Below are 72,089 nucleotides of genomic sequence, written 5' to 3' on the forward strand. Positions count from 1 at the left end.
CTCCGGTCTCCATACTCTCTGCCTATACCCATCTATTTAGAGGGAATTGCCTTGCCCCTGGCAATATTATATAATAGGTAATAGTATTACCATTATTACACAATTAGCCACTATAGGGGAATGAGTATAGTATCCCTTTGTTATTTATAAATGATACAATAAAGACTTTTGTCCATTACTCAATTTACTTTAACAAAGGGTACTAACCACGGTATTAGGAAGCATTACTCTGCTTTCCCTTTCTCCCTCTATTACACACCTATGCTCACTAGGATTTGTAGGTATCACTTTATTATAGTTGTCTAACCTTTTCCTATGCCAGTTTTAGATCTCCTTCTTGGGAGATTTTTCTTTTTTCAGTTTATTAGCATACCTGGGTACAAGCCCTCGGTGGGGCTGGCACCACCACCTGACCACATTTCCTCGTTTCTTCCACTCATACCGCTTTTTCCATCTTTGAAGGAGTTTGGCGAAACAAGGAAAGAGTCCTCTACTCGTAACAGGGATTACACTGATAAGAATAGTACTACTTAACACACCTTATAATAACGCAGAGAGAGGCAACGCAGAGAGAGGAGTCTGAAGAAGAGGAGTCAGAGGAGGAAGGTGGCTTTGAGGAGGTGGAAGACCAAACACAGCAGGCGTCCCAGGGGGCTTGTTGTCACCCTTCGGGGACCCTTGGTGTTGTACGTGGCTGGGTGGAGGAAGAGACCTTCAATGACATCAGTGAGGACAAGGAACGGGACATGGCTAGCTTGGTATCCAACCTTGTGCAAATGGGGAGTTTGCGGTTGCGCAAATGGACTGTTTGCGGTGCGTTTAACGGGGAGTTTGGTCTGTCACTGGGAAGCGGGCGTAAACCTTACACTACCTGACGATACAACATCATACAGTAGGTCCCCCCCCTCATTATTTTTATGGCCCCCACCCACTCACGGGTGGGGGCGGGCGGGAGGACAGTAGGTCCCCCCCATTGTGATTTATGGCCCCCACCCACCGTGCAGGGGTGGGGGCCGGGGGGAGGAGAGTAGGTACCCCCCCCCCTTATCCTTATTTACTGAATATTCCCCTGTATAACAATGTTTGGCATTTAGTGAATATTCCCTATTCTGCTCTGTGTCAGTGTGTATCAGGGATCATTAGGATAGGTGTAAATCCATATCTGCCAAGTGACCCTATGTAGGGGGAACAGTCCCTATTCTGCTCTGTGTCAGTGTGTATCATGGTCTCTGAGGACAGGTGTCAATCCTTACCTGCCAAGTGACCCTATGTAGGGGGAACAGTCTCTATTCTGCTCTGTGTCAGTGTGTATCAGGGGCTTTGAGGACAGGTGTCAATCCATATCTGCCAAGTGACCCTATGTAGGAGGAACAGTCTCTATTCTGCTCTGTGTGAGGAGGAGGAACGGGAAATGAGTAGCTCGGCATCCAACCTTGTGCAAATGGGGTCTTTCATGCTGTCGTGCCTGTTGAGGGACCCTCGTATAAAAAGGCTGAAGGAGAACGACCTGTACTGGGTGTCCACGCTACTAGACCCCCGGTATAAGCAGACAGTGGCGGAAATGTTACCGAATTACAACAAGTCGTAAAGGATGCAGCATTTGCAAAATAAATTAAAAAGTATGCTTTACACAGCGTATAAGGGTGATGTCACAGCACAACGGGAATCTAACAGGGGAAGAGTTGAAAGTCATCCTCCTCCTCCCACGACCACGCCATATCTGCCAAGTGACCCTATGTAGGGGGAACAGTCTCTATTCTGCTCTGTGTCAGTGTGTATCAGGGATTATTAGGATAGGTGTAAATCCATATCTGCCAAGTGACCCTATGTAGGGGGAACAGTCCCTATTCTGCTCTGTGTCCGTGTGTATCAGGGGCTCTGAGGACAGGTGTCAATCCATATGTCAAGGTGTCAATATGTCATATGTCAGGTGTCAATCCATATTCATTGTGATTTAGGAATGTTAGGTGATTAGTGCCCTTTATGGATTAAAACCAGACTCTGCATCAACTGTGTAATTTTCCATGGGAGTTTTGCCATGGATCCCCCTCCGGCATGCCACAGTCCAGGTGTTAGTCCCCTTGAGACAACTTTTCCATCACTTTTGTGGCCAGAAAATTTCATGTTCGCGACATCACTACTCACAGGCTTACAACACCACTTGTTAACTTTATTTCCAAACAGAATGGTGTCCCGTAAAGACTTTCGATACCTATATGAATAATTTACAAGCACCTACAAATCACCCATTTCTCACCTTACAAGGCACCATCCTCACGACAAGCAAATTCATGCTTTATATTAGAATCTTGTTGACGAGGTTAGGCCTTAACCCTTACGTTACTTGGGGCATTCGTTCCGTTTTGGAGCAGCTTCAGCAGCCTTACATAGGAACATACCTACTCATATTATCAAGTCACTGGGGCACTGGAAATCTACAGCGTAATGGAAGGTACATACCACAACCTGAGAGAGAAATCAGACAAGCTTTCCTACATTTGGCATTATGATGTTATGTTGTACTGAGTTATTGTTGATTAAATAAACTTTTTTGGCATACATCTTTTTGCCCACTTTATTTACAGGTCTACCAATACGTCGGTTTCGGCACACCTCAACCGATTTAGTCATACTCCTACTGGAGTACATCCTACTAGAAGGTATCAATATACTTACGCCTTTTTATTGTCCTGACCACAAATCTATACATATAGAATCTTTTACTCTACTCCCTTTTTCCCCTCTGTTGTCTGTTTCCCATTGATCTGGGAACCAAATGTTTTGTAGATGCTGCTATCAGTGTACTGCCAAACATATGATATATATATATCTTTTTTTATTATTATTTATATATTTGCAGTACACTATTTTGGCCTATTTTCAGACCATTTTAGTTTGTCTGAATGGTCTTTCCCAAGACGGTTGTATGAACAAGATTTTTCTGAACCAAAATTCAACATGATCAAAGGCCAAAAAGAATGAAACAACATTTTTTTTCTAAATAATCGACTTGGACCAATCACATTTGTTTGTAATGGACATTCTCAAATGATTTTCATTTTGCACGTGCTAATCCAGAGTATCCGCTGCCTTAATAATTCCAAGTCTACCAAAACTACTGAACTTACACCTTTTCAATAACCCGGCCAAAATCCAAGGAAGGAAACGCCTGTCATTTAATATCAGATAAGTAATCATTTCCTAGCTATCCATTTTTTATATATATAAAAAATACACAAGTAGTGTAGTAGATGGCACCCATTTTGGTGCATTTATTTCTTGCTGTTTGTCTTTTATTCATAAGACTCTGGCTTTATTTCTTCTTCTTCGAGTTGGAGGGATTCTTGCTCTATATTGCGAAATACTTCAACTTCACAAAGTGTCATGTAATCCGGACGGGGATTAATAATTGTGACGAACCGACCTGGCATCCCGTTACAGCACACTGTGATCTTGTTTGGAGTGACATCAGTGATCTCTGCACAACTGAGGACAAAAGGAAAGATAAGAACATATTACAAGGAGATCCCAGAGAAAACAGAAATTAAGCATTTAAGTAGCAGAATCCTGCTTTATGGAAGGGAAACAGTTACCAAATTCAACTTCTCTATAGTAAAACAGAAATCACCGGCTCCCGGTAATTTATAACAATGAACACAACATAAACGAGCAAAAATATTAACCAGGAGGAGGCTAATAACAGCCTTCTACTATCAATTAATTCCATCAGCCAATGCAAAGGTAATACAATTTTATTATAGAGACACTCAGGGCACAATAACAACCTCATCAAAATGACGTTATTTTTCAAGGAGGTCCCAGGCACTGGCTTACTGAACGTTGCCGGAGCCAGTAACCTCTGCTACCTTCACTGTACCTTTCTAACTCTGTTTTGTGAATGGTGAGTTACTGATTGGCAGACAGTGTTATATGACCCTCTCAGCTTATCGGTGGTGCGAGGTCTAAGGTTTCTTCTTTCAAGACTCTGCCTGCAACAACAGTAAAGGGGCAGCCTTGATGAGTGCGAAACTGAAGACCTTGGGGTTAGACCCTTGGTTAACCATTGAGGTAGGCCTGTGTCTGGCGCCTCCTTGCACCATAACAACTTTATTTAAATGACGTTTTTATGGTGCTCAGTGTGTTCCTATAAAATTCCCCAACTATCCACACCAAGATTTGTCCAATTCCCCCAGTATTACCTATCCTATAGAGGGGGTGACGGGGGGTGACTGACTTAACAGACCGTATTACAACTCTTGAAGGCAGCAACCAACATCTGAACCCACAAATAATCCATGTATCTGCTCTAACAACTGGAACTGTATTCTCGGATAGAATAACCAGGCAAATTTAAGGATTTGATTATTTTAGAAAAGTGCAGAGGATGAGGATAGGAGGGCTGTAGTAAGTAAAACTTTATTTTAAAGTTTCAAGTAAAGGCTCAGCCAGACACCCCCTCTTCCAACAGCATTGAGTGGTGGTGACACTGGCACATTTTATTTAGTATTGCTCCATACAGAGACAGAGCAAAGGTTTGGCATTTTGAGCAGAACCGGACTCCGGATACGAAGCAGCCCTGGAAAAAAAAAATCTATACCAGCCCCATAAGTCATTGTGCCATATATTGTCGCATGTAATATGTAAGGCTGTGTTGTCTTGCCACCCCAGATGATATATATATATATATATATATATATCAAATATATATTGCTTTTTCTAATATAAAATATTGGTCCTTTCAGAGTAAAACGTTTAATTATACAGTAAGCATACTCACATGCAGACACAGACAATCTCACTGACACACACAAGCTCATTGATACACAGCCTCATAGACAAACAGTCTCACTGATATATATAAGCTCATTGACATAAAAATACAAGCTCACTCACTAGCAGGCACACACACACACACACACACACACAAGCAAGCGCACTCACTAGCAGACGCACACACACATTGTAATGGTTCTGGTGTCTATAGCCTATCCCTGCAGGCTTTTCAATGTAAACACTGACTTTTCAGAGAAAAGGCAGTGTTTACATTGCTTCCTAGTGACAGTCACTCAGACGGTCACTAGAGGTGCTTCCTGTGTCAGTGCTGCACAGTGTGCAGCACCTACATTCAGGGCCTCCACGCTTTGGAGGTGCTGAACGTTCCCAATAGAGATACATTGATTCAATGCATCTCTATGAGGAGATGCTGATTGGTGTAGCTTTTTGCAGCCAATTCTATGGCAAAGCATTAGATGCTCTCAGCCATAGAGGCAGGGCCAGTCGAGGGGAGACCAGCATGCCGTGGGGAAAAAAAAGTGAGTAAAACACTATTTTTAAACACACACAGACACACACATACACCATGACAGACACAGAAACACACACACACCATGACACGCACAACATGACACAGACACACACACCATGACAGACAGACACACACCATGACAGACAGACACACAACATGACACAAATAGACACACCATGATAGACAGACACACGATGACAGACACACACACAAACACTCACAGACTGACACACATTATTGCTACCTGTGGAAGACTGGCCCGGGGGGTCATGCAGGGCAGACAGCTGGGTGTGCTGGCTGCCGCAGGGGGAGCTGTGCTGGCGGCTGCAGGGGGAGCTGTCTCTCCTGGTGGCCGCAGGGGGAGCTGTGCTGTCTCTGCTCCCCAGCGCGCAGCTTAAAGAGACTGGGACCGGAATATGACAATTATATTCCGGCCCCGGTCTCAATAAGTAGCGCTCGAGGACGGGAGAGCAGAGACATCACAGCTCCCCCTGCGGCCGCCAGCACAGACAGCTCCCCCTGCGGCCGCCAGCACAGACAGCTCCCCCCGAGGCCTTCAGCACAGCTCCCCCTGCGGCCGCCCTAGTGTGTCTGTGTTAGAGCCTTTCAAAGAGGACAGGATTCATTTCTAATGTGCCTGTAAGAGCAAAATATCTGAAGCACCCCCAACCCTTTAAGAAAATGTATATACAAATGTATATAAAATACACACACAATCACAATTTTCATTTTATGCTTTTCTTATGACATCTAACCAGCCCCTCTTGCTTATCCTGGGAAAGCTGGAGCAGATCCTCACCCAGGTGGCCAGTGGGAGTTTTTTTGATCACTGCTCAGGTCAGTCCAGCACTGATTTCCAGGCCAGAGTGATGTTACATCCCGGCATCACAACAGGAGACACACATGAGAGCCATGTAGGCAAGACCAGTGCGATCACAGCTCCCTTGCAACGTTTAGCACAGTAGACACTTATCGCACCATGCCTACTCTGCCTTATTGAAAGTCTGAAAATAATAGCAGGTTTTTGTGCCACACCCATGGTGACCTACTGTGGCTACCTTGCCTGGCTTACACTTGCACTAGCCCTGGATTCACACTGCTGAGGACTTGACATCCCTAGAAACCTAACGCTCTTTAATGCAGAAATAATATCTGTAAGGTCTCTTTAAATGCAATGCAGTTCCAAGAGAGGATCACAAAAGACAGAAAGTGAGTAACATACACTGGATTATTATGATCTGGTGAGTCACCGACTGTAACGAGGACCCCCTTTAGTCGTTCTTGACAGCAGTCCTTTCGATTTGTAATGGCAATAACTCCTATGCGCTCGCTTCTGTCCATCTCCAGCCTCCACCAGGGCTTATCATCCTTCTTTGTGTGTGTGCAGGAGCCTTGGCTGTATATGCTATCGTTATTCCCATCAATGGCGAGCTGAGGATGGGAATTAGCACTGTATGATGAACTCTGGCTAACTTTGCCATACTTGGCCAGATTCCGAACTGGAAATATAGAGATTACAGTTTACCGATTGTGTCAATTTTATTAACCTACAAAAAAAGTAATAACTTAATAGAATAAAGGTAATGCCACAGAAAGTTCATTTTAATGACTTAGTATGATGTAGTAGTTTTGGTGTCTGCGTGGCCATGGTGGGACATCCTGGACCAAGCATGTCAAACTCACGGGTCGCATGCGGCCCACAAGGACCATCTTTGCGATCTGCGAGTACATGCTCGGTGTTATAGCAGAGTAGGCACCTGCTTTCCCCACATTGCAAGTGCCTATTCTGCTAACACTTTCCCCGGCCGGGGAGGAGGGCCAGCGAGGGAGCTCCGTATTCCTGCCCCTCACTGCTCCCTTGTACGCGCCGTCTGTAGTGAAGCCGGGTGCCGGAAAATGACATCATATTCCGGCACCCGGCATCACCAAACCGTGCGAGGGAGCAGTGAGGAGCAGGAATTAGATCTCCAGACAGAAGATCCCCACACCAACTCCCAAAGGTAGGGAACAATAAATTAAATGATGTGAGTGCAAGAATGTTTAAATGTGTGTGTGTCTGTCTGTGAGTGAGTGTGTCCGTGAGTGTGTGTGTGTGTGTGTCTGTCAGTGTGTGTCTGTCAGCGTGTGTCTGTCAGTGTGTATCAGTGAGTCTGTGTGTGTGTGTGTGTGTGTGAGTGTGAGTGTGTGTGTGTGTGTCTGTCTGTCAGTGAGTGTGTGTGTGTTGGTCAGTGTTGCATTGGCTGCGACTGGACAGTGGAGTACCTGGTGGTGCATGGAGGCACGCCATGTGACGTTGACATGCTCCACCTTCACAAGGTTTCAAGAAGTAGCGGGAGGATCAGATTTGGCACAGGGTGGTAGAGGGGGTTAATGTGGTTTAGTAGAGGGGGGGGACTAGGATTTAGTAGTGTTTTTTCTTTTTATACTGTACTCTCTAAAATGAACGTGTTTCTATGAAAATGTAAGGAATTTTTTTTGCGGCCCACATAGACTTAAACCTTGTTTTTGTGGCCCGTGCCAGACTTTCCGTTTGTCATGCTTGTCCTGGACCTTGGTTGAACTGTTTCAGTTGTTGATCACAACCTGAGGGTTCTCTGTGTATAGTGTTATTCAACAAGTTCAACTAAACCAGTAATAACCGTTAATGGTCATCTGTCCAATCAAACCAAAACTGTAACAACTGCTAATGATTATCATCCAATCAAACCAAGCCTGTAACAACCGCTAATGGTTATCATCCAATCAAACCAAACCTGTAACAACAGCTAATGGTTATCATCCAATCAAACCAAACCTGTAACAACTGCTAATGGTTATCATCCAATCAAACCAAAGCTGAAACAACCGCTAATGGTTATCATCCAATCAAACCAAACCTGTAACAACCGCTAATGGATTTCATCCAATCAAACCAAACCTGTACCAACCACTAATGGTTTTCATCCTATCAAACCAAACCTGTAACAAATGCTAATGGTCATCAGCCAATCAAACCAAACCTGTAACAACCGCTAATGATTATAATCCAATCAAACCAAACCTGTAACAACTGCTAATGGTTATCATCCAATCAAACCAAACCTGTAACAACTGCTAATGGTCATCAGCCAATCAAACCAAACCTGTAACAACCACTAATGATCAAATCACATCCAATCAAACCAAACCTTTAACAACAGCTAATGGTTATCATCCAATCAAACCAAACCTGTAACAATCACTCATGGTTTTCATCCAATCAAACCTAACCTGTAACAACCACTAATGATTACCATCCAATCAAACCAAATGTGTAACAACTGCTAATGACTATCATTCAATCAAACCAAACCTGTAACAACTGCTAATGGTTATCATCCAATCAAACCAAATCTGTAACAACTGCTAATAGTTATCATCCAATTAAACCAAACCTGAAACAACCGCTAATGGTTATCATCCAATCAAACCAAACCTGTACCAACCACTAATGGTTATCATCCAATCAAACCAAACCTGTACCAACCACTAATGGTTTTCATCCAATCAAACCTAACCTGTAACAACCACTAATGATTATCATCCAATCAAACCAAATGTGTAACAACTGCTAATGACTATCATTCAAGCAAACCAAACCTGTAACAATCACTAACAGGTTAGGTTTGATTGGATGATAACCATAACAACTGCTAATGGTTATCATCAATCAAACCAAAGCTGAAACAACCGCTAATGGTTATCATCCAATCAAACCAAACCTGTACCAACCACTAACGGTTATCATCCAATCAAACCAAACCTGTAACAACTGCTAATAGTTATCATCCAATCAAACCAAACCTGAAACAACCGCTAATGGTTATCATCCAATCAAACCAAACCTGTACCAACCACTAATGGTTATCATCCAATCAAACCAAATGTGTAACAACTGCTAATGACTATCATTCAATCAAACCAAACCTGTAACAATCACTAACAGGTTAGGTTTGATTGGATGATAACCATAACAACTGCTAATGGTTATCATCAATCAAACCAAAGCTGAAACAACCGCTAATGGTTATCATCCAATCAAACCAAACCTGTACCAACCACTAACGGTTATCATCCAATCAAACCAAACCTGTAACAACTGCTAATAGTTATCATCCAATCAAACCAAACCTGAAACAACCGCTAATGGTTATCATCCAATCAAACCAAACCTGTACCAACCACTAATGGTTATCATCCAATCAAACCAAACCTGTGCCAACTGCTAATGGTTATCATCCAATCAAACCAAACCTGTAACAACCGCTAATGGATTTCATCCAATCAAACCAAACCTGTACCAACCACTAATGGTTTTCATCCTATCAAACCAAACCTGTAACAAATGCTAATGGTCATCAGCCAATCAAACCAAACCTGTAACAACCGCTAATGATTATAATCCAATCAAACTAAACCTGTAACAACTGCTAATGGTTATCATCTAATCAAACCAAACCTGTAACAACCGCTAATGGTTATCATCCAATCAAACCAAACCTGTAACAACTGCTAATGGTTATCATCCAATCAAACCAAACCTGTAACAACTGCTAATGGTCATCAGCCAATCAAACCAAACCTGTACCAGCCACTAATGGTTATCATCCGATCAAACCAAGCCTGTAACAATCACTAATGGTTATCATCCAATCAAACCTAACCTGTAACAACCACTAATGATCAAATCCACATCCAATCAAACCAAACCTTTAACAACAGCTAATGGTTTTCATCCAATCAAACCTAACCTGTAACAACCACTAATGATTATCATCCAATCAAACCAAATGTGTAACAACTGCTAATGACTATCATTCAATCAAACCAAACCTGTAACAACTGCTAATGGTTATCATCCAATCAAACCAAATCTGTACCAACTGCTAATGGTTATCATCCAATCAAACCAAACCTGTAACAACTGCTAATAGTTATCATCCAATCAAACCAAACCTGAAACAACCGCTAATGTTTATCATCCAATCAAACCAAACCTGTAACAACCACTAATGATTATCATTCAATCAAACCAAATGTGTAACAACTGCTAATGACTATCATCCAATCAAACCAAACATGTAACAATCACTCATGGTTTTCATCCAATCAAACCTAACCTGTAACAACCACTAATGATTATCATTCAATCAAACCAAATGTGTAACAACTGCTAATGACTATCATTCAATCAAACCAAACCTGTAACAATCACTAACAGGTTAGGTTTGATTGGATGATAACCATAACAACTGCTAATGGTTATCATCCAATCAAACCAAAGCTGAAACAACCGCTAATGGTTATCATCCAATCAAACCAAACCTGTACCAACCACTAACGGTTATCATCCAATCAAACCAAACCTTTACCAACTGCTAATGGTTATCATCCAATCAAACCAAACCTGTAACAACTGCTAATGGTTATCATCCAATCAAACCAAACCTGTACCAACCACTAACGGTTATCATCCAATCAAACCAAACCTTTACCAACTGCTAATGGTTATCATCCAATCAAACCAAACCTGAAACAACCGCTAATGGTTATCATCCAATCAAACCAAACCTGTACCAACTGCTAATGGTTATCATCCAATCAAACCAAACCTGTAACAACCGCTAATGGATTTCATCCAATCAAACCAAACCTGTACCAACCACTAATGGTTTTCATCCTATCAAACCAAACCTGTAACAAATGCTAATGGTCATCAGCCAATCAAAACAAACCTGTAACAACCGCTAATGGTTATCATCCCATCAAACCAAACCTGTAACAACTGCTAATGGTTATCATCCGATCAAACCAAGCCTGTAACAATCACTAATGGTTATCATCCAATCAAACCAAACCTGTAACAACTGCTAATGGTTATCATCCGATCAAACCAAGCCTGTAACAATCACTAATGGTTATCATCCAATCAAACATAACCTGTAACAACCACTAATGATCAAATCCACATCCAATCAAACCAAACCTTTAACAACAGCTAATGGTTATCATCCAATCAAACCAAACCTGTAACAATCACTCATGGTTTTCATCCAATCAAACCAAACCTTTAACAACAGCTAATGGTTATCATCCAATCAAACCAAACCTGTAACAATCACTCATGGTTTTCATCCAATCAAACCAAACCTTTAACAACAGCTAATGGTTATCATCCAATCAAACCAAACCTGTAACAACTGCTAATGGTTATCATCCGATCAAACCAAGCCTGTAACAATCACTAATGGTTATCATCCAATCAAACATAACCTGTAACAACCACTAATGATCAAATCCTGTCAGGGTACCTGAAGCCTCTACCTCTAAGAGAGGTAGAGACTTAGAAGTTTATCCGTCCGGACGGCATGTCTCCTCGGTTCCTCGCGGTTCACCCGGTCTTCCAAACGCCGGCCGCGAGGGAGCCACTTCCTTTTATACCAGGAGGCTCAGAGGCCGACGTCATGACGCCAACCCGGAACACCCTGTCACTCAAATCAGTGGAGACGAATCAGGACTCGCCGGAGGCGTGTCTTCTCTCCCTAACCAGCATACTTAACAGTGGCTATCTCATTCACTCATTGCCCTGTCGTGGTTCTAGTCCGCCTAGTCACACAGTGCTTTGTTATTCTCTTGTCTTTTGGTTCCGACCCGGCTTTGTTATTTACTCTCCTGTCTTTCTGTTATCCTTGACCCGGCTTGTCTCTCGCTTACCTGTCTTCTCGTTCCCTCGACCTCAGCTTGTCTCTGACCATTCTATCGTAGTTATACGTTAAGTCCGGCCATTCTAAGGACCGGTATACGTATCTGCTACTCTTTGTACTCTGCGTGTTGGATCCCTGACCCGATCCTGACATTACGACAGGGCCATGGATCCTGCAGGTACAAATTGTCAGCTTGGTTCTCCTGATCCTAGGTTTGACGCCATGGATCATAGGATGGATCAGATGGCTCTAGCACTACAGGCGCTGCTGTCTCGTCCTATTAATCCACCTGAAGAGATGCGTAATATGTCTGCTTCTTCTGTGGGTTCAGGGCTAGAGGTAGCTACTGTAGGTGCTTCTTCCCGAGTTACCCCACCTGTACGTTATGCTGGTTCTCCTGAAAGGTGTCGTGGCTTTTTGAACCAGATTAGTATTCATTTCGAACTACAGCCTCGTTCATACCCTACTGATAGGGCAAAAGTGGGATTTATTATTACCTTACTCATTGAGAAAGCTCTGAGATGGGCTAATCCGTTGTGGGAGAATGATAATCCATTAGTCTATAACTATAATGCCTTTGTAGCTGCTTTTAAAAGAACTTTTGATCCCCCTGGCAGGAGGGTCAATGCAGCCAGATTACTGTTGCGCCTTAGACAAGACAACCAAACACTTGTGGATTACGCACTAGAGTTCAGGTCTTTGGCGGCAGAGGTAAAATGGAATGAACAGGCCTATATAGACGTATTCTTAAATGGATTATCTGATGTAATACTTGATGAGGTAGCGACAAGAGAGCTTCCCGAGAATCTGGAGGACTTAATTTCCTTTATCTCTCGTATTGACGAACGTCTAAGGGAGAGACAAAATACTCGAGATAGAACCGGTAAATCTCCCTTTACACTAGCACCATCATTTCAAATTTCTGAAACCAAAAATCCACAGGTTTCAGAACCTATGCAGTTAGGCCTTACTCGTCTATCAGAGGAGGAGAGACAGTACAGGAGAAGGGAGGGACTGTGTATGTATTGTGGGGCCAGAGGTCATGTACGTTTGAGCTGTCCCAGTCGTCCGGGAAACGCTCGCACCTAAGTTTCTCTAGAGGACAGACCTTGGGTGTTTCGATTTTGTCCTCTACTCATAATTACAAAGAACATAGACTCCTATTACCGGTCTCTTTAACTTGGGAGAAGGGAACTTTAGAGACTTTGGCATTGATAGACTCCGGCGCTGCTGAGAGTTTTATCGACCAAGAGTTTCTCACCAAACACACTATCCCATCCCAGTTAAGGAAGACACCCTTGGCTGTTGAAGCCATTGATGGTAGACCTTTAGTTGAGCCTGTGATTTTCCGGGAGACCATACCTCTTTACTTAACTACTGGTATTCTACACAAGGAGGAAATATCCCTACTACTCATTTCATCTCCTTCTGTTCCCATAGTCCTGGGATACTCCTGGCTTAAGAGACATAACCCCGTTATAGATTGGAGATCAGGGGAAATAGTTTCGTGGGGTCAGGATTGTCAAGAGAATTGTTTAAAGAAAGTGTCACCTCTTTGTAGTGTCAACCCACTTAATAACACTACCGACTCTACCAAAGTACAGATACCGTCCCTGTATCAAGATTTAAAGGCAGTATTTGACAAAGGAAAGGCTGATACCTTACCACCACATAGGCCTTTTGATTGCAAAATTAATTTACTTTCTGGTACCATGCCCCCCAGGGGTCATGTATACCCTTTGTCTACGAATGAAAACTTAGTTCTAGAGGAGTATATTCGTGAGAACCTAGACAAGGGGTTCATTAGAAGATCCTCCTCTCCTGCTGGGGCTGGATTTTTTTTTGTTAAAAAGAAGGATGGTTCTTTAAGACCCTGCATTGACTACCGAGGTCTTAACAAGATAACCATCAGAAATGTATATCCGATTCCCTTGATCACCGAGCTTTTTGATCGATTAAAAAGTTCTAAAATTTTCACTAAGTTAGACCTTAGAGGTGCTTATAATTTGGTGAGAATCCACGACGGTGACGAGTGGAAAACTGCATTCAATACTCGATATGGTCACTATGAGTATACTGTAATGCCTTTTGGCCTCTGCAATGCCCCGGCGGTATTTCAGGACCTTATTAATGAGGTTCTTAGGGAGTTTCAAGATGACTGTGTGATTGTATACCTTGATGATATACTTATACATTCCAGGGATATTGAGACTCACCACGGACAAGTCAGAAGGGTTTTACACAAACTCCTTCAGCATGGCTTATACTGCAAACTAGAGAAATGCAGCTTTGACCAATCCCAAACTACCTTTCTTGGTTATGTGATTTCTGGGGAGGGGTTTGAAATGGACCCGGAGAAGCTCCAATCCATATTAGATTGGCCTTTACCTAAGGGTCTCAAGGCTATCCAGAGATTTATTGGTTTCTCTAATTACTACAGACGTTTCATTAAGGGATACTCCTCTATCATTGCTCCCATCACCAATATGACCAAACAAGGGGCCGACACTAAGAATTGGTCTACTGAAGCACTTCTGGCTTTTAAGACACTCAAGGAGCTGTTTGCTTCCGCACCAATTTTAGTTCACCCTGATACTACACTACCTTTCCTACTCGAAGTTGACGCTTCTGAGACAGGTATAGGTGCTGTTCTGTCCCAAAGGTTGGGTGTAGATAAACCATTACATCCTTGTGGATACTTTTCCAAAAAGTTGTCAGGTACTGAAAGCAGATATGACATTGGTGACAGGGAACTACTAGCGGTTATAATGGCCTTGAAGGAGTGGAGACATTTATTGGAGGGTACTTTGCATCCTGTTACTATTTTGACAGATCATAAAAACTTATCCAATATTGGAGAGGCTAAACGACTATCATCTAGACAGGCTCGTTGGTCCATATTTCTCACTCACTTCAACTACGTACTCACATATAGGCCAGGTTCTAAGAATTCTAAAGCCGACGCCTTATCTCGCCAGTATGAACCTGCTGCCGTATCTGAGCCGGTTTTGTCCTCTATAGTACCCAAGTGTAACATTATTGCTAACACTACTCTCAAAGTCCATTCTCCGCTACTTGATCAGATAAGGAGCTTGCAGCATCTGGCACCTAGACTGACTCCGGCTTCCAGACTTTTCGTTCCTCCTGAACTCCAATTGGAGCTCTTACAGTGTCTTCACGAGAGTAAGGTGGCCGGTCATCCGGGTGTTCGCAAGACGTATTCTTTGATCTCCAAGGATTTCTGGTGGCCTTCGCTACGGAAGGATATTAAGGATTTTATCGGAGTTTGTGTGGTCTGCACTAAAACTAAACTACCGCATTCCCTTCCTTGTGGTCTTCTGCAGCCTCTGGAAATTCCTGGCAAACCTTGGTCCTGTGTGGCAATGGACTTTATTGTGGATTTGCCTGTTTCTAAAAAGCACACTGTTATCCTCACCGTAGTCGATAGGTTTACCAAGATGGCACATTTCGTACCGTTGCCTAAACTCCCGACTTCTCCTGAATTGGCGGAGATCTTTGCTAAAGAAATTTTTCGCTTGCATGGGATTCCCTCGGAGATCACTTCTGATAGAGGCTCCCAATTTGTTTCACGCTTTTGGAGATCATTCTGTTCTCAATTAGGCATCAAATTGAATTTTTCGTCCGCCTATCATCCTCAGTCTAACGGAGCTGCCGAGCGTACCAACCAGAAGATTGAGCAATACCTACGTTGTTTTGTTTCCGAACACCAGGACGATTGGGTCGGTTTGATTCCTTGGGCGGAGTTTGCGCACAACAATCTCGTTTGTGACTCTACGCATTCAAGCCCCTTCTTCATGAACTATGGCTTTCATCCATCTATTCTTCCCTCGGTTTCTCCTTCCCAAGGAGTGCCGTCGGTTGATGTCCATGTGGCCAATTTGAGGAAGTTGTGGGATCAGACTCGACAGATTCTTCTACACAATTCTATGCTGGTTAAGAAACATGCTGACAAACGTAGAAGGGCGGCTCCGAATTTTGTTCCAGGCGATAGAGTTTGGTTGAGTACTAGGAATATTCGCCTTAAAGTTCCTTCCATGAAATTCGCTCCTCGTTATATTGGTCCCTACAGGATCTTGACTCGAATTAATCCAGTGGCGTATCGTCTAGCTCTCCCAGCCGCTTTACGCATCCCAAACTCCTTTCACGTGTCATTGCTGAAACCTCTAATCTGTAACAGATTCTCCTCCACAATCGCCCCTCCGCGCCCTGTTCAGGTGGAGGGTCAGGAGGAGTATGAGGTTAACTCCATTATTGATTCTCGTGTCTCCCGGGGGAGAGTACAATATTTGGTTAACTGGAAGGGTTATGGTCCGGAGGAGAGGAGTTGGGTACCACAAGAGGATGTTCATGCTCCTCACCTTCGCAGGGCATTTCACTCCCGCTTTCCATCTCGCCCCGGCTCCTTCCGCCCGGTGGGCGTATCTGAGAGGGGGGGTACTGTCAGGGTACCTGAAGCCTCTACCTCTAAGAGAGGTAGAGACTTAGAAGTTTATCCGTCCGGACGGCATGTCTCCTCGGTTCCTCGCGGTTCACCCGGTCTTCCAAACGCCGGCCGCGAGGGAGCCACTTCCTTTTATACCAGGAGGCTCAGAGGCCGACGTCATGACGCCAACCCGGAACACCCTGTCACTCAAATCAGTGGAGACGAATCAGGACTCGCCGGAGGCGTGTCTTCTCTCCCTAACCAGCATACTTAACAGTGGCTATCTCATTCACTCATTGCCCTGTCGTGGTTCTAGTCCGCCTAGTCACACAGTGCTTTGTTATTCTCTTGTCTTTTGGTTCCGACCCGGCTTTGTTATTTACTCTCCTGTCTTTCTGTTATCCTTGACCCGGCTTGTCTCTCGCTTACCTGTCTTCTCGTTCCCTCGACCTCGGCTTGTCTCTGACCATTCTATCGTAGTTATACGTTAAGTCCGGCCATTCTAAGGACCGGTATACGTATCTGCTACTCTTTGTACTCTGCGTGTTGGATCCCTGACCCGATCCTGACAAATCCACATCCAATCAAACCAAACCTTTAACAACAGCTAATGGTTATCATCCAATCAAACCAAACCTGTAACAATCACTCATGGTTTTCATCCAATCAAACCAAACCTTTAACAACAGCTAATGGTTATCATCCAATCAAACCAAACCTGTAACAATCACTCATGGTTTTCATCCAATCAAACCAAACCTTTAACAACAGCTAATGGTTATCATCCCATCAAACCAAACCTGTAACAACTGCTAATGGTTATCATCCGATCAAACCAAGCCTGTAACAATCACTAATGGTTATCATCCAATCAAACATAACCTGTACCAACTGCTAATGGTTATCATCCAATCAAACCAAACCTGTACCAACTGCTAATGGTTATCATCCAATCAAACCAAACCTGTACCAACTGCTAATGGTTATCATCCAATCAAACCAAACCTGAAACAACCGCTAATGGTTATCATCCAATCAAACAAAACCTGTAACAATCACTCATGGTTTTCATCCAATCAAACCTAACCTTTACCAACTGCTAATGGTTATCATCCAATCAAACCAAACCTGAAACAACCGCTAATGGTTATCATCCAATCAAACCAAACCTGTACCAACTGCTAATGGTTATCATCCAATCAAACCAAACCTGTAACAACCGCTAATGGATTTCATCCAATCAAACCAAACCTGTACCAACCACTAATGGTTTTCATCCTATCAAACCAAACCTGTAACAAATGCTAATGGTCATCAGCCAATCAAAACAAACCTGTAACAACCGCTAATGGTTATCATCCCATCAAACCAAACCTGTAACAACTGCTAATGGTTATCATCCGATCAAACCAAGCCTGTAACAATCACTAATGGTTATCATCCAATCAAACCAAACCTGTAACAACTGCTAATGGTTATCATCCGATCAAACCAAGCCTGTAACAATCACTAATGGTTATCATCCAATCAAACATAACCTGTAACAACCACTAATGATCAAATCCACATCCAATCAAACCAAACCTTTAACAACAGCTAATGGTTATCATCCAATCAAACCAAACCTGTAACAATCACTCATGGTTTTCATCCAATCAAACCAAACCTTTAACAACAGCTAATGGTTATCATCCAATCAAACCAAACCTGTAACAATCACTCATGGTTTTCATCCAATCAAACCAAACCTTTAACAACAGCTAATGGTTATCATCCAATCAAACCAAACCTGTAACAATCACTCATGGTTTTCATCCAATCAAACCAAACCTGTAACAACTGCTAATGGTTATCATCCAATCAAACCAAACCTGTACCAACTGCTAATGGTTATCATCCAATCAAACCAAACCTGTAACAATCACTCATGGTTTTCATCCAATCAAACCAAACCTTTAACAACAGCTAATGGTTATCATCCAATCAAACCAAACCTGTAACAATCACTCATGGTTTTCATCCAATCAAACCAAACCTGTAACAACTGCTAATGGTTATCATCCAATCAAACCAAACCTGTACCAACTGCTAATGGTTATCATCCAATCAAACCAAACCTGTACCAACTGCTAATGGTTATCATCCAATCAAACCAAACCTGTACCAACTGCTAATGGTTATCATCCAATCAAACCAAACCTGAAACAACCGCTAATGGTTATCATCCAATCAAACAAAACCTGTAACAATCACTCATGGTTTTCATCCAATCAAACCTAACCTGTAACAACCACTAATGATTATCATCCAATCAAACCTAACCTGTAACAACCACTAATGATTATCATCCAATCAAACCAAACCTGTACCAGCCACTAATGGTTATCATCCAATCAAACCAAACCTGTAACAACAGCTAATGGTTATCATCCAATCAAACCAAACCTGTAACAATCACTCATGGTTTTCATCCAATCAAACCAAACCTTTAACAACAGCTAATGGTTATCATCCAATCAAACCAAACCTGTAACAATCACTCATGGTTTTCATCCAATCAAACCAAACCTTTAACAACAGCTAATGGTTATCATCCAATCAAACCAAACCTGTAACAATCACTCATGGTTTTCATCCAATCAAACCAAACCTGTAACAACTGCTAATGGTTATCATCCAATCAAACCAAACCTGTACCAACTGCTAATGGTTATCATCCAATCAAACCAAACCTGTACCAACTGCTAATGGTTATCATCCAATCAAACCAAACCTGTACCAACTGCTAATGGTTATCATCCAATCAAACCAAACCTGAAACAACCGCTAATGGTTATCATCCAATCAAACAAAACCTGTAACAATCACTCATGGTTTTCATCCAATCAAACCTAACCTGTAACAACCACTAATGATTATCATCCAATCAAACCTAACCTGTAACAACCACTAATGATTATCATCCAATCAAACCAAACCTGTACCAGCCACTAATGGTTATCATCCAATCAAACCAAACCTGTAACAACCGCTAATGGTTATCATCCAATCAAACCAAACCTGTAACAACCGCTAATGGTTATCATCCAATCAAACCAAACCTGTAACAACAAAGGTTTAAAAATAATATCAGGAAGTCTTACTTTACTGAGAGGGTAGTGGATTCATGGAATAGCCTTCCAACTGAAGTGGTAGAGGTTAACACAGTAAAGGAGTTTAAGCATGCGTGGGATAGGCATAAGGCTATCCTAACTATAAGGTAAGGCCAGGGACTAATGAAAGTATTTAGAAAATTGGGCACACTAGATGGACCGAATGGTTCTTATCTGCCGTCACATTCTATGTTTCTATGTAACTGCTAATGGTTATCATCCAATCAAACCAAGCCTGTAACAATCACTAATGGTTATCATGCAATCAAACCAAACCTGTACCAACTGCTAATGGTTATCATCCAATCAAACCAAACCTGTAACAACTGCTAATAGTTATCATCCAATCAAACCAAACCTGTAACAACTGCTAATGGTTATCATCCAATCAAACCAAACCTGTACCAACCACTAATGGTTATCATCTAATCAAACCAAACCTGTACCAACTGCTAATGGTTATCATCCAATCAAACCAAACCTGTAACAACCGCTAATGGTTTTCATCCAATGAAACCAAACCTGTACCAACCACTAATGGTTTTCATCCTATCAAACCAAACCTGTAACAAATGCTAATGGTCATCATCCAATCAAACCTAACCTGTAACAACCACTAATGATTATCATCTAATCAAACCAAACCTGTAACAACAGCTAATGGTTATCATCCAATCAAACCAAACCTGAAACAACCACTAATGGTTATCATCCAATCAAACCAAACCTGTACCAACCACTAATGGTTATCATCCAATCAAACCAAACCTGTACCAACTGCTAATGGTTATCATCCAATCAAACCAAACCTGTAACAACTGCTAATGGTTATCATCCAATCAAGCCAAACCTGTAACAACTGCTAATGGTTATCATCCAATCAAACCAAACCTGTAACAACCGCTAATGGTTATCATCCAATCAAACCAAACCTGTAACAACTGCTAATGGTTATCATCCAATCAAACCAAACCTGTAACAAGCGCTAATGGTCATCAGCCTATCAAACTAAACCTGTACCAACCACTAATGGTTTTCATCTAATCAAATCAAACCTGTAACAACCGCTAATGGTTATCATACAATCAAGCCAAACCTGTAACAAGCGCTAATGTTTATCATCCAATCAAACCAAACCTGTAACAAATGTTAATGGTTATCATCCAATCAAACCAAACCTGTAACAACTGCTAATGGTTTTCATCCAATCAAACCAAACCTTTAACAACCGCTAATGGTTATCATCCAATCAAACCAAACCAGTAACAACCGCTAATGGTTATCATCCAATCAAACCAAACCTGTAACAACTGCTAATGGTTATCATCCAATCAAACCAAACCTGTAACAACCGCTAATGGTTATCATCCAATCAAACCAATCCTGTAACAACCGCTAATAGTTATCATCCAATCAAACCAAACCTGTAACAACTGCTAATAATTATCATCCAATCAAACCAAACTTGTAACAACCGCTAATGGTCATCAGCCAATCAAACCAAACCTGTAACAACCGCTAATGGTTATCATCCAATCAATCCAAACCTGTAACAACCACTAATGGTTATGATCCAATCAAACCTAACCTGTAACAACCGCTAATGGTAATCATCCAATCAAACCAAACCTGCAACAAATGCTAATGGTTATCATCCAATCAAACCAAACCTGTAACAACCACTAACGGTTATCATCCAATCAAACCTAACCTGTAACAACCACTAATGGTTATCATCCAATCAAACCAAACCTGTAACAACTGCTAATGGTTATCATCCATTCAAAACTAACCTGTAACAACTGCTAATGGTTTTCATCCAATCAAACCAAACCTGTAACAACCGCTAATGGTTATCATCCAATCAAACCTAACCTGTGACAACCGCTAATGGTTATCATCCAATCAAACCAAACCTGTAACAACTGCTAATGGTTATCATCCAATCAAACCAAACCTCTAACAACCACTAATGGTTATCATCCAATCAAACCTAACCTGTAACAACCACTAATGGTTATCATCCAATCAAACCAAACCTGTAACAACTGCTAATGGTTATCATCCAATCAAGCCAAACTTGTAACAACCGCTAATGGTCATCAGCCAATCAAACCAAACCTGTAACAACTGCTAATGGTTATCATCCAATCAAACCAAACCTGTAACAACCGCTAATGGTTATCATCCAATCAAACCAAACCTGTACCAACTGCTAATGGTCATCATTAAATTAAACTAAATCTGTAACAACAGCTAATGGTCATAAGTCCAATCAAAACAAACCTATAACAAAGACCTTTATGTTAACATATGTCATTAGTATGGTGTATTAAATTAAATGAAGTTTTAATGAAAACAGGAAAGTTTTAATGAAAACGAAAAGAAGAATTTCAACATTTCAGGTTCACAGTATGGAAATCAAACTTGCTTTGCATATTGACAACTCTGTTTATAGTTTTCAAGTGCTCGGTGTGACATGTTCTGCTATATATATATGTTATATATTTGTATCATTTTTAATTACCGGTAATCAAGAAGTATTGAATTTTGATGGACTTTGGTCTATTTAAACATTCATTAATGAGCTCCCTGAAACAAAGTTAACTTACCACCTATCGGGGCAACGCAAGGTTGAGCCACCACAGTAGAAACAGCAACAGCAACGAGGAGAAACAGAAGCGACATCATCCTAATAAGATGGAGAAAGAGAGAGCAAGAAATAAATCTTACCATTATATATATTGTAAACTATTCAATATGATGGACTTCTATATCAATTCAAATTCAAATACTTTATCATCAGTACAGGTAAAGGCAAACAGTGGGGTTCCCTGTTCTCAGTTTTTTGAGGCAGGGCTTCACAGTTTGCACAAGCATTGAAGTGGAAGGCACCTCCAGACTCAATTTACAGAGTGGATATTGAAAACACTATTTGTTCACCAAAAAATGTATCTACTTTGCTCTTGTGCAACTTGTAGAGCCTCCTTACAAATATAGAAAAGAGATGACCTCCAAGACAGCAATTCTCGGATTAATCCTATTGTTGGCAACCCTACTTTTCATTGTCCGGGTGGAAAAAGGCTAGCGGTGGACTGCTCATTCTCTTACTACAGTGTCTGACTTTGAATGGGCATGTCGGCCTATCAGAGCAGAGTTGTTTAGTAAGATGGAGAAGTCGGCCTCTCAAAGCAGAGTTGTTTAGTAAAACATGTGGTATGTCTGTTGCGGAAATGGGCAACTTTGAGAAATTGGGGATTTCTTGGAGACAAGGATTTTAACCGGTCCCTTGCCTCCACTCACTCCTTTCGAGTGATTATACAAATATCAAACTCATGCAAGGTGCATTTTCTAATATCTATTTGTTGCTTCAAAACACAGGTACAGTAAGAAAAACTAATCTCCAAAGCCTCTGGGAAAGAGATTATGACTAGGATAATTGAAGATGAGGACTGAAAGAGAATTTTCAAGAATTGTTACAGGGTGTCTATTTAAACAAACATATAGGAAAATGGATACAAATGTGTGGTGTGATGGTTTTGGGGATTACACCATATTTTTCCTGACTGATTACCATTGTGATATAGTGGGCTATGCCTCGAGAGGTACTACCTCATGTGGTGACAATGTAAAAAATTGTACCATTTTGGAAACATATTTTTGGGCTCATTAACCACCTCCTGGAGTAATCTTAAACCAGTCTCTTTTTGCCCAACTTAACGGTGTCCCTTCGTCTCCCTGATTAACTAATTCAGCCCAGGAGGATACTACATGTGGCCGTCTGCCACCGCCTCGGATGCCCTTTTTCCCAATAGTATAACGCCAATAAACCAAGAATAGTAATATCGCCGGTGTAGAATAACCCCCCACACATGAGCCAAGGCTGGGAGAAGAGTGTTTTATCCAGGGCCACACACGGCCTTTTATGCAAAAGCACCAACATGTGGTTTCTTACACATAAATGCAGGGAAATCCCTCCCAAGATCCTCTGTGCCTGGGAGATAATTATCAGAATGCACATTGATAATTACATTATCTCTCAGGCACAGAAAAATCTAACAATTCTTAGCCACCCCAAAAGTTCTCCAAAATACATGGAAACCCCACAAGTCATATCCCGAGATAACTTGGATCTGGGCGTACAACATACCCAAAAATCACCCAGATCCGTTTGGTAGTTTTAGACCGCCATCACGGGGAAGTTTTGACCGGTCTGCCATGAGGTCGAAGCCCAAAATAGTTCCAGGGAAGTAGTGGCAAGAGCCAGTCTTGGTTCGTGGGGTTTTGTACGAAAACCACATAAGTTAGTGTAGAATGCTCCCTTTGTTTGGTAGTATGTATCTCTTGAATGCCGTTCGTGTAGATGTAGAGGAACTTGAATGGGCAGTAGGTCCATGGTGAACGGTGTTCGCAGGAGTTCCTGGCCGAAATTAGTTCCAGGCACGCAACAACCAAGTCCCACTGCCTGCGTTCGGGAGACAAGATGGCTTCCATCCATTGTCCCGACTATGTGTGCTCGCTTACACAAAATGGCGGCCACCCAGTGGAGCATTCTATTAATTAGTTCCGTTGCTGTTCAATGTTTCACGTTCTAATGGGTTTCTGTAGTGGTCCTTGTTTGGGGACCGAACCAAATAAATGAAAGAAAACAAACATGAATTCATTTCTGCGAAAGGAGCCGAAAGTGATGGGGCTATTCCTTAACATTGCACCCCCCTTGTATGGTTAGGGGTAGGGTTAGGGAATTGGCGAATTCCCAAAGTGCTGAATTGGCGAATTGCCTAAGTCCCGAATTTTTTGCCCATGCACATCCCTAAGAAAGCCATGACTTGTGTCTTGGTACGGGGAGTGGGCAAGTTAGCAACAGCCTCAATCTTAGCGGGCTCGAGCCGTTGCTTACCACATCCTACACGGTGGCCCAAATACTTCACCTCCGCCATACCAATGTAACACTTGTCGGGCTTCAAAGTTAAGCCGGCTCCCCTAATCCTATCCAGGACGGTCCCTATATGTTCTAAGTGAGCCTCCCAGGAGTCCCTGTAGATCGCAATGTCATCCAAGTACGCACATGCGTAATCCTGGAGACCATCTAGGGGGTGATCCACCATCCATTGGAAGGTGGCGGGGGCGTTCTTCATCCCGAATGGCATAATTATGCCAATTTGGGTATGCCAATTTGGGTATGGTCTCCTCGGCTAAGGGAATCTGCCAATAGCCTTTGCAATGGTCTAATGTGGTCAGATAGCGTCCCCTAGCTATACAATTCAACAATTCGTCCACCCGGGGCATCGGTTAGGCGTCAGTGACTGTTATGTCGTTGAGTCGCCTGTAATCCACACATAAACGGGTTTTGCCGTCCCATTTTGGCACCAGGACTACAGGTGAAGCCCAAGGACTCTCGGAGTGCTCAATGACCCCTAGACGGAGCATCTCGGCCATCTCCACATTCCTTTCCAGACTGCCTCGGGAATGCGGTATGAGGGCTGTCTCAAGGTGGCCTGTCCCGGGGTGTCTACCTTCTGGGTCGCTAAAGGCGTACTTCCTCTCTACCTTTGTACTCTTTGAGCGTCCATTTCACATCCTCATTTCTGCAGCTAGCTATAGTGTAGGTGGTATCACACTCTTGCCCAATGACTTCATATGGCCCCTGCCAGACTGCCTGTAGTTTATACTGTCGGACTGGTTTGAACACCAGAACTTTTTGTCTGACCTGAAAACTACAGTGCCTGGCCTTCCGGTCGTACCATACCCGCTGGCACTGCTGGGCCGCCTGGAGGTGACCGCGCACCACCTAAGCAAATGCCTCCATGCGTTCCATCAGCTCCAACACATATGGTACAATCTGGGTCCCTGCAGTCTCTATCTCTCCCTCCCAGTGTTTCACGAAAAAGATCTAGGGGTCCGCTCACTCGCCTCCCGTATAACAGCTCAAAAGGCGAGTAACCGATAGATTCCTGCGGCACTTCCCTATAAGCAAGGAGAAGGTGATGCAGGAATCGCTCCAAGTCTCTGCAAGCGGCTGTGAACATCTTCAGCATTTGCTTAAGGGTTCCGTTAAACCACACACAAAGACTGTTAGTCTGGGGGTGATACGGGGAGCTCATTAGGGGCTTTATCCCGCAGACCTTTCATAACTGGTGGGTCAAGTCAGCAGTGAACTGGGTACCCTGGTCAGAAAGAATCTCCCTGGGCAATCCGACTCGGGAGAATATTTTGACCAGGGCATCAGCCACTGTCTCGGATCGAATGTTGGGTACAGCCACGGCCTCTGGATAGCAGGTGGCATAGTCTACTACGGTAAGGATATAACTAGGCTAAAGGTCCTATCAGGTTCACTGCCACCCAACTGAAAGGTTCCTGAATGATAGGCAAAGGGACCATTTTAGCCTTCAGGTGGTCCCTACTTTTGCCTACTTGTTACTGCCTCGCAAGTTTGGCAGTACCGCCGGCCATCATTGGATACCCCAGGCCAAAAAAGTTCTGGGTTACCTGGTATGATGTCCGTTGGATTCCCAAATGCCCCGCTAAGGGCACGTCATGCCCTATCTTCAACTACTCCAGACGGTATTTCTTGGGAACTACCAGCTTATGTTTTTTAATCGGCCCTGGAGTGTTAACTCTGGAGTCAGTAACCAGATACAACCGGCTACCCTTCCATACAAACTGTTCCCCTCCTAACCCCCCTGATCTGTCATAGCTTTCTCCCTATACTTCTGTATATACCTTCCACCCAAAGTCTTCTGTTCTACAGTCACAGTCGGGGTAGGGGTGCTTACCTGGGTCTCCGCAGAATGTGGGTGGCTCTCCATAGCACAGCTTTGGGCTCAGGTGGTCACAGCTTGTACTTCCTTGTTGGGAGCAGATGCAAAGGCTGAAGTCAAGGGCCACAAGTCGTTTCCCAACAAGACTTCAGCGGGCAAGTCTTTCATGACACCAACATTCACAGTGTCTGCTCCGGCGCCCCAATCCATGTGTACCTGGGCAGTAGGGAGCCTATAAATTGCTCCTCCGGCCACTCTTACTGCCACCGATTTCCCTGGACATTCGTGGTTGTTGATAAGGTGATGTTATACCAGGGTGATGGTAGCCCTGGTGTCTCTGAGGCCCCTGGTGGTCTTCCCATTAACCAAGACCAGCTGGCGATGATGCTGCCTGTTGTCTATGTTGGCCGCCTGTATTGGGTCGGCCTCGTTTAATACCCCCAGCGGTTCTTCTCAGCTCAGCTCTCTAGCTTCCCAGGGCTGAGCAACGGGATAGTCAATACAGTGGGCAGCCGCCTGGGGTGTGGGGATCCCTGGCTGGGTCCAGTTGGGTCTGGGGGGTGCAGGGGACAATCATTCTGGAGGTGTCCCACTTGTTTGCACATGTAGCAGCGGGGTATGGTTGTCTGTGGATGTCTATACCCTCCTGGAGTGGGTTGTGGAGGGGGACGATAACTCTCACTGTTGTCGGTACTGGGTTGTCGATTCAGAGAGGGTGAACCCTGTGGTAAGATCTCTCCAGCTTGCGAGCATCTGTATACTCGTTGGCTAGCTTGGCTGTTTCTGAGAGAGTAAGGGGTCTATGGTCTCTCACCCAGAACTTAATGTCAAGCTGTAGTAAATTGAAAAACTGCTCCAGTAACATTAATTGTAGTAACTCTTCCAATGTCGTGGCCTGACAGACATTAATTCAGTGGGTGGCTGCTCGGTGCAGCCGTCAAGCCCACTCAGTATATTAGTCTGTATCTGTTTTTCTCGAGTCTCTGAATTTCCAGCGGTACGCTTCTAGGGTTACCGCATATCCGGCCAAAAGGGCTTCTTTCACCTGCTCATAGTTCTGCACCTCGTGGTCTGGAATGGCCCTAAAGGCATCCGCCGCCTTGCCAGACAATTTTCCAGCCAATATAGTGACCCAATCCTCCTCCGCTACTTTGTGGAGTGCACACTGCCACTCGAAGTCGGCTAGGTAGCCATCAATCTCACCCGTGGATTAATCACGCTTTGATGGCACTGAAGGTTACTTTTCTTGGCTCTTGTGTGAAGCTTGAACTGTTCAGGGAAGACGTTGCAGTTCATTGCGCCTCCAGTAGGCGTGCTTGTAATTCACATTGTTCCCTGGCGTTTGTGTTCACATCGGCAATAATCCGTAAGAGAGAGGGAATTGTCCCGAACAGCGCCAACCTTTCCGAATCTCCCTCATCTGTTCGCTTTCGTCTGCACGAACGGCGGGGTTCGCCACAACCAAGTTCTTTCTGCCCAGCTCCATTAGCCCAAAATAGTTCCAGGGAAGTAGTGGCAAGAGCCGGTCTCCGTTCGGGAAGTTTTGTACGAAAACCACATAAGTTATACGAAAAAGGATTAGTGTAGAATGCTTCCCTTGTTCGGTAGTATGTATCTCCTGAACGCCGTTCATGTAGATGTTGAGGAACTTGAACGGGCAGTAGGTCCATGGCAACCGGAGTTCGCAGGAGTACCTTGCCGAAATTAGTTCCAGGCACGCGACGACCAAGTTCCGCTGCCTGCATTCGGGAGACAAGATGGCCGCCACCCATTGTCCCGACGACGTGCATTCGCTTACACGAAATGGTGGCCACCCAGTGGAGCATTCTATTAATTAGTTCCATTGCGGTTTTCGTACAAGATACTCAACTTCCCATGTTCTAATGGGTTTCTGGGGTGGTCCTTGTTTGTCTACTGAAACAAATAAACTAAAGAAAACAAACATCAATCTATGTCTGCGAAAGGAGCCGAAAGTGATGAGGCTATTCCTTCACACTACACTTCTAGTAGTTTTTATATTAGTTCTTTTACCCAGGACTGGTGAAACCTGACCCAGTTGAGCATTATTTAGTATTTTACTCTTCCTCTCCATCCACCCATCAGGGATTTGTTCTCACCTACATGTTATACATATTCAGCTCATAACATATGTACTGCCACCCTACTTTGCGTGGCATGTAAGTGGAGGTAGAATGTTCCTCAGTTCAAGAATATGCCGTAGAACATTTGTATGCAATATGGAAGAACTATTTGATGAACGCCTATTTCTATAATAAAATCTCTTTATCTTATTTGATCTACTATGTTGAATCAATAAAATTACATCATACCTGTGACAGACCGCCGACAATCGCTGCTTCCTAGTACTTGCGAGCACCATAAGCACTGCACTGGAACACCATAACCACCATAAACCCCACAAACCGACGCAACTTGGTTGGGGTCTCGCTGTCCTCCACCCACCCTGGACCCAAGGCCAGGATCCAGCTTCCAAGTCTACCCAGGTCTCCTAGTTCAGAGAGCGAAGCAGGCTGCTCTTATAAGAGCAAGTGTTGTGATCCAAGGGATACTTGTGATACAAGTGATTATAGCAATCCCCATAGTGTGAATATAGCTCTCCAATCCCCCAAACATGAGCCTAGACTTCATGAAGGGTAAAACGAATGTCCGTTTAATGGTAGCCACAACTGGCCTTTTATGACAGTCCCCTTTTATGACCGCTGGTGAGACAAAGGATCCAAGATGGCCGACCGCCACGTGGTCGGTAGTCGAACAACGGCCACCCAGGAGAGCCTTTAAGTACCGATTGCAACAATGTTGCAATCGGTTAATGAGCGCCACACATCCCTCAATGGGTGGTCTAACAGGGGGGCCCGCATTCGTTTCACGAACAGCCCGTAGAGCCGCTGTTCGTGAAACGAACTACATGAATGCTAGTGGCTTACAGCTGCTAGCATACGAATTCTATGGGTAACACAATACACATTCAAGTTATACATACATCACAGCAATACATAAAGACAACCTTTGGCCACATAAAGTTCAGTATCCTAGAAGTGGCTAGGTTTGCCACAAACACACTTTTTCCCAAACACCCCAAAAGTATCCTAAAAATACATAAAACCCCCACATGTAACATCCCCTGATAGCCCTGATCTGGGTGACCAACATATCCAAAAATTAACCAGATCAGTTCAGGGGGTTCAGGAATTTCCTGGAAGTCCTAATTTTGACCATCCGCCCGCATGGTCCCATGCCGAAAACAGTTCCAGAGAATCAGGGCTTGCAGTAGTTTAAAAACAAACAAACTACCAAACATAGTCAATTTTCTTACCCTGGAGCTTGATCCCCTTGTTAGTGAGAACGTTTCCACTGAACAAAGCTTTTCTAAGTGTTGTGGAACCGAACGCAGGTGATGCTGGAAGTCCAGCGGTGTTCGGGAGTTTCTGTGTCTATTTTCAGTTCCATGAGATTTATGCCCAAACACCGCTGCTTCCATTAATGCGAACAATATGGCCACCACCTCGTGGTCGTCCATAGGAGTTGCGGCCACCCAGACGAACACTTAGAACACTGTGGTGGAAATTGCTACAAAGTAGCAATTAGGCTTAACAAGCTCCAGGGTGGTCTCCAGTTCGTGCGACTGTTCGGTTCCCAAACCAAATGTAAAATCCCACGAACCAAGTCTATTCACATATTTTTTAAAGGGCCCATAGTTTTTCCCCACTCTACAAAGCATGTTATTCATGCCCGGGGTAGGGTACACACATATAGTTACCTGGTTCCCCTGCACCGTGTCACTACCGGCTGCGTGTCGCTTACGGCAGGAATCATTTTGCATAATTTGCAGTTACTGTTCGCATACTTTTCATACGGTGTCACGTTTGGCACATTCATTTCGTTAGTTTAACACATTCATTCACTTAATTGTGGATTAGACCAGCACTGGCCGAATTTCAGTTAATCACCACATATTTTGATAATAGCTCAGCCTAGCTTGACACTGGCAAATCAGTTACAGTTATTTTGTCGCCACCTAGTGGCTTTGGTTGCAATTGCTTAATTCGGTGATAACTGTGCTAGCATGTCATTCTGCGAATTGTTGCAGGGGTATAGGAATACAGATCTTTAATACGTTGTTTTGTGTGTGTTTTAGAATCACTTATAAAGTTGGTTTTATGCATATAATGTTATACCTCGGTCCTTACTGGTTCACTTAAATACACTGTCACTCCCAAACTGTCTTCTGCTTTAAAAGTCACTGGGAGACCAACACCCCGCCACAAAGTCAGGTGGTCACGAATACCCTCTCGCCAACGCATAGATAGAGCCTCTCAAGCCGCTTGGCAACTAGCAGTGTCTCACCTGTCATCAACCTAGTAAATTGTTTCGCCACTAGTTAGCCAGCCAGAAAAAAACGACCAGTTTTCTGATTTATGCTTGTTATTTCTTTTAGTATGTGTCATGCTCTTGATCAGGTCAGGTAGGACACAATTGCCAGAGTTAACTAAAATAAGGTTTCAGAGTAAGACAAAAACACCTTGTAAATAAGAGTAAGCAGCAATGTCCAGATAGGGGCTATGCAGGTTTGTATAATCCAAGTAGGCAGGATAAAGCAGAATTGAAAGTAATCCAGGATGGTATGAAGTAGGGTTGGTAAGGAGCAGGGTGGGAAGTAAAACAGGTTGGCAGGATAAAGCAGAGTTGCAGGCAATCCAAGTTGGTATGAAGCAGGGTTTGTAGCAAATCAGGTTGGAAGCAATGAATGTAAGCCAAAGGTTGTTTCAGGAGCCAGGATCGGAAGTCTTTTCAGTATGAACATCAACTTCAATGTCAAGGCAAAGTGGTGAGTTGGGTGTTACCTTTTGTAGGAACCCAAACTAGTCCAGGCAGGTGAGCATGATAAGGTGAGTGGTCAAACTAGAGGCAAGGGAGGCCACTAGGGATAAAACAAAATCAATGTAGAAACTTTTTTTTTTTTTTTAAAGGAACAGGATATACATAACAAAAGTATTGCTTGTAAGGACAGTATCCTGACAGTATGTCTCAGATCCCTGAAAAAGCAGACGATTTTTCCCTCTCCAGTACTGTCAGGTCCATTTCACCTACTCGTAAAGGCGATAACAGTAGCCCTGCATCTATCAGGTCATGGACCATTCCCCGCATCACGGCGGAACTTCACAGATGCAATATCCCTTTCCCAGCTACGGCCAGGAAAGCGGAACTTGTTAGGCTCATGCAGACAAATACTGACCACACAGGGGCAGGAGCAGGAGAAGGAACGAGTGGTTCAGGCAACTCGGATCTCCACACTATGGTGGCCTCACTCGTAGCCTTTATGGGAAAGATTAACGATAGGCTGGATAGAATTGAGGCTCGTAGCCTTCCCCTAGCATCACCCTCAGCTGCTGAACTTCTTGGTTCTCCACAGTTACAAGCTGGTAATAACATACCCTCAGGATCAGGAACCCATGTCATCAACCCGGCCCATATGGTACTTGCGAATCTCAAGAAAGATATCCTGGAAGGCAAAGACGTTAATCTCGTCTCACTACTGATTGCCTCTCAGGATATAGTGGAGAATCGCACGTATGCATAAGGGGATATCTCCGTTGTGTTGAAGTCTAGGGACCCTACACCGAGTAAGAAATAGTTTAGCCCGGATTTTGTTATTGACTTTGGGATTTATAGGGATGTCATATGCTCTGTACACTCTCATAGGAGAGGGGAGCTGGACCTCTACTTGCATAAGCTAGTAAACTTAGGTAATAAATACGGTGGTAGGTATTTTTATGATTACCACCGGTCTTTTTCAGCGAAGGCGTCTGCCATTCTGGCTCAGTTCAATATCAAAACTGATTGGAGCCAGATGGACACTGAGCTGTTTTGCAGGCACTTCGCTGGACTGAGGACACCAGCTTGTGCAATCTGTGTATCCACCGCGCATGCCATGGATTACTGTCTGATCTTACCTGATACCTCTCCTTCTATGGCTTTCCCACGAGCCAGAGCCAGGTCTGACAAATCAGTAAAGGATAAGCTTGGTCGTTCTATTCAATATTTAGGGAAATCACAGGGTGCAATAAATTCAATGAAGGTACCTGCAGCTATAGTGCCTGCCGCTTGTTGCATGTATGTTCTAACTGCTTTAGGGCACATGGAAGTCCATGTGCCCAAATAAAATGCATTCTAAACCTTATCTGACCTTGGTGAATGTTGTCTCTCTGGCTGGCTATTTAGCTTCTTACCCTTCCAAACACTTGGTTGATTTCTTCATTAAGGGCTTCACACATGGTTTCCATACCGATCTTATTCACATTCCAGCAAACATTGTGGAATGCAATAACCTCCAATCAGCTTTGGCACATACTGATATGGATGATACACTGTTGCAACAGGAACTGGGGGAAGGGTTTTTATTAGGACCGTCCAAGCAGCCTCCGTTCTCCAACTGGAGGACTGACCCAAAAGGTTTGGTCACTGGGAAGTCCTCAGCTAAACAGAGATTGATCATAGATCTCTCCGCACCTCACTCATTAGGAATCCCTAGCCTTAACTCCTTAATTCCATCGGAGGAGTTTTCACTGCAGTATGCCACAATAGATAATGCTATTGACGCCATTATTACAGCAGGGGTTGGAGCCTGGCTCAGTAAAACAGATATTATTAACACCTTCAATGTACTACCCATTCAACTATCTCTATGGCATCTGCACGGTTTTAAGTGGAAAGGGCTGCTGTACTATTTCTTCACAAGAGTCACCTTCGGTTCGAAAAGCAGCCCTAAAATGTCCGATACGGTCGCTGAGACCTTGTGTTGGCTTATATTGAACACGTACAGGTGCCATACAGTTTTCCACTATCTGGATGATTTTCTGTTTATTGAAAACTATTCCTCTCCCCCTAGTGATTTGACCAAAGCCATTCAGTTATTTCATTCCTTAGGTATACCAGTATCTCCCAAAAAGACAGAAGGTCCTGACACCTTGATAAATGTCCTGGGTATCCACCTTGATGCTGTGGTCATGAAATCCAGTCTTAATATAATATATTTAATTAATATCCTACAGTATCAACCAATAAATACAAGTGGGTTCCTGCAACCGCAAGGAGTTACAATCTCTGTTGGGGTCCCTTCATTTTGCCATAAGGATTATCCCGCAAGGTAGAGTCTTTATCGCTGGATTCCTGAGCCTACTTCCCGAATTTGCCAATGATTATAGTCGTATCCCCCTCAATCCTCAGGCTACTGCTGACCTACTCATGTTACACTGGAATGGGAGGAGCATGTTTCTAACACAGTTGTCGATACATTCCCCCGTCATCTGGACAGATGCAGCAGCTACCATTGGTTTTGTGGCCATATTTGGTGACAGATGGCTCTTGGGCAGTTGGCCAGAAGAGGTGCAGGATATTCAAGGGTTCTCCCGCAACTCGGCCTTATTCGAGGTAAATGCCATCATTGATGCAGCTGTAGCATGATGCCATTTATGGGCTGGTTGCTCAGTACGATGTCTTTCCGACAACCTAGCTACTTGCCATATCAGAAGCAAAGAGCGTTCATACACGCTGAATATTATGAGGTTCATTAGGAGACTGACTTGGTTAGCTGCCTGAAATAATTTTTATCTGGTTTGTTGTCATGTTCCTCGTATTTTCAATACAGCAGCTGACCAATTGTCCCGCGTTAAATTTCAGGCGTTCAGGAGAACTCTACCCACTGCCTCATGGGTAGCTACAGCCGCCCCTCTGTTCCCGGAACTAGTCATGGATTAAAGGTGTTACTGGATCATAGTCTAGTCTTCACTAGCATGGCCCTTTGAACAAACACTCACTGATCCTACAATAGGGCTTTCTCATTATATAAGAAATTCCTGTTAGAGCATGAACTGGATAAGATGTTTGACATTACGTCTTTGGTAGCTACTTTTTGCCACCTCAGGTTAAAATTATCCCACAATACCATCAAGCTATACTTAACCGGCATTCAGCATCATATTTATTATTTATTTATTCCCAGACACCCCAAGTTTTCTTTCTTCTTATCCAATTAAGACCATACTTAAACACATACATAAAGCCAGCGGTCCTACCCCACATCAAAGGTTACCCATTCATAAACAATTATTTAAAGATATGTTAGATTTGCTAGACAGAGCCCCTTTTGAACACATCACTAATTCAGTTATTAAAATGGCAATATACCAAGCTTATTATGGGTTCCTTAGACCATGAGAATTCCCTACCTCCCCCCCCACACACACACATCATCCCTACCTCCCCACACACACACAGCACCCATACTCCCCTCCAACACACACATCATCCATACTCCCCCACACACACATACACAGCACCCCTACCCCCCCACACACAGCACCTCTACTCCCCCACACACACATACACATCACCCCATACCCCCCCCCCACACACAGCAACCCTACCCCCACAGCACAGCATCCACACCCCTACCACCACCCAGCACCTCTACCCCCACACAGCATAGCACTCCTACCCCAACACACACACAGCACCCCTACCCCCAAAGCACAGCACCCCTACCCACAGCAAAGCACCCCTACCTTCCCACACAGCACAGCACCCCACACACACACACACACAGAGCACCCCTCACACAGACACACAGCACCCCTCAGACACACAGCACCCCTCACACACACACATACACTGCACCCCTCAATGCAGTATGTGTGCATGTATTCAGCAGTCTGTGTGCGAGTATTCAGCAGTCTGTGTGTGCGTGTATTTAGCAGTCTGTGTGTGTGTGTGCGTGTGTATGTATTCAGCAGTCTGTGTGTGTTTTTTATTCAGCAGTCTGTGTGTGTGTGTATTCAGCAGTCTGTGTATGTGTGTGTTCAGCAGTCTGTCTGTGTGTATGTATTCAGCTGTCTGTGTGTGTATTCAGCTGTTTGTGTGTATGTATTCAGCAGTCTGTGTGTATGTATTCAGCAGTCTGTGTGTGTGTGTGTGTATTCAGCAGTCTCTGTGTGTATGTATTCAGCAGTCTGTGTGGATTTATTCAGCAGTCTGTGTGTGTGTGTATTCAGCAGTCTGTGTGTATGTGTATTCAGCAGACTGTGTGTGTGCGTATATTCAGCAGTCTGTGTGTATTCCATTTGTTGAAGATACTAATAAATATAAGCTTAATTTTATCTATTTATATCATTATTTAAAATTTGTATCATTGAACTCTCTGCTGTGTTCTTCTTTTAAAACAAAAGTTGTTAATTAGTTCGGACAACTGTACAAATTGTTTTTTCTAAACTTAAACCTCAGTATTCCGGTTTAATTGCCGGGTTGGCACTTTGAGGAAAAAAAAGTTGTCATGTATTGCGGTTTTGGCACTCGGGCTCAAAAAGGTTCGCCATCACTGGGATAGGGGCTGTTTCTACTGCATCCAGTCGGGACATACCAGTCCATGTTATCAAATCATTAGGTCGATGGAAGTCATCTGCTTTCTCAGTATACATACCTCAAGGCTGAACTTGATGGACGCAAGTCTCTTTTCAGCTATGTAGCTATGTAACTATGTAACCTGTTCAAGAAATACGGAGGGCTTTTGAGAAAATGTAATCTTGAGGTATATCCCTTTGCATTATGTTCTGTGTATTAATAAATATTCTTTGGCATGATACTTCTGCTTTTTGCCCACTTTATTTACCAGCCTACCGCATACATCGGTTCAGGAACACATCAACCGACTTTTTCCTCTATACAGGTTACGTCACTACAATGGTTGCCACTATAAGTAAGGGTAACGATGTAGGTTGCTAGAAACGTAATCACTGAGGGCTTAGTAGGTTATTTTTGACAGTTGCAGGAGAGGAGTCATGGGAGGGGGGGGGATGAAAAATCTGCTAACAGTTTAAATGATACGCTTTCCTATAATAGTGAGTTTTCAATGATTTTTTCAAGGAGTGGAGGGTGAAAGTCTAATGGAGAAGGGAAAGAAATTCCACAAAAAAGGTGCAGCCCTGGAGAAGTCTTGAAGGCGAGCATCAGAGGTGGGAGTACGGACAGAGGGTAGGCGTAGGTCTATGGCAGAGCGCAGGGGCCTCGACCATAGACTGTCCGGAATCACGGAAGTCAAACACATATTTGCGTTCCACAGAGAGAGGAAGTCGCATCAGACCATGTGATCACCTAACAAACGGAACGTGCGTTCCATAGGGCAGAACGTGCGTTCCATCCAGGACACTTCCGGGCACACAGATGCCGAAATCAAGATGATATCCACCAACTGAAGAAGCCAGCTGATGGCGAAACGCGTTTTGGATTAAAGACCTTATTCATTTACAAGTATTTCTGATCATTGGATCAGTTGTTTTTTTTTAGAAATAAATGTATTCATTCTTTTACACCATTGATGTCCTCCTATTTATCCCTGCTGACCAATTTGGGAAGGAGAAAGAGGAGGGTTGTGGATCTCCCTTAAGGATCCAAGAGTGCTACACACTAGAGCCAGGTGACTGATTGGCTCTCTACTTGTGAGTTGGAAATTGCTACATCTATACTCACTTATTATTGTATTTACCATCTGCACTAGGATTCTGTCATATATTGTTTACAGGTTTCTGTAAAAGATTGTGCATTCATCTCCAATTATATTACTCAGGTACATTAGAGCTCCACTTATACTATATTTGTGTATTCCCAGTCTTATCCTGGTACCCAGGGGGACCCAGGACAATTCTCCAAACTCCAAACTCATCACATGGAGTTTGAAGCATTTTAAATCTACATCCGGCATTTTGTGTAAGGGCTATTTCACTGCTGGAAGGTGAATCTTGGTGAGTCTGGACCTTCTGGAGGGGGGTTAAAGCCCGGTGCCTCCTGTCTGGATGATCAGGCCCTGGGGAGTCAGCACAGCTAAACGGACAAGGGCACATGCATGAGTGTGGGAATGGTGCTAGTGATGGGCTATATGTGTATAGGGGAGTGGTTATGTGTTTGTAGTGCGGCAGGGATCATCTTACTTCAGTGCCTGTTTGGATTCTGGCCAGCAAACAACTTCCCTCCCACCCACCCTAATTTAGGTTTTTTGTTTCGTCACAGCTAGCGGGGAGCTTGTCCTTGCCAACAGGGTTGGGGAGCAGATGGAATGTCAGGAGATGGACAAGGTGGGTCTCAACCTCCCCTGCTCTGTAAGGTAAACTTTAAAGTTACCGAATAGGACGTGCCCACCGAGCTAAGAGCCGGCTGGTGGTTAGAGCATTTAAGATGATGGGAATTTGGTTTGGACGAGCGGGGAGGTGAGACACCAGTGGGTAAAGTTTTTGGTGCATAGGCACCTGGTTAAGTTTGTTGGCAAGGACGGTTATTTAAGTTGAAGGCTGTAGGGCAATAAGGGTTAATTTATATGTTAATTATGGTATGTATATATATTTATGTGTTTATTTATATTTGAATTAAAGGAAAAGAATAAAGTTTGGATGTGTCCTACAGTTGTAAGTTTTAATAAATGCTGTGGCCTGTTTCATCCAATATGCATTGTCTGTCGTTATTAGGGGGATAAGTGGGTAGTCTCTTTCTTTTAGTCGCACCACAACCCCGCTACGTACATGCATGTCATAGTTAATGTTTTTTAACTCCCCCTGATAATCAGGATAATTTTAACTGTTGTTACCCAGTGAGTTGGCCTCGCTCCCTCTCCATGGCTGACAAAATTTTTTATTCATTAAACAATGAACAGTGTTGAGATAAAACAAAAGCAAAACAATGTTCACAATTATTATTATTATTATTATTATTATTGCCATTTATATAGCGCTAACAGATTCCGTAGCGCTTTACAATATTTTGAGAGGGGTGATGTAACAATAAATAAGACAATTACAAGAAAACTTACAGGAACAATAGGTTGAAGAGGACCCTGCTCAAATGAGCTTACAGTCTATAGGAGGTGGGGTATTAGAAACATTAGTATAGGAAATATCAAGTAGGAGTGAAGCAGAGCTGGAGGAGAGAGCAAAGCACTATCCCATAGGAGAGAGCAAGAGACAGGTATGTAAGGGAGAGATTACTCTGGGAGGCCATACGCTTTCCTGAAGAGATGGGTTTTAAGGCCCTTCTTAAATGATTGAAGACTAGGGGAGAGTCTGATGGCAGTAGGCAAGTTATTCCAAAGGAGAGGAGCCGCCCGTGAGAGGTCCTGCAAGCGCGAGTTGGCCGTACGGGTGCGAGCAGCGGTCAGGAGGTGGTCGCGGGCAGAGCGGAGGGTACGAAGAGGGGCATACCTCTGGATCAGTGAAGAGATATAAGAGGGGCTGGAATTGCTCAGTGCTTTAAATGTATGGGTTAGCACTTTGAATTGACTCCTATAGGATACAGGGAGCCAATGTAAGGACTGGCAGAGGGGCGAGGTGTGAGAGGACCGACTGGATAGGAAAATCAGTCTAGCTGCAGCATTCATTACAGACTGTAGCGGGGCAGTACGGCTTTTGGGGAGACCAATCAGGAGAGGGTTACAGTAATCCATGCGGGAAATTACTAGAGCATGGACAAGCTCCTTGGTAGCATCATGCGTAAGAAAGGGGCGGATGCGGGCTATGTTTTTGAGTTGTAACCTACAGGACTTGGCAACAAACTGGATGTGAGACTCAAAGGTGAGACCAGAGTCAAGTATGACGCCAAGACAGCGCGCTTGTAGGGATGGACTTATGTGGATATCACTGACTTGAAGGGAGAGTGAGAGAGGAGGATCAGTATTAGGAGGAGGAAAGACAAGGATTTCAGTTTTAGAGAGGTTAAGTTTGAGAAAGCGTGACGACATCCAGTCAGAGATGGAAGAGTGGCAAGCAGTGACACGTTGCAGGACGGCCGGGGAGAGGTCCGGTGAGGAGAGGTATATCTGAGTGTCATCAGCGTACAGGTGGTAGTTGAATCCAAAAGAGGCAATAAGTTTTCCAAGAGAGGCAGTATAAAGAGAAAATAGAAGGGGACCAAGGACAGAGCCTTGGGGAACTCCAACCGAGACAGGGCGAGGGGAGGAGGTATCCTTGGAAAAGGAGACACTAAATGAGCGTTGGGAGAGATAGGAGGAAAACCAAGAGAGGACAGAGTCACAGAGACCAAGTGATTGAAGAGTTTGAAGGAGGAGAGCATGATCAACTGTGTCAAAGGCAGCAGAGAGGTCAAGGAGAATTAATATGGAGTAGTGACCTTTGGATTTAGCGGAGATTAGGTCATTAGTCACTTTGATAAGAGCGGTCTCAGTAGAGTGGAGAGGGCGGAAGCCAGACTGAAGAGGGTCAAGGAGAGAGTTGGAATTAAGGAAGTGAGACACACGGGTAAAGACAAGTCTTTCCAAAAGCTTTGATGAGTAAGGGAGCAGGGATATGGGACGATAGTTAGAGGGGGAGGACGGGTCAAGAGATGTTTTTTTCAGGATAGGTATTACAGTGGCATGTTTAAGGTCAGCAGGAACAGTGCCAGAAGAGAGAGAGCAGTTAAAAATGTGTGTTAGGATAGGCACAAGACAAGGGGAGAGAGATCTGATGAGGTGAGATGGGACAGGATCAAGTGGGCAAGTGGTGGGGCGAGAGGAACGGAGAAGTGCAGCCACCTCTTGTTCAGTAGCTGGGGAGAAAGTCTGAAGGGTAGGGAAAGCATGATTTATGTGTGGTTGAGAAAGAGAACGGCAAGGAGGGGAGAATTGTTTCCTTAGCTGTTCAATCTTGTCAGTAAAGTAATATGCAAAGCTATCAGCTGTAAGGTTAGTTTGGGGGGTGGCCACAGCAGGGCGGAGAAGGGAATTAAAAGTGTCAAAGAGACGTCTGGGATTGCGGGAGCATGAACTAATGAGAGAGGAAAAGTAGGACTGTTTGGCGAGGGCAAGGGCTGCGCTGTATGAAAGCAACATGAATCTATAATGAAGATAGTCTGCCTGTAAATTAAAACATTTACAGATGACTCAGTTATATTAGACACAAAATCAGTGAATAAACCTGAAAATGTATGTCACCGGTTTGGTAAAGCCGTGTTTTGGTTCAGCCTGTATTTATGGTGGCTGATGTGTTAATAGACAGAGGTCAACGGGGCAAATGACAACCAGGGTCCAACAACCTCTCTGACTATACCGATACCAGATACATATCAATCACTGACCTGGTTTTATCTACGTATCCATCTCTTTATCTCTCTGTATCCATGCATCCATCTCTTTATCTCTCTGTATCCATCCATCCATCTCTTTATCTCTCTCTGTATCCATCCATCCATCTCTTTATCGCTCTGTATCCACCATCCATCTCTTTTTCTCTCTCTGTATCCATCCATCTCCTTATCTCTCTGTATTCATCATCCATCTCTTTATCTCTCTCTGTATCCATCCATCCATCTCTTTATCTCTCTGTATCCATCCATCCATCCATCTCTTTATCTCTCTCTGTATCCATCCATCCATCTCTTTATCTCTCTGTATCCACCATCCATCTCTTTATCTCTCTCTGTATCCATCCATCATCCATCTCTTTATCTCTCTGTATCCATCCATCATCCATCTCTTTATCTCTCTGTATCCATCCACCCATCTCTTTATCTCTCTGTATCCATCCATCCATCCATTCATCCATCCATCTCTTTATCTCTCTATGTATCCATCATCTATCTCTTTATCTCTCTCTGTATCCATCATCCATCTCTTTATCTCTCACTGTATCCATCCATGCATCCATTCATCCATCCTTCCATCTCTTTATCTCTCTGTATCCATCATCTATCTCTTTATCTCTCCTTATCCATCCATCCACCCATTCATCCATCCTTCCATCTCTTTATCTCTCTGTATCCATCCATCCATCCATCCATCCATCTCTTTTTCTCTCTTTGTATCCATCCATCCATCTCTGTATCTCTCTCTGTAGCCATCCATCCATCTCTTTTTTTTCTGAGTATCTATCTATCCATCCATCCATCCATCCCTCTCTTTATCGCTCTGTATCCATCATCTATCTCTTTATCTCTCTGTATCTATCCATACATCCCTTTATCGCTCTCTTTACCCAGCCATCTCTTTATCTCTATGTATCCATCATCCATGTCTTTATCTTTCTCTGTATCCATCCATCCATTCATCGCTCTCTGTATCTATCCATCCATCTCTTTATCTCTCTCTGTATATATCCATCCATCTCTTTATCACTCTATATCCATCCATCTCTTGATCTCACATTATCCATCCATCGCTCCATCAATCTCTTTATCTCTTTTTGTTTCCATCCATCTCTTTATCTATTACTCTCTGTAGCATCTATCTATCTATCTATCTATCTATCTATCTATCATCAAACAGATTTGCCTGCAAAAGAGAACTTACCTCACTTTTCTTTTTCGGCAGTCACTGAACTGTTTACCAGACATATTTATATTTATACGATAGCAGACTGGCAAGTTACCCGGGCTTTGTTAAATATTTACTTTTTGGGCAGTGACTGATAACTTAAAGAACGTTATTTGTAAAGCTGGATTTCGTCATTTGTGTGTTCATCAGAATAAGCAGATCTACTGGGATTAGCGAGATGACAGATCCCTAGCTAGAAGTCTAGAGTCCAGGCCAAGTATTCTAGATATTAACTATTACATAGCTGAAAGGAGAAGTGTCTATGAAGTTCAGCCTTTCTTACATTGTTTCACTGATTTGCTGAAAGAAGACAAGAAACCCAGTCCAACTTTGCAACAAACTAGAAAAAAATTCCTACTTGACCCCAGAATGGCAGTGAGATATCTCCTTGGAAGAAGTTTTTGCAAATATTTATCCAATTGCTGTTTAAACATATGTATGGACTCTAATAAAACCACTTCTTCAGGCAGAGAATTCTGCATCCTTATAGTTCTTACTGTAAAAAACCTTTCTTTTGCCTTAGACAAAATCTCCTTTCTTCCAGTCTAAACGTATGACCTTGTGTCCCATGTAAAGTCTGGTTTATGAATAGATTTCCACACACTGGTTTGTATTGGCCCCGAATATATTTGTATAATGTATTTATGCCCTCTAAGGAGACTTTTTTCCAAACTAAAGAGATTTAAATTTGTTAACCTTTCTTCATAACCAAACTGTTCCATTCATTTTATTAATATTAATTTTGTAGCCGCCTTGGCGCTTTTTCTAGTGCCATAATATCCTTCTTTAGAACAGGTGCCTAAAATTGCACAGCATATTAAACGTGTTGTCTTAAAAGTAATTTATAAAGATGCAAAAATTATATTTTTATCCTGAGAATTTATGCCCCTATTTAAACATGACAAAACCTTACTCACCTTAGCAACTGCAGATTGACATTGCACTCTGTTGCCTAGTTTGCTATAAAAATTCCCATCACTTACCATTTTTTTTACCTTTAATGACAACTCTCTGTGCTGTAATTTTAAACCAATTTTCTACCCAAGAACAAGAATTTTCTAGACCAATTTCTTTTAGTTTGAACACTAAACTATTGTGAGTAACCGTATCAAATGCCTTGGCAAAATCCAAATAGATCACATCCACTGCAACACCCTGATCTAAACTTCTACTTACTAATTCGTAGATTGCAATTAGGTTAATTTGACATGACCTGTGATACATAAACCATGCTGATTATTGCTAATAATGTTAATAATGTTTTTCCCAATGAATTCCTGAATATTACCACTTAATAACCTTTCAAATACTTTCCCAGTCACAGAAATTAAGCTCACAAGTCTATAATTTCCAGGCAAAGATTTTGAACCCTTTTTAAATATAGGAACCACTGCCTTCCTCCAATCCTCCGGAACACTTCCTGAAAGAAAAGAATCTTGAAAGATTAAAAACCGAGGTTCACTGTTTCCACACTTAGCTCCTTGAGTACTGATAGATGAATACTGTCAGGCCCTGTAGCTTTGTTTATATTAACTTTCTTTAATTGCTGCAGCACATTGTCTTAAGTCATCCATTCACATTTTTTTCTGCAAGTTTTTTGCAGCAATCATTTGCATATCTTTTGACATAGGATCCTCCCTAATATATACCGAGGAGAAATAGATGAAAATTTATCCATACTTACCGTAATTTTCCTTTCCTGGTCATAGGCCATGGCAGCACAACAATGGTTAGCTCCTCCCTATCCCTAATTAGACAGGAACAGATTTAAATCAGGGGTATAAATACCCCCTCCCACCAATGAACCCTTAGTCTTTGTTAACAGCAATATCCCAGGGCGGGATCTAAGTGCTGCCATGGCCTATGACTAGGAAAGGAAAACTACGGTAAGTATGGATAAATTTTCATCTTTCCTGGCCATATCCATAGCAGCACAACAATGGGTAATACCCAAGCAATAACCCAGGGAGGGAAAAAAGAAAGAAAAACACAGACTCAAACATTCTTTTAAATGCTGGTGTATTAGAAAACATATGTGCAATAGAAAATAATCTCTATTGCACAGAAAAAGTAGAGTTAACTGCAGATAAGACTAATTTGCCAAAGGAGTCTGAGTGGCTGGCTTTAACGTCAATCTGGTAATGCTTAATAAACGTGTTCGGAGAAGACCAAGTGGCTGCTTTGCAAATCAGTTCAGGTGACAAATTAGCTGCTGCTGCCCAAGATGAGGAAAGGGACCTCGTGGAGTGGGCCTTGAGCCCATCAGGATTTTTCATCTTTGATGCCTGGTAAGCCTGAATGATGGCGGCAACAATCCATCTACTAATGGCCATCTTAGAAGCCTGAAGCCCACTTCTGGGACCGTTGGGGAAGACGAATAGTCTTTGAGAGATCCGCCAGGCTGAAGATCTTTGTAGATAGATAGACAGACATCGAACAAGATCTAACGGAGAAGGTAGAGGTTCAGCATCCTCAGTAGAAGACTCCGAATGAAGAGCCGGGAGTACTATTTCTTCGTTAATGTGAAAAGCTGACACCACTTTAGGACGAAATTCGGGAACAGTCCGTAAGATAACTCTGTCTTTATGAAAAACTGTAAATGGCTCTTTAGTTGATAAGGCATGGAGCTCAGACACTCGTCTACCAGAGGCTAAGGCCACCAATAGAACCGTCTTAATGGTGAGTAACTGAGGAGAGATGGATTCGAGAGGCTCAAATGGAGAATTGCTCAGAGCTTTCAGCACCAAGGGAAGATCCCATGGTGGGGCGAAGGGCTTGATAGGAGGCTTGATTTTTAAGACTGCAGCCATAAATCTGATCACGTCTGTGTTCAAGGCCCATCTTTGATCCGTAAGGGCCGAAAAAGCTGAAATATGTACCTTCAGGGAATTGTAGCTTAAACCCTTATCAAGACCGGATTGTAGAAATTCAAGAATCTCCTTGGTGGAGATAGACTGGATATTCCTGTGGTTGGATGCAGCCCAGGAGGAAAAAACGTCCCAGATTCTGTAGTAAGTGGAAGATGTAGAGCGCTTCCTTGCTTGTAGTAGAGTATCAATGACAGCATGAGAAAATCCCTTGCAGATCAATCTTTCCCTTTCAATTTCCATGCCATCAGCTTGAGGGAGGCAGGGTCTGGGTGGAGGACAGAACCCTGATGTAGAAGGGAAGGAATATTCGGAAGCTGCCAGGGGTCTGCACTGCAAAGGCTCAACAACAGAGGAAACCACGGTCTGCGAGGCCAAAAGGGGGCTATGAGGATGATGGATACCTTCTCCTGCCTCAATCGTCTCAGAAGGGGAAAGATGAGGGGTGTAGGAGGGAATGCGTAACCTAGGTGAAATTCCCACTCGATTGAAAGAGCATCCCTTCCTGAAGCTTGGGGATCGAAATTCTTTGAAAAGAAGTGCTTCACCTTCCTGTTCTTGTGTGTTGCCATTAGGTCGACTTGTGGCATGCCCCATACTTGAGAGATGTCTTCGAACACCTTGTTTGACAGACTCCATTCCCCCGGATCTAATTCCACTCTGCTCAGGTAATCTGCTATGGAATTCTGGACTCCCGGAAGATGAATCGCTGATAGGCCTGCTAGATGCTTCTGGGAGAAGGACATTAGTGGCCTCATAATGGACATCAGTTTTCGACTCCTTGTTCCCCCTTGATGGTTTAAGTAGGCAACTACAGTGGAATTGTCTGATCTGATCTTGATCCACTTGAAGCAAATGAGGGGCAGGACAACCTCTAGAGCTTTTAGAACTGCCAAAAGTTCTAATTGGTTGGAGGGAGTCTCTGTTGCTGGAAAGGTCCATTTCCCTTGGACAAACTGATGTTGGAGGTGAGCCCCCCATCCCCACTGGCTTGCGTCTGTGGTAATAACTGTCCATGTAACGTTCCCCAACGGAAACCCTTGGAACAGGGATTTCTTCTGTAACCACCAAATCAGAGATTGATGGACGTGAGGGGGAATCTTGATAGGCTGAAGTGGATTTCTCGTTCTGAATTGTAGGATGAAATTCTTCTGGAAAATCCTCATTCTCCATTGGGCCCATCTTGTCAGTCCGATGGTGGAGGACATTGTTCCTAACAGGCTCATGCATCTTTCTGCTGAGGTCACATTGGATGCCAACATGTCTTTGACCTTGTTCATCAACTTCGTACCTCTTTCTGGAGACAGTCGCACTGTGCCCGACAGTGTGTCGAATATGGCCCCCAAATATTTCATCTCCTGAGCTGGCTGTAATTGGCTCTTCTTCTCGTTTATCTTCCAACCATGATGGCGTAGGAAACGTAGACAAACCTGCCCATGGGTCTGAAGGGTAATTGAGTCTTCTGCCAGGATGAGGATGTCGTCTAAGTAATGGTAAATGGCTATGCCCATTTTCCTGAGCTCCGCAATTAAAACAACCAAGACCTTGGAGAATGTTCTTGGAGCCGTGCTGAGACCGAACGGCAGGGCTAGGAATTGAAAATGCCCTTGTTCCACCGCGAACCGAAGGAATTTCTGATGTTCTGGAGCAATGGGGATGTGGAAATAAGCGTCTGCCAAGTCTATAGAAATCATCCATTGGTGTGGAAAAACGACCTTTATGATGGATTGAATAGACTCCATCTTGAACTTTCGGATGAGGAGATGCTGACTTAGTCTGCTTAAGTCTAAGATAGGTCTCCAACCGCCTGAAGCTTTCCTGGTGAGAAACAGGTGAGAGTAAAACCCTTGACCTTGCTGTTGCTGGGGAACTGGAATGATGACATGTCCTTCTTGGAGTGTCGAAATGAAATCTTTTAAGGCCTGTCTTTTTTCTGCGTCTCCTGGCCACTTGGTCGTTTGAAAGGAGCTGGAGGGGGTCTGTAGAATTCCAAACGATATCCTCTTCTTATGATATCCAACACCCATTTGTCTGTGGTGGATAGTTCCCATGCATCTTGGAAGAGTAACAGACGTGCCCCCACACCTATAGACCGGGGGGGACCAGTCATAAAGATCTGGGGTTCTTGTTGAACGAGGCACCTCTAGACTTACCGCCTCTGGTAGAAGACTGTCCACCTCTCCAAGGCTGGGGTCTACCATGCTCCCTTCCTGGCTTGTAAGATCTGGCATCTCGAAAGGAGAAATAGTCTGGGTATCGTTTGGATCGAAAGGAACCTCTGGGTTTACGATCCTGCGGAAGAAAAGCTCTTTTGCCTTCGGCAGCTCTCTTAATACAGTCATCCAAGTTTTTCCCAAACAACATGTTGCCGTGGAAAGGTAAGGCACATAAACTAGATTTCGAAGAGGTATCTGCTATCCAGGACCTTAACCATAAAGCCCTTCTCGCTGAAAAGGAGAGGGCCATATTTCTGGCAAAGGCCTTAACCAGATCCACCGAAGCGTCAGAAGTAAAGTCTACTGCAAGCTTTATATCGTTTAGACTGTCCAGAAGACTTGATCTGCTCCTGCCTCTTTGGATGCCTGCTTCTAGATTCTCCATCCAGATCTTTAAAGCTCTGGAAACTGAAGTGAGAGCGACTGCTGGATGGAGGCCTGTGCCAGCAGCCACGTAAGCCTTGGTGAGGTTCAGATCCATTTTTCTGTCCATAGGGTCTCTAAATGAGCCAGCGTCATCAACCGGTAGAGTAGTGTGTTTGGCCAGTCTTACTACGGCTGCATCTACCTTAGGAGCCGAATCCCAACAGCTGGAGTCTTTCCTCTCAAATGGATAAAGACGAGCAACTCTGCCTTGAGATGTCAGTTTTCGACGAGTATTAGACCATTCGTCTTGAATCAGCTCCTTGATAGTCTCATGAGCTGAAAATGTGGCTCTCTTTTTCTTCAGATCAGCGAAAAATCTACTGGAAGTAGAAGGTTGCTCTGAGGATATTTCCTTGAGACACAAGGATTTGCGAACTCTGGAGATTAAATGGTCAACTTGAGCAGGCTCCATGAATTCTGGGGCATACGATTCTGAAGAAGAAGACGGCCCATCCCTGTAGGGGTCCATGGACTCATCTGAGGATTCCTCTTGAGAAAACCCGAAGGATTCAGCGAATCTGGGCCTCTTGTGGGACTTCCCAGCTTCTCTGATGCCCTGGGAGACCGCCTGCTTGATAAACTCCATCACATCCGGAGTAGGGGCAGTAGTAGAAGCACCAGCGGCTGTAGACAGGCATTCTGCGCAGAGACGTTTGCCTTCTAGTGGTTTACTGCCGCAGGCTTCGCATCTCTTCTTCATAGGCGACTTGCCTTTGGAAGTTCTGGATGCTTTAATTCCCGTAGAGCTGTCATAATAGGGAAATACAATTAAACCAGGCACTCTTTTGTTTGGTATCAATAAAGAGAGAAAAAAAAAAAAACTAAAATAATGACTTGTCCATCTTCCCTGATATAACATAGGAAAGAATTGATATATTTATACCCAAAAAAGTATAAAAATTCAATATGTGAAAAAAAAGGGGATGTGCCTTTAAAAAATAAAACCATACCTGAGTTACAGAAAACTGGAGGCTTGAAAATAAATGAACAAAACTGGAACAAAAGATGCTGCAAGAGCTCCCAGGTGTCCAGGCAACCTGAAACAGGTAAAGAAATTCAATATTGGCGCCTTTTTAAAGGCGGCGAATGATGTCACCGATGACGTCACCGCGAACCCGGAAGAATGCTCCGCGCATGCGCGCAAATACACCGCGCATGCGCGTAAGACCGTATGACGCGCCCCTGATCCGCGCATTCGCGGGAACATCTACAGACGCAGCCACCGGTCCGCGCATGGGCGGGAGAAGCATAACGCGGCCGTCGGACCGCGCATGCGCCCGCGCAGGCGCAGAGCACCAAGAGGACGCCGCCAGGATGGCGGCAAGCCGGTAAAAATTTAAAACTTTTTAAAGGGAAAGAAAGAGAGAAAAAAAATACAAAATCCTTATTTGAAGGAGAATGAATGGCACATACACAAATAGGTGGAAGGGGGGAAACCTGACAGCCCTTAGCAATTTAATACAAAAAAAAAATGCATTTAAACTTACTATGCCTGTCGGGTAGAGGTGAGAAGAATCTTCTGAAGATGAGGTTCTTCTGCCACTTCCTGCTACCGCTTGGTTACTGCAGGGAATGTTCCTTATTGGCAATTTTTTCCTTGCTACCCCTAGGGTCACTGCAAGTGGCTCCTGGTCACTAAAGGAGCATCTCCAGGGGGTTATCCTTTGCGCAGGGCCACGTACTGGAGACTTCCCAAGGAAGAGAGGCTGAAACTCCCTTGAGGCCGAAGGTAAAGACCCTCAGGTAAGCCAAAAAGAAAAAAGTAAGTTCACAGTCTACACTGACTGGAGTCCTATAGGGATAGGACAGGAAAAAAAGACTAAGGGTTCATTGGTGGGAGGGGGTATTTATACCCCTGATTTAAATCTGTTCCTGTCTAATTAGGGATAGGGAGGAGCTACCCATTGTTGTGCTGCCATGGATATGGCCAGGAAAGTTATTTAAAAATTTCTGAATTTTCCTGGTCTTTCTTTGTTAACTAATATGCCCATCTCCGTTTTCAGTGTACCTACACTTTAATTTTTTTTATTTTGTTTTTGAATTTATGTACTTAAAAATGTTTTGGGGTTGGTTTTGCTATTTTTTGGCTATCACTTCCTCAGTTTTTAGTATAGCCACTCTAATTGATAAAGAGGGGGGCGAGAGGATGGTGAACCAGCCAACCTCAGCCAGCAGTCCCTCTGGACCGCAGGGAAGCCACCCTCCTGCACACAAAAGTAAAGGGAATAAGAAGGTGGCTAAAAATATTGAAATTATAACTTCTATGTGTGCATGTGTATCTGTATGTGTCTATATGTTTGCTTATGTACTTTTCTGTGTGTGGCAGTGTATGTGTATATGTGCATACATCTGGGTATTCAAACACCAACACTACACACAAACAAATCCCTAAATAATAAACACCAACACTACATACAAATACACCACTGTTATCAAATAGCAACACTACATACAAATACACCCATACATTCAAACACCAACACTACATACAAATACACCCCTACATTCAAACACCAACACTACATACAAATACACCTCTACATTCAAACACCAACACTACATACAAATACACCTCTACATACAAACACCAACACTACATACAAACAAATCCCTAAATAATAAACACCAACACTACATACAAATACACCACTGTTATCAAATAGCAACACTACATACAAATACACCCATACATTCAAACACCAACACTACATACAAATACACCCATACATTCAAACACCAACACTACATACAAATACACCCCTACATTCAAACACCAACACTACATACAAATACACCTCTACATTCAAACACCAACACTACATACAAATACACCTCTACATACAAACACCAACACTACATACAAATACACTTCTACATTCAAACACCAACACTACATACAAATACACCCCTACATTCAAACACCAACACTACATACACATACACCCCTACATACAAATACACCCCTACATTCAAACACCAACACTACATACAAATACACCCCTACATTCAAACACCAACACTACATACAAATACACCCCTACATTCAAACACCAACACTACATACACATACACCCCTACATACAAATACACCCCTACATTCAAACACCAACACTACATACAAATACACCCCTACATTCAAACACCAACACTACATACACATACACCCCTACATACAAATACACCCCTACATTCAAACACCAACACTACATACAAATACACCCCTACATTCAAACACCAACACTACATACAAATACACCTCTACATTCAAACACCAACACTACATACAAATACACCTCTACATTCAAACACCAAAACTGCACACAAACTGCAGTCAAATACCAAAACTACATTACAAACACACCCCTACATTCAAACACCAACACTACATACAAATACACCTCTGTAATCAAATAGCAACACTACAAACACATACACCCCTACATTCAAACACCAAAACTGCACCCAAACGCAAACTGCATTCAATGCCAACACTACGCACAAATACACCGCTACATTCAAACACACACACTCCATACAAAACCATGCTTACATTCAAATACACTGACACAGCCCTGCAAGAATGGGCAAATGGCAAATCCACAGCTTGCAAAGCATCTTGCAAGCTGTATGTTAGGTGAGAATGTATGTTTTGGCCATTATTTCCCCCTGTGCCCACGATCACACGTGTTATTAAACATTTCATCATATCATCACATATGTCAGTCAGGTAGTCCATCTTCCGACCCCATATACATTTTGCATGGCTGGTTTAATTGATGATTACAGTAACCCTTTAATTAAACTTTGTTACAGTCTTGTGATAATTCACTCCTGGTTACCATTCGTGTTTTTCTTTCTGTTATTTGTGTTTGATAAATTCTCGCTAGATAAAGAATGTTAAAAACATTCTACAATTAACTTAATACAAGATTCGATACATACTACTGCTGACAATGCAACAAAAACGGACAGTGAAAGACTACAATCTGCTTCCAATTCTCGGCTTCAAACGGGAAATCCCAGTGTAACCAAAGAGAACTCAAATTATTTTGATTTAAGAAGATTATCTTAATCTGATGTCTTCCTTGAAAGCAACTGTCAAACTAAAATGTTTGCTTCTATATCGAAACATGCCAAATCTCATCTCTGCACATAACAAGGCCTGAATGACCCCCTAGGGATGTGTGCGTTTAGTGGACCAAAACCAAGCTGGGCGCAGCCAGGAACCTGGAAAATGATGACTGATACAATAAAACAACTGACGATCTAGAACCACTGTATCCAGAGCTGTAACATTGTATCATTAGGTTATCACTACTACATGGCTATCAGGGGCCACACAGCTAGAAGCGGCATATCTCATGGCACAGGAGATAAGATACATTATCTGTGGGTCAGGATTCCAGGTTATGGGATCAATGTCTGATAGTAGAATAGTAAATAGGGATTACACAGTAACACTTTCCAAGGATAGAATCAGAAAACAAGCATATTTCAGCATTATTATAAAACAGGAAATATGTATAAAATAATTTATAAAGCAGGACTTGTGGATAATGATTTAATATGTCCTCCAGAAAGCCCCCGTGTCCTTTACATTCAGGAAGTAACAATGGGGGGCTTTCTGATGGCTACAGTGAGACCCCGGCCACGTTTCTGTAAATTGAGACCCTGTGGGTGGCTAAGCATAGGCGCCCTAACACATTACACAGAGAATAGTTGGACACTGCCTTCATCAGGGATAGAATATTTGGTTACACGGAAGAAGATGCATGACATGTGCAGGGTCGCCTTGTCGGCATATGCATAAACTCCACCATTACCCATTTTCCAATAAAACACTGACACCATAGTTTTGGCAAAATTTATATCACAGCTTTATTGATTCTTAACATAAAATATAAAGGTCATTGTCAACAGCATGCCAACGTTGGCCTGCACAATTACCAACCTGCATTTTACAACTTAAACCCAGTGACAATGACCCACTCCCACATAACATAATACCCAAACATTGTAACATTTAACTTAACATTGAAACATGACCATTGCCACCAAAGGGCTCCACAAGTGTAGGGGCATACCGAGACACGCTTACACACCCCGGTTCGGAGCTACCTACGAGCTCGAACCCACCAAACCAGTCCAAAGGCCTACCTATTAGCCCTGAACTCCAAACTTTTTCCCCATCTCACTCTTTTTTCCACCCATCTTTACTCTCCAACCCCCGCCACAGCTCAGAGCTTGACTCCTCAAGCTCCTGAGCGACACACACCCCCAGGGAAAAGATTGCCCTCTGGATGCCCTCCTGAAAACAATAGAAAGTCCAAGCCCACTTTGGAGAGATGGACTCCATCGCGCCTATAATAACCTGGAAGCATGTCTTCCAACTCCCTGTGCCGAATTACAACCCCGGTCCCCTCCCAACCGCTTCACATACGCTGCCATCACCTTATTGACCTTTCCCTTAATTTTTGCCACTGCGGAGGGATTCCGCGCGTGTCGCCAGTAAAACCACGGAACCATATGATCATAAACCCCGGCACTAACTCTCTCAGTGTCACTGAGAGAGTTAGTCACTCTCTCCATCTGACACTTCTCCCTCACCTGGTGCTCAGCGGCCGGAAGCTTGCAGTCCTGACTGTCTCAGCATACAGTCTGGCACCGGCCGCTGCACATCCACGGGCGGAAATAACCCCCCGCGCACGTGACCGCGGGTGTGAGCACACACTGCACATTTTGGAGCCAAAATGGGAAATTGGTCATACATTTACTTATTTGTCATCCAAGCTATACAGTTCTACGTGCTGGATCATACAGTAATCCTGATACTCAGCTTGTCCACATCCCTCTTCATACACTCAATCAATACCTTTTGAGGTAACAACCCCACATCATTGCCCCCTGCGTGAAGCACCACTATGCCGGAACCTGTCCCAAAAGAATTTTGTGAAACAGTTCAACACAAATTCCATTCTGTCATGGTACCTGCCACTGATACCTCTCTTTCCTCCAGCAATATCGGCATGTTTAACCCTGGCCGCGATAACCCCGCCCCCTTTTATGACGTGGCGCAATCCCGCCGACGTCACGACGTCGATGACGTCACAACCCGCCGGAATATTCAAACCAGGACATTTTGGGGGCGTGGGTACCAATTAAAGAGAGAAAGTATAAAAGGCAATCACTCCCAGTGACTCATTGCCCTGTCGTGGTTTCAGCTTGCCTGTTCCCACAGTGCGTTCTTTATGTTTGGTTTTCTGGTTATTGACTTGGCGTGTTCTCTGACTTTGCTTCACTCTCATTCCCTTGACCCTCGGCTTGGATCTCGCTTACCTGTCTTCTCCTTCCCACGACCCCGGCTCGCCCCTGACTATTCTCTGTTTATGTGACGTTAGTCCGGCCACTCTAAGGTCCGGTATACGTCTATCTGTTCTAGTACTCTGTGTGTTGGATCCCTGTCTGGATCCTGACATTACGACAGGGCCAATGGATCCTGCAGGTACTAGTTCCCAGGCCTCCTCTCAGGACTCTAGATTCGAAGCTATAGATCATAGAATGGACCAAATGGCTATGGCCTTACAGGCATTATTATCTCGGCCGAACTTGCAGCCGGAGGAGACCCGTACGTCCTTTTCTGCTCCTGGTAACACAGGATTAGAAGTAGCTACGGTAGGGGTTTCCTTTCGTGTGACTTCACCACTACGCTATGATGGTTCACCAGATACTTGTTGAGGTTTTTTGAACCAGATTAGTATTCATTTTGAATTACAACCCCGGGCCTATCCTACTGACAGAGCCAGGGTCGGATTTATCATAACCTTGCTGATAGATAAAGCACTTAGATGGGCCAATCCGCTATGGGAGAATGATAATCCACTAGTTTACAATTATAACGCCTTTATAGAAGCCTTCAGAAGAACATTCGATCCTCCAGGGAGGAAGACTAACGCCGCCAAGGCATTGCTACGCCTCAGGCAAAGGAATAGTTCTCTTGTGAATTATGCCTTAGAGTTTAGATCTTTGGCTTCTGAGGTGAAGTGGAATGAACAGGCATTCATAGATGTCTTTCTAAACTGACTATCTGAGGAAATGTTAGATGAGGTAGCTACTAGGGAACTTCCTGAAAATTTAGAAGATTTAATCTCGTTTTTATCCCGCATTGATGAACGTATGAGACAAAGACAAAACACTAGGGATAGAATTCGTAGACCTTCTATTAAATTAGCTCCCTCATTTCAAAATTCCGATTCCATGGTACTAGCACTACCTGAACCTATGCAGTTAGGAACTACTCGACTAACTGAACAAGAGAGACAATATAGGAGAAGAGAGGGTCTCTGTTTATATTGTGGACAAAGGGGTCACTTACTCATTTCCTGTCCTACCAGGCCGGGAAACGCTCGCACCTAAGTCCCTCCAGAGGACAGGCCTTGGGTGATGCGATCTCGTCCTCTATAAACAGTCAGAAAGACCAAAGGCTTCTTATTCCTATCTCTTTGATCTGGGAGAAGGTTTCTTTGAATACCTTTGCGTTAATAGATTCTGGAGCAGCAGAGAGCTTCATGGATCTAGTTTTTGCCAAGAAACAATGTCTTCCTTTTCAATTAAAAGAAACACCCTTGGCCGTGGAGGCCATAGATGGTAGACCACTTTCAGAGCCTGTCATTTCTCATGAAACCTTACCTATCAAAGCTACTATAGGCATGCTTCACGAGGAGACTATATCTTTACTTTTAATTTCTTCTCCTTCATTTCCCGTGGTTTTGGGATATCCATGGCTAAAGAAACACAATCCTGTCATTGATTGGGAGTTAGGAGAGATAGTATCGTGGGGTTCGGGGTGTACTGGCAGGTGCTTGCATCGGGTCAAACCTATTCCCATAGCTAACATACCCTCTAAACATTCCCAGTGCAGTGATTCAGGGATACCTCTTCAATACCAGGACCTTAAATCAGTCTTTGATAAGGGAAGGGCTGACACTTTACCTCCCCATAGGTCTTTTGACTGCTCTATTAAGCTATTACCTGGCACGATGCCTCCCCGTGGTACTGTATATCCTTTATCCACTAAAGAGAATCTGGTACTAGAAGAATATATAAAAGAAAATCTGGAAAAGGGTTTTATTAGAAGGTCTACATCACCAGCGGGTGCTGGATTCTTCTTTGTTTCAAAGAAGGATGGTACTCTAAGACCATGCATAGATTACCCGGGCCTTAATAAAATAACCATTAAAAACGCTTACCCTATTCCTCTAATCACGGAGCTATTTGATAGAATTAAAGGTTCCAGAATTTTAACCAAGTTGGACTTACGAGGAGCCTATAACTTGGTAAGAATTCAGCAAGGCGATGAGTGGAAAACTGCATTCAATACACATTATGGGCACTATGAGTATACTGTGATGCCCTTCGGGCTATGCAATGCTGTTTTTCAGGATCTCATCAATGAAGTATTGAGAGAATTTCAAGAGGAATGCGTAATAGTATACCGGGACGACATACTAATACATTCCAAAAACAAAGAAATTCATCACAGACAAGTTAGGAGAGTGTTGCATACTCTATTAAAACACGGTTTATACTGCAAATTGGAAAAGTGTTGTTTTGACCAATCCCAGATAAATTTTCTAGGTTATGTTATTTCCAGTGAAGGTTTCAAGATGGACCCAGTAAAACTTCAGTCTATCTTACACTGGACGTTGCCCCCTGGACTCAAGGCCTTACAAAGATTTACTGGATTCTCCAATTATTATAGACGCTTCATTAAGGGATTCTCATCTATAATAGCCCCCATTACTAACATGACCAAGAAGGGGGCTAATACCAAAGTGTGGACCAAGGAGGCATTGGCTGCCTTCAAGACTCTCAAGGAGACTTTTGCCTCTGCTCCGATTTTGGTTCATCCTGACACCTCTTTGCCTTTTTTACTGGAAGTGGATGCCTCAGAGACGGGTGTAGGGGCAGTCCTCTCACAAAGGCAGGGGTTAGGTAAACCGTTACATCCGTGTGGATTTTTTTCTAAAAAAACGGTATGACATTGGGGACCGAGAACTATTGGCGGTGATCATGGCCTTGAAGGAATGGAGACATCTTTTAGAAGGTACTTTGCAACCAGTTACCATTTTGACTGACCATAAGAATTTATCGTACATTGGGGAAGTCAAAAGATTGTCCGCCAGACAAGCTCGTTGGTCCTTGTTCCTTGCTCATTTTAATTACGTTCTGACCTACAGACCTGGCACCAAGAATACCAAGGCTGATGCTCTTTCACGTCAATTCAAACCCAATACTTTTCAAGAAGTTCCAATGTCTTCCATAGTTCCCAAGCAGAATATTGTAGCCAATACCAGTTTGAAAGTTCACTCTCCTTTATTACTCAAGATAGAAAAGGAACAACGCTTGGCTCCCGCTAGTACCCCTGTTGGAAAGTACTTTGTTCCATCCTCCCTCCAGACTGAATTACTCTCATGCTTCCACGACAGTAGAATTGCCGGAAATCCTGGCATCCACAAGACCTTCTCTCTGATTTCCCCAAAATTTTGGTGGCCTACCTTGCGTGGAGATGCTAGAGAGTATGTCATGGCTTGTACCATTTGTGCTAAATCTAAACAACCTCACACGCTTCCGTGTGGCTTACTACAACCTTTAGCCATACCCAAGAAACCGTGGTCCAGTTTAGCTATGGACTTTATTGTCAAATTACCAGTCTCTCATAACCATACAGTTATTCTCACTGTTGTTGATAGGTTTATGTAACGGATCAACTGGCACCCCGACTGGGTACCTCCGTTGAAAGATGCTCCTAGCGCTTCCAGAGGACTCCAAGCACTCCACCAGACACCATAAGCACCGCAGGCTGCAGCTATCTCCCTTCAGAACGAAACAGGAACAAGCTCTTACAAGAGCTCAGTGATTATAGCAAGGGAATATGCCTAGCATAGCAATCCCTTGTAGCAGATTCCCCCAATAAGAGACAGGACTCAAGTTGAGGGTAAAAATAGAACTCTCTGGCTGCTAGCTTGCAGCCCTTTTTATTAGGTGCTCCCATGAAGGGGAGGGACACACACAGTAACGTACATTAACCAATCACACAATAGTTACATCCCACACATAGCCCTCCCCTCTACCTGTAAACTAATTATCTGTACACACAGGAAAATACAATTATCATAGGTAGGGAAAATACAGTTTTTACACAACATTCATAACTCCCAAAATATACATCACATTCGCATAAAAATACATATTCACAATCAATCCATTCAGGGGAACAACATACTCAAAAATCATACGAATTGGACCAGGGGTTCAAAAGTTAGTACAAATGTGCATTTGACCTTCTGGAAGCATGTTTTTTCCAGCTCAAACTAGTTCCACAGAATCCTCTATCCTGGAGACAATGGAGAAGCTGATTTAATTATATCCAGGGACAAACACAGCCTCCATTAAGCACATGTTACCAGCAACCACCAAAAGACATAAAAATACATAACTCCTGTTATACTAAACAGAACCCCCACATTCAACCCATCCCCAGATGGCTTGGATCTGAGCGCTCAACATATCCAAACATCGCTCAGATGCCACAAACACAATTCAAACGCCATGGGGTTTAAGTTTCGTATGGGCTGATGAGAGGGCCCATAATCCTGGGGCAGCCCAATAACACACAGTATGCCCAAATACCGTGCATAAAGGGCCAAATCGCCCAGGGACCGTAGTCACAGGGTAAGAGGCGGGCAAGCAGCCCCCTCCAAAACACAGTGGCGAAGTGGCTTTCGCTACAGTTTACTAAAATGGCTCATTTTATTCCCTTACCTAAACTACCTTCTGCTCCCGAATTAGCCGTGATTTTTGCTAGGGAGATTTTTTGCTTGCATGGAATGCCTACAGATATTGTTTCTGATAGGGGCCCCCAGTTTGTATCTCGTTTTTGGAGATCCTTCTGTTCCCAGTTGGGTATTCAATTGAATTTCTCATCGGCCTACCATCCCCAATCTAATGGGGCTGCTGAACGTACCAACCAGAAGATCGAGCAATATTTGCGCTGTTTTGTATCCGAACACCAGGATAATTGGATTGATTTGATTCCTTGGGCAGAGTTTGCACACAACAATTTGGTTTGTGAGTCCACTCATACTAGCCCCTTCTTCATGAATTATGGCTTCAACCCCACCATTCTTCCATCGGTATCCCCCTCACAAGGTTTGCCGATGGTCGATGTCCACGTTGCCAATCTGAGGAAGTTATGGGATCAGATTCACCAGGTTCTTGTTCGCACTTCAGCTCTATTTAAACGACATGCGGATAAACACAGAAGGCCTGCTCTTACGTTCTACCCTGGGGATAGGGTGTGGTTGAGTACCAGACACTTGCGTTTGAAGGTCCCCTCCATGAAATTCGCTCCTCGTTTCGTTGGTCCTTACACTGTCCTACGGAGGATCAATCCTGTTGCTTACCAACTTGCTCTTCCTCCTGGCCTGCGCATTCCTAATTCATTTCATGTTTCGCTTTTAAAGCCTCTCATTTGCAATAGGTTCACCTCGGTCTCGACTCCTCCCTCTTCTGTTCAGATTGAGGGTCAGGAGGAATATGAGGTGAATTTCATCCTTGACTCCCGTATTTCTCGTGGGAAATTACAGTATCTTGTCGACTGGAAGGGCTTTGGCCCGGAGGAAAGATCTTGGGTTCCTCATACGGACGTCCACGCTCCTCGCCTGCTCCGGGCATACCATTCCCGCTTCCCGTCTCGGCCTGGACCTTTTCGCCCAGTGGGCGTTCCTAAGAGGGGGGGTACTGTCATGGTACCTGCCACTGCTTCCTCTCTTTCCTCCAGCAATATCGGCATGTTTAACGCTGGCCGCGATAACCCCGCCCTCTTTTATGACGCGGCGCAATCCCGCCGACGTCACGACGTCGATGACGTCACAACCCGCCGGAATATTCAAACCAGGACATTTTGGGGGCGTGGTTACCAATTAGAGAGAGAAGGTATAAAAGGCAATCACTCCCAGTGACTCATTGCCCTGTCATGGTTTCAGCTTGCCTGTTCCCTTGGAACCTCGGAACCATATGATCATAACCCCGGCACTAACTCTCTCAGTGTCACTGAGAGAGTTAGTCACTCTCTCCATCTGACACTTCTCCCTCACCTGGTGCTCAGCGGCCGGAAGCTTGCAGTCCTGACTGTCTCAGCACCGGCCGCTGCACATCCACGGGCGGAAATAACCCTGCGCGCGCACGTGACCGCGGGTGTGAGCACACACTGCACATTTTGGAGCCAAAATGGGAAATTGGTCATACATTTACTTATTTGTCATCAAAGCTATACAGTTCTACGTGCTGGATCATACAGTAATCCTGATACTCAGCTTGTCCACATCCCTCTTCATACACTCAATCAATACCTTTTGAGGTAACAACCCCACATCATTGCCCCCTGCGTGAAGCACCACTATGTCCGGAACCTGTCCCAAAAGAATTTTGTGAAACATTTCAACACAAATTGCATTCTGTCATGGTACCTGCCACTGATACCTCTCTTTCCTCCAGCAATATCGGCATGTTTAACGCTGGCCGCGATAACCCCGCCTCCTTTTATGACGCGGCGCAATCCCGCCGACGTCACGACGTCGATGACGTCACAACCCGCCGGAATATTCAAACCAGGACATTTTGGGGGCGTGGGTACCAATTAAAGAGAGAAGGTATAAAAGGCAATCACTCCCAGTGACTCATTGCCCTGTCGTGGTTTTAGCTTGCCTGTTCCCTCAGTGCGTTCTTTATGTTTGGTTTTCTGGTTATTGACTTGGCGTGTTCTCTGACTTTGCTTCTCTCTCATTCCCTTGACCCTCGGCTTGGATCTCGCTTACCTGTCTTCTCCTTCCCTCGACCTCGGCTCGCCCCTGACTATTCTCTGTTTATGTGACGTTAGTCCTGTCACTCTAAGGTCCGGTATACGTCTATCTGTTCTAGTACTCTGTGTGTTGGATCCCTGTCTGGATCCTGACACATTCCAACCCCAACCCTGGTAACCAAACCACCGAAGCTGAACCACGGAACTTTGAAAGCCCAGCTGTAGACCACAATGTCGAACTGCAGCTCTCTGATGCGCACATTATATGTATGAGTGGCCGACCACCGATGCCATCCAACCTGTAAGACATAATGCAAACATAGACAACCACGAAACAAACCGCGAAACCAAAATTCCCCATCAACCACCCATAGGATTTATACAAACCTGTCTGGCCTGACGTAAGATCTGAACCTCACCGACTCACACCTGCCAATCTTCTTCACCCGCTCATCCCCCAAGCCCAGTCTTGCCACTTCAGTAGCTGCGCCAATCCTAAAGGAATGAGTCCCGAATTGGCCCGGGTCCACTCCCTACCTTGCCAACGCCTTCCGAAAAACCCTGAGGAACTGGAACTTCGATAGCGAAGAGCCGTCCTCATGCTTAAAATATGAACCCCCGGCCTTCGCCTGCTCCTCCTGGAAGACCTAACCGGGCACGTTTTCCCACCCGGGAGCTCCCACAACGTGACCAAGTCCCTTTACCCAGTACATCCGTTTTGGACTGCCTCAGGTTGATCACTACCCTGTTACTCCACACTTCCACATCCACTGCCTGAAGCCCCCCGGCCCCTTGGCGATTGCTGCTGACCAGCTCACTGACACAAAATGTCCCGAAAAAAGCAAAACTAAAAACCACGGAGAACAGTGTAACTTCGTACCCCGAAAAACACACATCGGGCAGCACCCGGACCACCTGCTGAAGCAACTCGAACGACACCGGCCTCCTGGAATTCCCCGACACCTTACCCAGCCTGAAACCTTTCAACGCCTGACTAACGAGAATGTTTTGTGACATCCTCCCATCCATTAAACTTGAACAAAAAGGCTAACGCTGCTAGCTTACGCCCGACTACCGCTGCCGAGGCCCCTGAGGTGAATGACCTACACAAGAGCCACAACATGGCGTCAAACCAGCCATCCTTTGAGAGCAGACCCCCGGTATGCTGCACCAGCTCGTCCCATTCCCCCCACACCTTACTGTATGCCGTCCAGGTAGCGGGTGCCAGGGAGTCCCTGATCAGTCCGCCAAGCATGATGTCCCGAGCCGCCACATCTCGTCTGGGAAAGACATCCCTTCTGCCCGCACGCCAGGTGCCACCTTCCGGAACCTCTACCACTGCGAACGAGATAACGCATCAGCAACAACAGACCAGGCACGTGGCGTGCCCCAAAAACAATATTAAAACGCATACAGAACAAGACAAAACAGCGAAGAAGCCGCACCGCCGGGATAGAGGATACTGAAAGCCCATTTACTGCATCTACCACCGCCATATTGTCCGAAAAGAATATAACCATCTTATCTCTCAACTGTGGGCCCCATAGGGACAGTGCTACGACTAATGGGAACAACTCCAAGAATGTCAAGTTGCGGATCAGCGGGCTGGCCTACCACACCACTGGCCAAGTTCCCGCGCACCATTGACCCGAGAAGTAAGCCCCAAACCGATACTCCCCGACGCATCCATAAACAGTTCCAGATCCAGGGAAGACGCCGCCTGCTCCCAAAAGAACACTTTCCCATTAAACTCCCGTAAGAATTCCCCCCACACGTCCAGATCAGCCTTCATAGCCGCTGAAACCCGAATAGCCGACCCAGCAGTGACTGAAGCACCCGGAGCGTGACTTTCTTAGCTTCCCGCACCTCCGCCACTGCCTTCCGCAGTGCAGCGTATGACACCGAACAAAGGGCCTTGTCAATGTCGCCGTTAAACGACGACCCCTTGGGGTAGCACAGGTGATGTATCAAGCGGTACTTACCCGGCTCCTTCTTGGGTACCTCCCCCAGGGGTGATACCCTCAAGTTAGGTAGAGGGGGCTCCCTGAAGGGTCCCACCACCCTGCCCAACTGGACCTCCTTAAGCAACTTCTCCCTGACCACCCCCGGAAATTCCCCCACCGACTTCAAGTTGCGAAGACGATGAACCACCACCCGATCCCGAAACGGGATCACAAACCCTTTAGTAAACCCCTCCTTGAGCAACAACGCATCCTCTCGGTTAGCGTAGCGGTTTAGCCCTGGTAGCATCACGCCGACCTTCACTGGCGTTGCCCCCAGTTGCAGGGGACTTGGCCGAACCTTTGGGCACCCCCGCTGCGGGAGCTGTCTTACCTTTCTTAAAGCACCTGTGTAGTCCGTGGGTGCCTCCACACCCGTAGCACTCGTGCTTGAAGCAACACGTGGCCCCCCACTTGCACTGTCCCTCGTTATATAGCTAACAATAGCCCCGTTTTTGGTTGGCCGACACGGCGCCATCATAAGTTTTATCCAGAGTGGTAGGTCCATTTGATCCCACTGCATCCCCGGATTAGCCGCCAGGCGCTGACGAAACTGCTCGTCATATCGCCACCATGCCAGACCCCCGTACGTGCGATACGCTTCCCAAATGCCATCCAGGTAACAAAAGAACTGGGAACAGCGCTCCGCTGCTTTTTCGCCCATCACGCTGGCCAAGATGCAGAATGCAATCAAACAATTCCCAAACGTCTTAGGGATCTTCCTATACCGCCGTCTTTTCCTCCTCCTCCTTCTTAGCATCCTTTTTATCCTCCTCCTTGAGGTCAATGTAGTCCTCAAGGGGGCGAAGCGAAAAGAGCTCCACAAACTCCCCTTTCCAGATCCTCTCCTTCACCTCTAGATTTAGATGACAGCCCAACGGGCCCGCGAAAGAAACATGTACATTCTGCCGCGCGGCCTCCGGGACACCCCCAAGTAAATTGTCCCTCTCGCTCGCCAATCCGGGCGCCTCTACTGCAGGGGTCGTACTCCCTTCCCCAACTGTGCTGCCCCCGAAACCACCACTGGACTTGACCCAGTGACCTCCCCCAGCTGAGCCCATACCTGACTGCAATCCCCGCCCCTCCTTTTCCCTACACCCCAAGAATCAATTAACTGCTTGATGCCATCTGAAAGCTCCCCTGACTGCTGCAAAGACAATGTCTCACCTTCCGCACCCCCTGCCACCGAAGGCCATGGGGTTGCCGACCGACTATGGATGTCCTGGCTGTATTCCCGCATCGCTGGATCTCACCCGATCCGTGGGTGACCTTGAAGATGCCTGTCTGGCAACCGGGTCCGCCTTGCCTGCTGGCGACCGTCCTGATGTCCTCAATTCGTGGGATCTGTCCCTTACCGAGGGTGACCATCTTCGAGACCTGCAAGGAGAAGACATCCTGCGTAGGCTGGCTGTGGAAACCCTGCCCCATCCCCTTTCCTCCTGGGAACTGTAACCCATCTCCCACTAGCCGTCCGTCCCTGAGGGCCGCGAGCCTGCACAGGCTGTCTCTCTCCGGGGAACTCCCGCTAATGGAACTGTCTTCCCTATGCTGCCCCCGGTTGTGATCTGCCCCGCAGGGAACCCTGTCGTCTAAGTCAGTCACCCTCCGATGGCTGATACGCGACCGGTGCCTCCTTGCGCCCCGTGCGCCCTTTGCTTGAGCCCTGCGCGCTATCCTCTTGGAGGGTGCTGACCCTCTGCGCTGTCCCTCACTGTCAATCCCTTTCGATCCTTCCCTGACAACCTGACCCGCCCGTTGTCGTTCCCGGCCGGTCGTATGGAAGACCCTGGTGAAGCGCTGCGCTCCCGCATGCTGACTGGGGAGATTTTGGGGCGTCGTGTATCGCTATACCCTTCTGGTCCGCTCCGTGCTCTAGCAGTCCCCCGCCTGCCCCCTGCCACCCTGCCGTCACCAACCATGCTAGCACCGGGACCCACCACCGGGGTAACCCGTGGCCCAGCAACTGGAGGGGCAATGGCATCAGAGGTCAATTCACCCGGGCGATGGGGTCCATGCACCACCAACAGCACTTCCAGCGTTCCCAGGACCTGCTGCCTGTAACGAGTATATACCCCTACACGCAGGATCCAGCCCTAACAGATGACAGTACAGAGGAGAGATACGTCTACCGGACCTTAGAGTGGCCGGACTCGACGTAATAGGATAAGACAGAGTCAGGAACGATCCGAGGTCAAGGGCACAAAGAGACAGCGTAAACGAAAACTAGCCGGGGACTGGTACACAGGAATCAGCAAGCCGGCAAACAGTACAGAATAGGATAAAGCGAAAACGAAGTCAGAATACAAAGCCAAGGTCAAATACGGAGAAACACAACTGAACACAACAAGCACTAAAGGGAACTGTAGCAGAAACCACGATAGGGCAAGGAACTAAGGGAAAAGGGTAAGTATAAGTAGCCTTCAAACTAATGTGATTGGCTCCTGTCACTTCCACTCCCCCAACAGGTAAGTGTATGGGGTGATTGGCATGACAGGAGCCAATGGGAGCCTTTTTGCAATTTAGGCTCCCACTGTCTCTTTAAGAGCGCGCCCGAGATTCGCGGCGCGCTCTTAGCTGCAGGCGGGACACGTGACCGCTTCTCGCGGTCACTGCCCGCCCTCCTGTCAGAACAGTCGGACGAGCCGCGCGCGGCTCGTGCAGCCGCAGGACCGCGCGCGGCTTGAAGAGAGGACCGCGTCCGGCCCCCGGATAAGGTAAGTACCGCTACAGTACCCCCCCCTGAGGACACGCCCTCCGGGCGGGCAGGACCAGGCCTGGCAGGAAAACGCGAATGGAAAGAACGTACAAGGCGGGGAGCATGAACAGCGTCCGCAGAAATCCAACTGCGCTCCTCAGGCCCATAACCCTTCCAATGTACCAAGTACTGAAGCCGACCCCTAAGAAAACGAGAGTCAATAACAGCAGATACTTCGAACTCCTCATGACCCTCCACAGAGACAGGAGGGGGAGGGGGAGTATGCCGGGTATAGCGGTTGTGTACGTAAGGCTTCAACAAAGAGGTGTGAAATACATTGGGTATACGCAGATTCTTAGGCAGGCCCAAGGCATAAGAAACGGGATTAACCTTATGTATAATGCGATAAGGACCAATGAAGCGGGGAGCCAATTTCATAGAAGGCACCCGGAGGCGAATATTCCGTGTGGAAAGCAAAACCCTGTCCCCCACAACATAGGAAGGAGCCGCTCTGCGATGCTTGTCAGCCTGAGCCTTCTGGCGGGCAGCAGAGTCCACCAAAGAACGCTGAACCTGCTCCCAAGTATTACGCAAACCAGCCAAATGCTCATCCAGAACTGGCATGCCCTGAGAGGAGAATGCAGCCGGAAGAACAACGGGATGCTGGCCATAGACAACGTAAAAAGGGCTTTTGCCGGAAGAATCATGAGTGGCATTATTCCGAGCAAATTCAGCCCAAGGAAGCAGGTCAGACCAATTGTCCTGATGGTGAGACACAAAACAACGGAGGTACTGCTCTAGAGACTGGTTGGCACGTTCAGCAGCTCCATTAGACTGGGGATGGTAAGCGGAAGAAAATGAGAGGGAAATACCCATCTCCGAACAAAAGGCTTTCCAGAACCTGGAAATAAATTGGCTACCCCTATCGGATACAATAGATAAGGGAATACCATGTAATCGAAACACTTCTCTAGCGAAGATAAGAGCCAATTCCTTGGAAGTGGGCAACTTGCGAAGAGACACAAAGTGAGCCATTTTGGAAAACCGATCTACTATCATTAGGATGACTGTGTTACCATTCGAAGGGGGTAATTCAACAATAAAATCCATTGATAGATTAGACCAAGGTCTCTCGGGAACGGGCAACGGATGCAACAGCCCACAAGGAACTCTACGAGAGGTTTTCATACATGCACAAGTAGTACAAGCACTTATATAGTCAGTAACATCCTTACGTAAGGTATCCCACCAGAAATACAGAGAAACGGCTGACACTGTTTTGAAAATACCAGGATGTCCAGCAGTCTTAGTATCGTGATAAAGTGACAGAATATCCCGTCTCTCGGGAATGTCAACGAACAATTTATCATTAGGCCTCTCGCTGGGTGCCATGCCTTGTTTCGCTTGTATGGCCTGCAAGAGGGACGAGGAAATAGACAATATAGTAGTTGCTATTATCCTGTCTGGGGGAATGACAGGAGTGACATCAATCTCCTGTTTGTCAATAGTCTCGAATTGTCTGGACAGAGCGTCCGCTTTAGTGTTCCGGTCACCTGGCCTATAGGTGATTATATAATTAAAATGAGACAAGAACAGTGACCACCTAGCCTGCCTTGAAGACAATCTTTTAGCTTCGCTAAGGTAGGATAGGTTCTTATGATCTGTAAATATGAGAATAGGATCCTTAGTTCCTTCTAGCAAATGTCTCCATTCTTTGAGTGCTAAAATGATAGCAAGGAGTTCGCGATTACCCACATCATAATTCCTCTCTGCCTTGGACATTTGTTTAGAAAAGAAGCCACAAGGATGCAATGGCTTGTCAGGAGACTCTCTTTGGGATAAGACAGCACCTACCCCTATATCGGAAGCATCAACCTCAAGTATATATGGCAATGAGGGGACAGGATGCTGTAAAATAGGGGCAGAGGCGAACGTAGTCTTAAGAAAGTCAAAAGCCTGAAGTGCCTCAGTAGACCAGACACGTGTATTGCCATCCTTTTTAGTCATACGAGTTATAGGCGCTACTATAGACGAAAAACCTTTGATAAAACGTCTATAATAATTAGAGAACCCCAGAAAACGCTGGATGGCTTTCAGACCTTGCGGCAGAGGCCATTCTATGACTGCAGCGAGCTTCTGGGGATCCATCCGAAAACCCTCGGCGGAAATCAAATACCCTAAAAACTGGACCTCGGACTGGTCGAATAGACATTTTTCTAATTTGCAATAAAGACCATTAGCAAGAAGGGTCTTCAGAACTGTTGTAACATGTCTGTGATGAGCGTGAATGTCTGTAGAATATATTAAAATGTCATCCAAGTACACAATAACAAATGAGTGAATAAAATCCCTTAAGACATCATTAATAAATTCTTGGAACACTGCTGGGGCATTGCAAAGCCCAAATGGCATGACGGTATACTCATAATGACCTGACCGAGTGTTAAAGGCTGTCTTCCATTCGTGGTCCTTTTTAATACGTATCAAATTGTATGCTCCTCTAAGATCTAATTTGGTGAATACCGTAGCATGTTTGAGCCTGTCAAACAATTCTGTTATTAGAGGTATAGGGTAAGCATTTTTGATGGTGATCTTGTTAAGACCTCTATAATCAATGCAAGGTCTTAAATCACCTTCTTTCTTTGATACAAAGAAGAACCCCGCTCCAGCCGGAGAAGAGGATCTTCTAATAAATCCCTTGTCTAATGACTCTTTAATGTACTCCTCCATGACACGGTTTTCTTGAACCGATAGGGGGTACACCCTGCCCTTAGGAGGTATAGTACCAGGCAACAAATCAATAGCACAATCGTAGGGTCTGTGAGGCGGTAATTTGTCAGCCTCTCTTTTATCAAAGACAGTCTTTAAAGTTAAATACTGAGAGGGTATAGTCGTAGATAAAGGAGGAACAGTAGGAACGTTAATAGAATTCACAGGCGTGACTTCAATAGCACATGACTCATGGCAGGCTTCACTCCATGATTTTATCTGCCCTGTCTCCCAGTCAAAAATGGGATTGTGGGCACGTAACCATGGATACCCTAACACCAACTGTGAAGAGGGAGAGGTGATGACCTGGAACCGAATGGTTTCATAGTGTAGAACCCCTGTGTACATGTGTAGCGGTGCAGTCTCGTGAGTAACAACTGGAGATATCAATGGTCTACCATCTATGGCCTCAACGGCCAAGGGTATCTCCTTCTCTCTGATGGGAATATTGTTTCTCTTTACAAAACCAGAGTCTATAAAGTTCTCGGCTGCCCCAGAATCAACCAGGGCGTCTATGTTTTCAACTATACAACTCTCTCCCATATGTAAAGAAACAGGGAGAAGCAGTCGGTTAGGAGGCAATGTAGGAGACTTAGAAATCACACCCAAGGCCAGTCCCCTATAAGGTCTTAGGTGCGAGAGTTTTCCGGGAGCAGAGGACACTCCTTTACCATATGGTCTCTCTTACCACAATATAGGCAGAGTCCCTCCCTTCTCCTATGTAATTTCTCAGTATCTGAGAGTTTGGCAACCCCTAATTGCATAGGTTCCTCTTCAGGTACTTTAACACTCTCCGGTATATTAACTCTGGGTTGAATAGGTGTAACAAAACGTCTATTCCTGTTCTTAGTATAGAGCCTGTCACGAATCCTATTATCTATATCGATGAGGTAGTCAATAAGGTCCTCTAAGGCAATAGGAAGCTCCTTAGCTGCTACCTCATCCAATATAGAGTCTGATAAACCTTCCATGAAGGCCGTAGTTAACCCATTATTGGTCCAATCGACCTGTGAGGCAAGGGTACGAAACTGTATAGCGTAATCAGCCACAGACCTAGAACCCTGTTTAACCCTCATTAATGCTCTAGCGGCATTCTTAGACCTTTTCATAGTATCAAAAGTTCTGCGAAAAGCTGTTAGGAAACTGTGAAAGTTATGCACCATAGGTCCATTAGCCTCCCAAATAGGGTTTGCCCATTCAAGTGCTTTGTCGGTAAGTTGGTGCATAAAGAACCCAACTTTAGACCTCTCTGTGGGAAATGAACGTGGATACATTTCAAAATGAAACTCTATTTGGTTAATGAACCCTCTGCATGTCTTAGAATCCCCTCCATACCTAGGAGGAGGCGTTAAATGTGCTGTAGCGTTAGGCATAGTCGATACTTCAGGAAGCAGGGGTGCAGGAGGGTTAGGTGCGGTTGCTGGAATGGTTCTAGCTAAGAGCGTCTGGAGAGCCTGAGCTATTTGATCCATACGGTGATCCTGCTCTACAAATCTAGCCTCATGGGTCGCCATCTGTTGAGCTAAATCTGCGGGGTCCATGGCCCTATCGTAATGTAACGAGTATATACCCCTACACGCAGGATCCAGCCCTAACAGATGACAGTACAGAGGAGAGATACGTCTACCGGACCTTAGAGTGGCCGGACTCGACGTAATAGGATAAGACAGAGTCAGGAACGATCCGAGGTCAAGGGCACAAAGAGACAGCGTAAACGAAAACTAGCCGGGGACTGGTACACAGGAATCAGCAAGCCGGCAAACAGTACAGAATAGGATAAAGCGAAAACGAAGTCAGAATACAAAGCCAAGGTCAAATACGGAGAAACACAACTGAACACAACAAGCACTAAAGGGAACTGTAGCAGAAACCACGATAGGGCAAGGAACTAAGGGAAAAGGGTAAGTATAAGTAGCCTTCAAACTAATGTGATTGGCTCCTGTCACTTCCACTCCCCCAACAGGTAAGTGTATGGGGTGATTGGCATGACAGGAGCCAATGGGAGCCTTTTTGCAATTTAGGCTCCCACTGTCTCTTTAAGAGCGCGCCCGAGATTCGCGGCGCGCTCTTAGCTGCAGGCGGGACACGTGACCGCTTCTCGCGGTCACTGCCCGCCCTCCTGTCAGAACAGTCGGACGAGCCGCGCGCGGCTCGTGCAGCCGCAGGACCGCGCGCGGCTTGAAGAGAGGACCGCGTCCGGCCCCCGGATAAGGTAAGTACCGCTACACTGCCAAGCCTGCCGTACCGCTCCTCCTTTTTCCGCTGGACCCTGCCTGTAATGGATGCTTTCCTGAACTCCTGTCACCAGCAGATTCCCTGTAATAGAGGACACAAAAAACGAACATTCTGCAGTTTTTCTGCCTCCCCGTTTGCAGACGAACGGCCGGCAGTATGGCTACCTCCCCGTTCAACTCCCGAACGTTCGGCAGTTTTCTTACCTCCCCGTTCGAGAAATGAACGGTCGGCAGTATCAGTACCTCCACGTTCGTCTCCCGAACGTTCGGTAGTTTCAGCCCATTCGCCAGTTCTCCTACCTCCACGTTCGTCTCCTGAACGTTTGGCAGTCTCAGCCCTTTCGCCAGTTCTCCTACCTCCACGTTCGCTCTTTGTTCGGATTCTGTTCCCGAACCAGCAGCCTGCAACTCCAGCCTCGCCTGATGACGTGTTCGTGCGTCTGCACTGCGATGCCTCCCGTGACCTCCTCCACTTGCGGCCTTCCCACCGGTACTCTCACCGCCGCCATCGGGACCTCCAGAAGGGCTCCTTGGACGCTAGGAACCCGGAACCACGCTGGGGCTCAACCTCTGCGGGGGCCTTCTCCTCCTGATCGGCCTCTGACCCAGGGAGCTTCCTGATCCGGACGGCAAAGCATCTCCAAGGCGATGCCTCAGCCACTCGACACCCCTCTCCTGCAATGCTGCCTGGACTCCTTCCAGCCAATCTTCCATCTTGCTGACAACCTGCAGAGGAGACAAAAGAAAAAGCCACACAAATCCTGCCACAACAACAGGTAAGTGCAACTTAGATTACAGTGATCCCTAGATCTAAAATGGCCACTACTTATACTCCCCTTATAACTCCACCCCACTCCATTTCCTTAAACCAATCCCTAACCAGACCCTTAGATGCCTGTCTCCTGGCAATGTCAAGGCCCACTCCCCTTAGCTACGCTGCTCCATGGGCTACTGACTCCCACTTTTCATAATCCTCACCCCCAACTCTAGTGGCAGCTGTTAGTCGGAAACCAGCTGCTAAGTATATTTTAGTGGTACTTAGTAACTGGCTTTCAGTAGCAGCAACCAGTTACTACCTTTCACTATTTGTGAAATGTGGCAGTACCTGTCGCTATTTATTGACAAGCATTATAGCGAGTCGTTGGAGACTTTATTTTGGGGTGCTCTTAGTGATGCCTTATGGTGGCACTGGCATTGCTTTCATGGAGACGCTACCATAGCAGTGATAGGCAGCTGGTCCACTCCTGAAAGTAATATAACCATTTGTTTATCTGCAACTTAAGCCATGTCTGTCCTCTCTTATTTACTAATAAGGCTTCACACAGTTAGAAGAGAAGATACCACAATGTCACCTATGGAACCTAAAATATGAAGCTCTATGCTACCAGCCAGGACTTAAACGTTACTCAACACTGAAAGCCTCAGCATCCTCACCAGTGGTGGATTTCTACATCATGTGGTGAATATTTTACGTCTCTTATCAGCAGACACGATGCATGGCAACAGTGAGAGTCAGTGCTGCCTCACTCCTTTCCTCTCCTTGGTCCAAGTTAATGGTTTTTATTAAAAAGCATTTGATTGGTCTGAACAGTCGAGGGAGGCCATTTAAATAAATAAATAAATAAATGAAATACCCATAGGGAGGGGCAGGATATCAAGGTGCACTCCCTGCAAGGGTATTTAGAATTCTGATTGACATTGGTTACAGTGAGGGGCATAGTGTCCCCAATGGAGTGACAGGTTGATCATTTCCAGATTTAGGTTCGTGGTCCGTGACATCAGAAGACATGGCCTGCTCTCTGGATGTAGGAAAACCTCATGAAGACTTTCCCCGTCTTCACATCTCATTATATCCAGGACAACTGAAAGAATCCCCATGATTAGAGCCCTCCACATATCCTCTCTGTGCGTCTAATGAGCCCCCAACTCCAAACACCAACTGATCACTTAACTTGTTGAATCTCATAATGTAAGGAAATGTAGACATAGTGGAGAAATTCCATTAGAGAGGAGTCATCACGCTGGACATAACCACATGGTCCAAGTGATAATTACAACTTACCTTTTATTTCAAAAGATTGAAAGAGACAGAAAGACAGAGAGAGAGACAGAGCGGGAGAGAGACAGATAGACACACAGAGTGAGAGAGAGAGAGACAGAGTGAGGGAGGGAGAGAGAGAGACAGAAGGAGAGAGAAAAATAGATTGAGTAAGAGATAGAGAGAGAAGCAGAGACAGAGAGTCAGAATGAGGAAGAACAATAATGAGAGAGACATGGA

At 44.8% G+C, this 72,089-nt stretch overlaps 1 protein-coding gene across 1 annotated transcript; it reads right to left on the reverse strand.

Annotated features, from left to right (window-relative positions):
• Positions 1-3,252: 3,252 nt before the first annotated feature.
• LOC134608286 (fucolectin-6-like) lies at positions 3,253-41,791 on the reverse strand. The gene is made up of 4 exons (XM_063450983.1): positions 41,722-41,791; positions 22,236-22,315; positions 6,528-6,804; positions 3,253-3,486 (listed from the first exon to the last, which is right to left on the reverse strand). The coding sequence occupies exons 1-4, from the start codon at positions 41,763-41,765 to the stop codon at positions 3,294-3,296; spliced, it is 594 nt and encodes a 197-aa protein (XP_063307053.1). The 5' UTR covers positions 41,766-41,791; the 3' UTR covers positions 3,253-3,293.
• Positions 41,792-72,089: the final 30,298 nt, after the last annotated feature.

The sequence above is a fragment of the Pelobates fuscus genome, chromosome 4, assembly GCF_036172605.1.
Source record: "Pelobates fuscus isolate aPelFus1 chromosome 4, aPelFus1.pri, whole genome shotgun sequence".
NCBI lineage: Eukaryota > Metazoa > Chordata > Amphibia > Anura > Pelobatidae > Pelobates > Pelobates fuscus.

Bases quoted from the DNA above. Each gene is read 5' to 3' on its own strand.
- LOC134608286 (XM_063450983.1), bottom strand. From the start codon at position 41,765: ATGTCTGGTAAACAGTTCAGTGACTGCCGAAAAAGAAAAGTGAG. The intron at 6,805-22,235 runs GTAAGTTAACTT...CTATATTTCCAG, and splicing joins TTGCGTTGCCCCGATAGGTG to TTCGGAATCTGGCCAAGTAT. The intron at 3,487-6,527 runs GTATGTTACTCA...TTTTGTCCTCAG, and splicing joins CCAGATCATAATAATCCAGT to TTGTGCAGAGATCACTGATG.